The 72,089-nt window shown below is 39.7% G+C and overlaps 3 protein-coding genes across 4 annotated transcripts; all 3 read right to left on the bottom strand.

Annotated features, from left to right (window-relative positions):
- Nucleotides 1-38,697: 38,697 nt before the first annotated feature.
- LOC107829079 (uncharacterized) lies at nucleotides 38,698-43,540 on the bottom strand. Of its 2 annotated transcripts, none has more exons than XM_016656512.2 (3): nucleotides 43,170-43,540; nucleotides 39,464-39,562; nucleotides 38,698-39,138 (listed from the first exon to the last, which is right to left on the bottom strand). In XM_016656512.2, the coding sequence occupies exons 1-3, from the start codon at nucleotides 43,324-43,326 to the stop codon at nucleotides 38,927-38,929; spliced, it is 468 nt and encodes a 155-aa protein (XP_016511998.1). In that variant the 5' UTR covers nucleotides 43,327-43,540; the 3' UTR covers nucleotides 38,698-38,926. The 2 variants fall into 2 exon arrangements, with proteins under 2 accessions (XP_016511998.1, XP_016511997.1); XM_016656511.2 differs by having other exon boundaries at nucleotides 39,464-39,586; nucleotides 43,170-43,524.
- Nucleotides 43,541-45,350: 1,810 nt separating this feature from the next.
- Nucleotides 45,351-54,916, bottom strand: LOC107820974 (uridine/cytidine kinase UKL1, chloroplastic). The gene is made up of 15 exons (XM_016647344.2): nucleotides 54,779-54,916; nucleotides 54,441-54,675; nucleotides 53,759-53,850; nucleotides 53,466-53,535; nucleotides 53,181-53,299; nucleotides 51,942-52,038; nucleotides 50,434-50,513; nucleotides 49,887-50,081; nucleotides 49,385-49,468; nucleotides 49,226-49,286; nucleotides 48,612-48,672; nucleotides 46,473-46,566; nucleotides 46,316-46,388; nucleotides 45,862-45,944; nucleotides 45,351-45,760 (listed from the first exon to the last, which is right to left on the bottom strand). Exons 2-15 carry the CDS (start codon nucleotides 54,640-54,642, stop codon nucleotides 45,614-45,616), a joined length of 1,458 nt encoding a protein of 485 aa, XP_016502830.1. The 5' UTR covers nucleotides 54,643-54,675; nucleotides 54,779-54,916; the 3' UTR covers nucleotides 45,351-45,613.
- Nucleotides 54,917-56,380: 1,464 nt separating this feature from the next.
- Nucleotides 56,381-58,735, bottom strand: LOC107820975 (large ribosomal subunit protein eL20-like). Its single transcript, XM_016647345.2, has 4 exons — nucleotides 58,596-58,735; nucleotides 58,380-58,495; nucleotides 58,180-58,243; nucleotides 56,381-56,941 (listed from the first exon to the last, which is right to left on the bottom strand). Exons 1-4 carry the CDS (start codon nucleotides 58,608-58,610, stop codon nucleotides 56,600-56,602), a joined length of 537 nt encoding a protein of 178 aa, XP_016502831.1. The 5' UTR covers nucleotides 58,611-58,735; the 3' UTR covers nucleotides 56,381-56,599.
- Between the last annotated feature and the right edge of the window lie 13,354 nt (nucleotides 58,736-72,089).

Genomic DNA, 72,089 nt, shown 5'->3' with positions numbered 1-72,089 from the left:
CTTTGATTCGTGTTTCAACTAAACAATTATATCCGTATCGTAATTGTGAAATCATAGCAACTGAAATCATCAAGTTTCGATATCGCATGAGGAATTTATGGGCATTTTACTAAGAATTAGGTTACAAAACTTTTTAGATTAATTACAAAATTGCCACTACATTCGTATTTAAAAATGCACTATTTACAAATATTGAAACCAATATATATCCTTCATTATAAGGTCAAATGGAGTGATTCAAAAGCCTAACGTCACTGGAATTTCACGAGGAATCTATTGGAGGTTTGGCATAAGAAACGAGGCAGAACATCTAGGCATTTTTGGCTATTAATATTGTTGGAGTTTTTCTCATCTTAAAAGTTTGGGATTGGGAGAATTCAAGGATATTTTTCAAGTTTCTTCCACGGGGCAAGTGTAACTGTCACGATCCAAAATTTCCCGTCGACGGGACCGTGATGGCGCCTAACATTTCACTTGCTAGGCAAGCCAACGTTAGAAAAATCGTTAAACCAATTCCTTATTTCTATTCAGTAAATAACAATAATTAACTAAGATGAAATATAATAAGTGCAAAATATCATAAAATTGTATTAATTACTACCACCCGGATGTGGAGTCACAATTCACGAGCATTCTAGAATTTACTACAAGTAATAGTCTGAAAGAAATACAACTGTGTGAATGAAAAAACACAATAGGACATAAAAGATAGATGGGGACTTCAAGGTCTGTGAACGCCGACAGATCTATCTTGAGTCTCCGGACAGCAGTCCAGTAGCAAATCTCGATCAACCTGAGCCGGTATCAAAATCTGCACAAAAAGTGCCGAGTACAGCATCAGTACAACCGACCCCATATACTGGTAAGTGTTAAGCCTAACCTCGGCGAAGTAGTGACGAGGCTAGGACAAGATACCCACAAATAACATGAACAATATAATCATGCTAATGGCAACAATAGTAAATAAAGCAATGACGCAGAAATAATGGGAAGGGGACGTACAGTGGGGGAATACAACATAAAGAGTGAGAATAATGAAAAGACAGAATTAAACAAAAAATTCCTAAACGAATTGAGCAATTAAAACAGCAAAGAAAAACTGCATGGCATCACCCTTCGTGCTTTTACTCTCAACCTTACCAAATAAATAAATAGAACAGCACAGCATCACCCTTCGTGCTTTTACTCTCAACCTCACCCAAATAAATAAATAGAACGGCACGGCATCACCCTTCGTGCATTAAACCTCTCATAATATACACGGCATCACCCTTCATGATTTACACTCTTCCTCACAATATGGATAATGCATGCACGGCATCCAACATTTCAAATAACCCGCTAAGCATGGATAGTAGAATTTAAAGCTACAAAATAGACAAGAATAAAATTTCACTCGCATGCTATGACTCGACAACGACGCATAGATACTCGTCACCTCACCTGTACATCGTATTTAGCAACCAAACACGTAGCAAATGAACACATAATACCTATTCCCTCAAGCCAAAGTTAGACACGACACTTACCTCCCTCCAAAGGCCACTTAATTCTCAATCACAGCTTTTCCTTTGGAATTCGCCTCCAAACCACTCATATCTATTCAAAAATGACTCAATAATATCAAATATTGCTAAAGGAATCAATTATATTTCATAAATTAAATTTCCCAAATTTTCCTCCAAAAAGTCGAAAAATCGACCCCGTGCCCGCTTGGTCAAAACCCGAGGTTCAGACCAAAATCCTTTTACCCATTCATCCCCTAGCCCGAATATGTGATTAGTTTTGGAATCCGACCTCAAATTGGGGTCTAAATTCTCAAATTTCTGAAATCCCTAGTTTCTACCCTAACTCATAATTCTACCATGAAAACTCTAGATTTTAGGTTGACAATTCATAAAATATAATGGGTAATTGAAAGAAAATAGTTTAGAATCACTTACCAACACTTTGGGGAAGAAAATGACTCTTGCAAATCGCCTCTACCCGTTTGGTTCTTGAAAAATGTTGAAGAAATCGCTTAAACCCGTGTTTGGAGTCTGTTTTAAGTCACTGGACAAGCCTTCATCGCGTTCGCGAGAGGCATGTCGTGATCGCGATGCACTGGGGCCTAAGGCCTTCGCGTTCGCGAGTCTTTCTACGCGTTCACGTAAGGCAGCTCCCCCCAAGCCTTTGCGTTCGCGACCCAGTGGACGCGTTCGCGTAGAAGAACAAGAACATGACCCACTCCCCCAGGTCCCTTAAACTATCGCGTTCGCGTGAGACAGATCGCGTTCGCGAAGGGTACCACCCCCAACGCTTTGCGTTCGCGACCAGTCCTTCGCGTTCGCGAAGAAGGGCACACCAGAACAGTTGCTGCAGCAAAAATCTCAGATTTTCCAAGTGCAAAGCACCTCGTAGCCTATCCGAAACTCACCCGAGCCCTCAGGGCTCCAAACGAAACATACACATAAGTCTAAAAATATAATACGGACCTGCTTGCGCGATCAAATCGCCAAAATAACACCTAGAACTATGTATTTAGCACCAAATCAAATGGAATTCTCAAGAACACTTTAAAATTTCTATTTTCTCAACTGGACGTCCGAATCACGTCAAATCAACTCTGTTTCTCACCAAATTTCACCGGCAAGTCTTAATAATCATAATGAACCTGTACTGGGCTCCGGAACCAAAATACGAACCCGATACTAACAATGCAAAATATCAATCAATTCTTAAAAATAAATAATTTCTAAACTTTTAATTTTCATCAAAAATTCATAACTCAAGCTAGGGACCTCCGAATTCGATTCCGGGCATACGCCCAGGTCCCATAATTTGATACGGACCTAGCGAGACCGTCAAAGTACTGATCCGGGCCCGTTTACCAAAAATGTTGACCGAAGTCAATTAAAATCAACTTTTAAGGCAAAAATTCTTATTTTCATTAATTTTCAACATAAAAGCTTTCCGGAAACCTGCCCGGACTGTGCACGCAAATTGATGAGGGTAAAAATGAGATTTTTAAGGATTAAGAGCACAGATTCGAGTTCTAAAGCATAAGATGACCTTTTGGGTCATCACATTCTCCACCTCTAAAACAACCGTTCGTCCTCGAACGGACATAGAAAAGTACTTGGGCTGGTGAAAAGGTGGGGATATCTAGCTTCGCATATCGGACTCGGACTCCCAAGTAGTTGCCTCAATAGGCTGACCTCTCCACTGCACTCGAACTGAAGGGTAACTCTTTGATCTCAACTAGCGAACTTGTCGGGCTAGAATTGCCACCGGCTCCTCCTCGTAAGTCAAATCCTTGTCCAACTGGACAGAGCTGAAATCTAACACATGGGATGGATCGCCGTGATACTTTTAAAGAATGGACACATGGAATACGAAAAGAACAGCTGCTAAACTAGGTGGCAACGCAAGCCTGTAAGCCACCTCTTCCACTCTCTCCAGAATCTCAAAAGGTCCGATATACCTAGGGCTCAACTTGCCCTTCTTTCTGAACCTCATTACACCCTTCATGGGTGATACCCGAAGTAACACTCTCTCTCCGACCATGAATGCAACATCATGAACTCTACGGTCGGCATAACTCTTCTTCCTGGACTGAGATATACGAAGTTGATCCTGAATAATCTTGACCTTATCCAAGGCATCTTGTACTAAGTCTGTGCCCAACAACCGAGCCTCACCCGGCTCGAACCACCCAACTGGCAACCGACACCGCCTACCATATAATGCCTCATAGGAAGCCATCTGAATGCTCGACTGATAGTTGTTGTTGTAGGCGAACTCTGCAAGGGGCAAGAACTAAAACCACGATCCTCCGAAGTCTATAACACAAGCGCGGAGCATATCCTCCAAGATCTGAATAGTACGCTCGGACTGTCCATCCGTCTGAGGATGAATTGTTGTGCTCAACTCAACCCATGTACCTAACTCATGCTGAACTGCCTTCCAAAAGTGCAAGGTAAATTGTGTACCTCGATCAGAAATGATAGACACGGGCACACCGTGAAGACGGACGATCTCACGAATGTAAATCTCTGCCAACCTCTCTGAGTAATAGGTAACTGCCACCGGAATGAAATGCGCTGACTTAGTCAGTCTGTCCACAATGACCCAAACTGTATCGAACTTCCTCTAAGTCCGTGGGAGTCCAACAACAAAATCCATAGTGATACGCTCCCACTTCCACTCAGGAATTTCTAACCTCTGAAGTTAACCACCAGGTCTCTGATGCTCACACTTTACCTGCTGGAAATTTAGGCACCGAGCTACATAGGCAACTATGTCCTTCTTCATTCGTCTCGACCAATAATGCTGCCTCAAGTCCTGATACATCTTGGCGGCACCCGGATGAATAGAATACCGGGAACTGTGGGACTCTTCAAGGATCAACTCACGAAGACCATCCACGTTAGGCACACAAATACGACCCTACATCCTCAAAACTCCATCATCTCCAACAGTAACCTGCTTAGCACCACCATGCTGCACTGTGTCTTTAAGGACAAGTAAATGCGGATCGTCATCCTACCGATCTCTGATGCGCTCAAACAAAGAAGACCGAGTGACTGTACAAGCTAGAATACAGCTGGGCTCAGAAACATCTAACCTCATGAACTGGTTGGCCAAGGCCTGAACATCCAATGCAAGCGGTCTCTCACCAACTAGAATATATGCAAGGCTACCCATACTGACTAAATTTCTACTCAAAGCGTCAGCCACCACGTTGGCCTTCCCGGGACGATACAATATGATGATATCATAGTCTTTCAATAGCTCCAGCCACCTCCTCTGCCTCAAATTGAGTTCCTTCTGCTTGAACAAATACTGCAAGCTCTGATGATCAGTGAATACCTCACATGGCATGCCGTAAAGGTAGTGCATCCAAATCTTCAACACGTGAACAATGGCTGCCAGCTCTAGATCATGAACAGGGTAATTCTTCTCGTGAACCTTCAGCTGCCGTAAAGCATATGCAATAACCTTGCCACCTTGCATCAATACCGTACCTAGACCAATACGAGATGCTTCATAATATACTGTATAAGATCCTGAACCTGTGGGTAACACCAATACCGGTGTCGTAGTCAAAGTTGTCTTGAGCTTCTGAAAGCTCGCTTCACACTCGTCTGACCACCTGAACGGGGCACCCTTCTGGGTCAATCTGGTCAACAGGGCTGCTATGGATGAAACCCCCCGCCACAAATCGACGGTAATAGCCCGCCAAACCCAGGAAACTATGGATCTCTGTAGCTGATATGGGTCTAGGCCAGTTTTTGACTGCCTCAATCTTCTTAGGATCCACCTGAATACCCTCTACTGATACAACGTGACCCAAGAAAGCAACTGAACTCAACCAAAACTCGCATTTTAAGAACTTAGCATATAATTGGCTATCTTTCAGAGTCTGAAGAATGATTCGAAGGTGATGCTCATGCTCCTCTCGACTGTGGGAGTAGATCAAGATATAATCAATAAACACAACCACAAAGGAATCCAAGTAGGGTTTGAACACCCGGTTCATCAAATCCATGAATGCTGTTGGGGCATTTGTCAGCCCAAATGACATTAATAGAAACTCATAATTCCCATACCGAGTCCGAAAAGTTGTCTTAGGAACATCGGATGCCCTATTCCTCAACGGATGGTAGCCAGATCTCAAATCAATCTTTGAAAAGACCTTAGCACCCTGAAGCTGATCAAATAAATCATCAATCCTCGGCAATGGATACTTGTTCTTGATGGTGACTTTGTTCAACTGTCGATAATCTATACACATCCTCATCGATCCATATTTCTTCTTTACAAACAACATAGGTGCACCCTAGGGCGAGACACTAGGTCTAATGAAGCTCTTATCAATCAAATCTTGCAACTGCTCCTTCAATTCTTTCAACTCTAGCAGGGCCATGCGATATGGAGAAATGGAAATAGGCTGAGTGCCCAGAGCCAAATCAATGCAGAAATCAATATCCCTGTCGGGTGGCATCCCATGTAGGTCTGCAGGAAACACCTCTGGAAACTCACGAACAACCGGCACCAAATCTATGGAAGGAACCTCCGCACTAGAATCGCGGACATAAGCCAAATAAGCTAGACACCCCTTCTCGACCATTTGCCAAGCCATCACATAAGAGATAACTTTGCTGAAAGAATGGCCAAGATTTCCTCTCCACTCTAATCAAGGCAACCCCTGCAAGGTTAAGATCACTGTCTTGGCGTGACAATCTAATATAGCATGATAAGGTGACAGCCAATCCATACCCAATATGACATCAAAATCAACCATGTCGAGAAGTAGGAGATCTACACGAGTCTCAAGACTCCCAATGGTGACCACACATGAATGATAAACACGATCTATAATAATAGCATCTCCCACTGGTGTGGACACATACACAGGAGCACTCAAAGAATCACGGGGCACAACCAAATAGGAAGCAAAATAGAATGACACATAATAGTCGGATCAAATAGAACTGAAGCATCTCTACTGCAAACTGAAATAGTACTTGTGATAACAGCGTCAGATGACTCAGCCCCAGGCCTAGCTGGGAAAGCATAAAACCGAGGCTGGGCCCCACCACCCTGAACTACATCCCTGGGATGGCCTCTAACTGGCTGGTCTCCACCTCTAATGGCCTGACCTCCACCTCTAATAGTCTGGCCTCTACCTCTGGCTTCCTGACCCCTGCCTCTGGCTGGCTGAGCAGGTGGTGCAGCAACTGGTGCCGAAACCATGGCACGAGAACTCTGATGTTGTGAACTGCCCGTTGCCCGAGGGCAAAAATTAGCAATGTGCCTCGGATCACCACAAGTATAACATAACCTCGGTTGTTGTGACTGCTAACCCTGAAACTGACCCTATCGACCCGAATAACCACCCTGATAACTTTGGAGTGGAGATGCACTAATAGGAGCTGGTGGTGCACTGTAGGCTAGCTGGTCGGAATAATGTATCTGAGGGCCACGACCACCTAAGGCACCGTGGGATGCCTGGAGCACTGAATGAAATGTCCTGGGAGGATGGCCTTTACCAAAAGTACTCCTGCCTCTATAAACCTCCCTCTCTCAGTGGGAAGCAGAAGAATAGCATGACGGGCCATCAATAAACCTCCCTCTATAAATCTGATAGGCTGAGCAAACCCATCAATAAACCTCCCCACCCTCTCTCTCTCGGTGGAAAGCAGAAGAATAGCATGACGGGCCAATTCCACAAAACGGGTCTCATACTGAGTAACAGTCATACTGCCCTACTGGAGACGCTCAAACTGATGGCGACGCTCCTCTCTCAATGTGATAGGCAGAAACTTCTCTATGAAGAGCTGAGAGAACGGGTCCCAAGTAAGAGTGAGCGACCTAGCTGGTCTGGTCAACAAGTAATCTCTCCACTATTTCTTGGCGGAACCAGTCATCTAAAATGCCGCAAAATCGACCCCATTGGTCTCCACTATACCCATGTTCCGTAAAACCCCGTGACAACTGTCAAGATACTCCTGGGGATCCTCTGAAGGAGCACTATTGAAGTGAACAGGAAAGAGCTTGATAAACCTATCCAATCTCCATAAATCCTCAGAAGACATAGCTGGCCCATCTCCGACCTGTGCCGCAATAACCGGCTGAACTAATCCTACTGGCTGAGCTACTGGAGCCTATTACTAGGGAGCTATCTGCCTAGGAGCGGGAGTGGTGGGAGTCTAGGCTCCTCCTCCAGCCTGAGAGACTACTGGTGCCATGGGAAATGCACCAGTCTAGTCCACACTCTCCATAAGGCCCACCAAACGGACCAAAGCGTCCCGAAGTACTGGGGTAGCAATGAACCCCTCCGGAACCTGAGCTGGTCCGGCAGGAACAGTCTGGGCTGGAACCTCCTCGTCAAGCTCTATCTGAGGCTCCACTACTGGGGCTGCTGCTCGGGCCCTAGGCTGAGCCCTGCCCCTGCCTAGGCCTCTGCCCCGCATAGGAGCTGTCACTGGAGGCTTTGGCTGCTGCTCAGCTGAGGAAGCGGTATGTGTTCTCACCATCTGCGAGAAAATAAGAGTAGAAGAGTTCAATCAGTATTGAGAAAGCAAAATCGCACGACAGATAAGAATAGAAGTGAAACTTGTTCCTAAACTTCATAGCCTCTGGAAGATAAGCACAGACGTCTCTGTGCCGTTCCTCCAGACTCTACTAAGCTTGCTCGTGAATCGTGAGACCTAAGCAACCTAGTGCTCTGATACCAACTGTCACGACCTGAAATTTGCTGTCGACGGGACAGTGATGGCGCCTAACATTTCACTTGCTAGGCAAGCCAACGTTAGAAAAATCGTTAAACCAATTCCTTATTTCTATTTAGTAAATAATAATAATTAACTAAGATGAAATATAATAAGTGCGGAATATCATAAAACTGTATTAATTACTACCACCCGGATCTGGAGTCACAATTCACGAGCATTCTAGAATTTACTACAAGTAATAATCTGAAAGAAATACAATTGTCTGAATGAAAAAAAACAATAGGACATAAAAGATAGGCGGGGACTTCAAGGTCTGTGAACGCCGACAGATCTACCTTGAGTCTCCGGACAGCGGACCAGTAGCAAATCTCGATCAACCTGAGCCGGTATCAAAATCTGCACAGAAAATGCAGAGTGCAGCATCAGTACAACCGACCACATGTACTGGTAAGTGTCGAGCCTAACCTCGGCGAAGTAGTGACGAGGCTAGGACAAGATACCCACAAATAACATGAACAATATAATCATGCTAATGGCAACAATAGTAAATAAAGCAATGACGCAGAAATAATGGGAAGGGGACGTACAGTGGGGGAATACAACATAAAGAGTGAGAATAATGAAAAGACAGAATTAAACAGAAAATCCTTAAACGAATTGAGCAATTAAAACAGCAAAGGAAAACTGCACGGCATCACCCTTCGTGCTTTTACTCCCAACCTCACCAAATAAATAAATAGAACGCCACAGCATCACCCTTCGTGCTTTTACTCTCAACCTCACCAAATAAATAAATAGAACGGCACGGCATCACCCTTCGTGCTTTTACTCTCAACCTCACCCAAATAAATAAATAGAACGGCACGGCATCACCCTTCGTGCATTAAACCTCTCATAATATATACGGCATCACCCTTCGTGCTTTACACTCTTCCTCACAATATGGATAATGCATGCACGGCATCACCCTTCATGCTTTACACTCTCCAACATTTCAAATAACCTGCTAAGCATGGATAGTAGAATTTAAGGCTACAAAATAGACAAGAATAGAATTTCACTCGCATGCTATGACTCGACAACGACGCATAGATGCCCTTCACCTCACCTATACATCGTATTTAGCAACCAAACACGTAGCAAATGAACACATAATACCTATTCCCTCAAGCCAAAGTTAGACATGACACTTACCTCGCTCCGAAGGCCACTTAATTCTCAATCATAGCTTTTCCTTTGGAATTCACCTCCAAACCACTCGTATCTATTCAAAAATGACTCAATAATATCAAATATTGCTAAAGGAATCAATTATATTTCATAAATAAAATTTCCCAAATTTTCTTCCAAAAAGTCAAAAAATCGACCCCGTGCCCGCTTGGTCAAAACCCGAGGTTCGGACCAAAATCCTTTTACCCATTCACCTCCAAGCCCGAATATGTAATTAGTTTTGGAATCCGACCTCAAATTGGGGTCTAAATTCTCAAATTTCCAAAATCCCTAGTTTCTACCCTAACCCCTAATTCTACCATGAAAACTCTAGATTTTAGGTTGATAATTCATAAAATGTAATGGGTAATTGAAAGAAAATGGTTTAGAATCACATACCAATACTTTGGGGAAGAAAATGACTCTTGAAAATTGCCTCTACCCATTTGGTTCTTGAAAAATGTTGAAGAAATGGCTTAAAATCGTGTTTGGAGTCTGTTTTAAGTCACTGGACAGGCCTTCATCGCGTTCGCGAGAGGCCTGTCGCGATCGCGATGCACAGCGGCCTAAGGCCTTCGCGTTCGCGAGTCTTTCTATGCGTTCGCGTAAGACAGCTCCCCCCAAGCCTTCGTGTTCGCGACCCAGTGGACGCGTTCGTGTAGAAGAACCTGAGCCCCCCTCCCCCAGGTCCCTTAAACTATCGCGTTCGCGAAGAGTACCACCCCCAACGCTTCGCGTTCGCGACCAGTCATTCGCGTTTGTGAAGAAGAAAATTTCCCTGCCCCCATTTTACCTTTCGCGTTCGCGACACTACCTACGCGAACGCGAAGAAGGGCACACCAGAACAGCTGCTGCATCAAAAATCTCAGATTTTCTAAGTGCAAATCACCACGTAGCATATCCGAAACTCACCCGAGCCCTCGGGGCTCCAAATCAAACATACACATAAGTCTAAAAATATCATACGGACCTGCTCGCGCGATCATATCGCCAAAATAATACCTAGAACTACGAATTTAGCACCAAATCAAATGGAATTCTCAAGAACACTTTAAAATTTTTATTTTCTCAACTAAACATCCGAATCACGTCAAATCAACTCTGTTTCTCACCAAATTTCACCGATAAGTCTTAAATATCATAATGAACCTGTACCGGGCTCCGGAACCAAAATACAGACCCGATACTAACAATGCAAAATATCAATCAATTCTTAAAAATAAATAATTTTCATACTTTTAATTTTCATCAAAAATTCATAACTCAAGCTTGGGACCTCCGAATTCGATTCCGGGCATAAGCCTAGGTCCCATAATTCGATACGGACCTATCGGGACCATCAAAGCACAGATCCTAGGCCCGTTTACCAAAAATGTTGATAGAAGTCAACTAAAATTAATTTTTAAGGCAACAATTATTATTTTTATTAGTTTTTAACATAAAAGGTTTTCGAAAACCTGCCCGGACTGCGCACGCAAATCGATACGGGTAAAAATGAGATTTTTAAGTCTTAAGAGCACAGATTCTAGTTCTAAAGCATAAGATGACCTTTTGGGTCATCAAAGTTTTATACTTAATTTTGATTATATTTCGTGATTCCATCTTCATTTTTAGCATTTGATTGATGATTTCAAAAGAGAAATTGGTGGTTTTTACCTAAACTTTCCTAAAGTGATTTTTGAGTCTTGAACACTGATTCGGAGTCAGAATTGAGTGAAACTAGTATGGTTGGACTCGTAATTGAATGTGTTATCGGATTTTGTGTGTTTTGTCGGGTTCCGAGGTGCAAGCCCAAGTTTGACTTTTTAGTTGACTTTGGGTAAATGTGTAAAGATTCGACCTTTATCGATTGGGTTTGCTTCCTATGGCATTATTTGATGATTTTGAGTTTCTTTTGGCTAGTTTCGAGCTGTTCGGAGGATGATTTGAGCAGGATGGTGCTTCTAGTGTATCGATTGGACTTGTTTGAGGTAAGTATCTTGCCTAACTTTGTGTAGAGGAAACTACCCCTTAGGATTTGGGTTATGTGAAGGCCGTCTATGCAATGTGATGAGTGGGTACACAGGCTAATATGGTGTTTGACCGGTTTAAATTATCTAGATCTTTCCATGCCTTTAATTGAATTGTCATAACATGTTATATCTCTCATTGTTAATCTACTCTTACATGCTCTATTTGACGTTGTTAACACTTGTTCTACCTCTTACTTGTTATTTTACTCTTATATGCTTTAATTGAAGTTATTTCCTTCCTTATTGTCTTGTTACCTCTTAATTGTTGAATCACTTTTAATTGAAGTTGTTATTTCGTGGAATATCATCTTGTTGAGTTATTGGTGTTGAAGTTGTAATAGTCGTTATCACATTGAGGCGAAATTGTTAATTATTGAGATACCTTTTCTTGTTGAGCATTCTCATTCATATTGTTATTGTTGAAATTCTTGTACACATTGTGGTTGAGACATGGGCTATTTGTTGTGAAAATATTGGTAGTGTTGACTTTGTGGCAAGTTGTGGCATATGGGCACTTGTGGTACGAGTTGTGATTGTGTTGTGATATTGATATACATGCGGTGGTATAAGGCTAGGGGTTGATACGCATGCGGTGAGATAAGGTGGGATTGATACGTGTGTTGCTAGTAGGGGAACTACTTGAAGCCACGCGGTGAGATAAGGTGAGCTAAAACGCGTGTAGCTATTTCGGAAAAAAATAATTTTTAAAACTAAATGTAAGGCTCACACGGTGATAAAAGAAAATATTGTGATTGAAATTGTGAAATGTGAATATGAGGCGGTACCTCGGTTGTGATTTTCATTGTACATTCCATGTTGGAACAACTTATTAATTTGAATGGCCATTGTTCTTCCTTCAATCATTCATCCGCATTTTGATTGTGTTTGGTTATTCGTTGTTATCTTGGTGTTGGAACGATTGTGTTTTCTTGTGTGAGTAATTCATTCTACGTGATTTGTTGTGTTGCTTTAACATGTCAATCTGTGCCTCTATTATAACTTGGTGAATTGGTTGTCAGTGTGAATTTAATTGCATGGAGTCACTATATCATATTCTGTTGAGTTGTTGGTAACATAATAGTTTAAATAAAAGAATTATTAACATGCTTTATTCTATGTACCTCTTAAAATAGAACTCGCTATCTCACTCGGTGCCTTATCTAAATGGTTATCGCACTTTCACTATAATTGAATTCTCAAATTATATCAATCACCCTGTTAGATATTTACCTTACTTAAAATTGTTATCATATTTTTTCTTAATAAATTCTATATTTAATTCGTTAATTTAACTTATGTTTTGCTTTGTTTAATGATACTTTTACTCAATTTTATTGATTTCTAAACTAAACTCATCTTATACTCTGTTTCGTATAAATTATATATTATTTTACTTTACTTTATTTCATTTGATACCTTACTTTATTCAAGATTGTTATTATGTTTTATGATGTCTAAATATATCTTTCGTTCATCTAAATTAATATTTATCACGGTTTCAAAGTATATGGTAGCACGTGGGTTTTGTCGTGCGAACGTGATTGTTATTGTGGGCACGAGGTGTTATATGTGTAAGATTTTGAAATTGTGATCCATGACCTATGGTTTATGAGGTGTGGTGCCTCGGGGTAATTCTTATTGTAAGTTCATGCATTGGGAGAGATTTGATTATTTGAGTTGTCATCCGTTTTTCCTTATTTGAGTTCATTTACATCTCATCGATATTCTGATTATGTTGTTTCTTTATTATTCGTTTACTACTTGCTGCCATTTATATTTCTATTACTTCACTGTTGGTTGTAATTAATAATTTTTCCGTTATTGGTATTACATTGATGTTCTTTCCATTGTTAGCTTATATGTATATCTTGAACAGGTTTCTATGTCTAGTAGGTGTCTTAACCTGACCTCATCACTACTCTACTGAGGTTAGGCTTGGTACTTACTGGGTAACGTTGTGGTGTACTCATGTTACGCTTTTGTATATTTTTGTGCAGATCCAGGTATTCTGATTGTGTTGTTGAGAGTTGTGTCTGCACGGCGGAAGACTTTAAGGTGTACCTGCTTTACGTTCGGAAGCCTCGGAGTCACGATCTTACTTCATTATGCTACTGTTAAATTGTAATTCAAAACAGTATTATGTTAAGAAATTCTAATGTATTTTAGTAGTGCTTATGACTCGTTCTACCGGTTTTGGAAAATATATAACTATTTTCCGTTTGTGGCAATGTATGTCATTTAATAATTTTTGATAAATGATTAAATAGTTCAATTCTGTTATTAAATCAGCATGTGCTAGGCTTACCTAATCTTAAAGACTAGATGCCATCACGACATTCTAAGGTGGAAAATTGGGATCGTGACAAAACTGGATGTACGAACTAATTCCTTTTCTTTCCAATATAATACACTGGATGTTAAAAACTTTCTTTATTCTTTTCATATTCACTTTTTACAATTATGATATAAGTTTCAGTATATTGTATTGTATTATTATAAAATAGCGAAAAAACTTTTTATTTATAATAACTTGTAATTTCTGATAATTTGATACTCTTTTTATATTTTTATATGAAGGATTAGATAATGTTTGTTCATTTCTAATCCAGTGTTTTTTGCGGGATTTTCAAGCGACATGTGCTAGAGTTTAGATTCTTATGTTGTGTCTTTCTTTTCTTTTTTTAGATTTTATCTATAATATGATGGATTTCATGCCTTTTGTTCATTCTATTCTACTACAATAAGTTGGATTTATTATTTCTCATAATTTTGTCATTCTTTTTTATTTACTTTTCTTTAAATGTTTTTGGTCCCTGTATATTACTCTGGAAATATAATTTCTGAAGGGTTGTAATTCAGTACATTATAATGGAGAAGTGTAAAATAACGGAGTTACTTTTTTATTTCTCATAATCCATTATTGCGAATTCGCCACTCTATTTTTTTTTTTCATATATTGGATTTGATGATGTCTGTTCATTTGTAAGCCAGTATTTTTTGCTGGATTTTCAAGCAATATGTTTTTTTTTCCGCTGGAGTTCTTATTTTCACCTATTACGTGATGCACATTACTTTGTATGATGTAATAAATCTGGCATTTTCATGACCTAATCATTACAACTATTACGTGATAGAGTTGCCTATAATATTTCATCATTACGCCTATGATATTGACTTTAATATTTTACCTAACACACTTTTATTCTGTAATTATTAATTGAATACTTTTGCTTTAGCACAAGTATTTTTTACAGTGTCTCCCATGAACAAATGTGATGACTTCCATATTAATATACTGGATCATTTTGTTACTATTATTTCCATAGGTATACTATAATATGCTTACAGTTGGTATACTATACAGTATGTCAAAATTCCAATAGTTTAAAGGAACTTTTTTAACGATTGGGTGCAGGCTTATTATATATAATCAATCATTTGTATTTTCTTGAATAAGGGTTACTTTATGTTTTTTCATATTCTTTTTGAGATTTACAATGTGAATGATGAAGTCGTAAATATTTATTTGTGCATTTTTAACCACAAAAAATGCAATAAACACACTTACTACAGTAATTGTTTTGCATTGGGGTATGTATTTCTGTAATTATTATATTACTATGACATAATTGCACCCTTTCCCGTATATTATACTGGATGTACGAACTAATTTTTTTTATTTTCAGTATAATACACTGGACGTTCAAAACTTTCTTTATTCTTTTCATATTGACTTTTTACAATTATGATATAAGTTTCAGTACATTATACTGTGTCTTTTAAAAGACAGATGTGACCAGTTCATGTATTAAAAAAATGGGTTATATAGAGGACATTTAATGAATTCCAGTATAATATTCAGGGTATTAATCATTTTTTGTGCATTTTTAACCACAAAATATAACAAACACATTTACTACAGTAATTATTTTGCGTTAGTGTCACGACCCCAATTTCCTTTCGTAGGAAGTCGTGACGGCACCTAGTCTTCCGGTCAAACTTCCCAAGCCTTCCAAACCTTAATTTTCCTAACTTCGCCAAAACACGCCAAAACGACCTACGGGCCTCCAAATCCACATCTGATTGCCCTCCTAAGTCCAAAATTACCATACGGAGCTATTGGAACCATCAAAACTCTATTTTGGAGTCATTTCATACAAGTCAAACTACGGTCAACTTTTACAACCTAGACCTCCAACTTAGGGACTATGTGTCTCATTTCACTCCGAAACCCACCCGAAACCAAAACCAAACACCCCGGCAAGTTGCATAACGATAATATAACATAGAGGAGGCAATAAATAGGGGATAGGGGCTAATACACTCAAAATAACTGGTCGAGTGGTTACATCCTTTGTCACGACCCAAAATCCATTAAAGGTCGTGATGGCCCCTGACACCGCTGTCAGGCAAGCCAAAAATAAATACTTAATTTGGTTCTCATTTTAATATTTTTGAAATCATATTTCCTTCAATTAAATAGTAAAATATAGAATTTACAGAGTAAATAATAATATTTTCCACAATTTCAATACAGGACAACCCCTAATCACCCCAAAACTCGGTATCACAAGTGCATGAGCCTCAATTAGAAATATAAAATAAAATACAACATCTGTCCGGAATACAAATTTGGACAGGAGAAATATAAATACTCTGAAGGAGACCTTGCTGGCTGCGGATCGTAGTATAGAATGTAGCTCACCTAAGTCCCCTCCATAACCGCGCCTCTACGCTCACAAGGCCACTAGACATATATGTACCTGCACAAAAACGTGCAGCAAGTATAGTATGAGTACGTAAATCAACGCGTACCCAGTAAGTATCCCACCGAACCTCGAAGAAATAGTGACGAGGGGTCGACTCCGATACTTACTAAGGGCTAACAATAAAATACCGATATTATAATTAAGCGTGGATTGTATGGAACGGCTGTAAACTCAATAACATGAAGTAAGTAAACAATTCTTTTGTTAATAGGAACTTTCCAAATTTATTTTCGTCATTTAACGTTTTTGTATCTCGGGCCAATGAAAGAAATATTAATTATTATCAATTCCAAAGATATATCATGCGCAAATCATGCCGAGGTCGTACGGCCCGATCCAACATAAATATTTAAATTGTGCACTGTCGAGGGTCGAATGGCGCGAACCAAAGATGCATCTATCTGCTACCGAGGCATTCGGCCCGCTCCACAAAAGAGAAAATACATTAAACAACCAATTCAAGATTTATTAAGGGGCAAATATTCCAAGAATTTCAAATTCTCAATTAACGATCAAGTAAATGAAGTTTAACCTTTTTACAATTCCTTTATCGAGTTTCTAAATATTTTAAATAATTAAATTAACAAGTAGGGCGCAGACATCGCAAGTACAACATGATATGGGTCCTAGACTACCCGGACATAAGCATAATAGTAGCTACACACGGATTCTCGTCACCTCGTATATACGTAGCCCCCACAAATAGAAACACATAATGATTTGATTTACCTATGGGGTTAATTCCCTCTTACAAAGTTAGAAAGGAGACTTACCTCGCTCCGAAATTCCATAACTGGCTCCAAATCCTTTCCAACAACTCAAACCAATGCCCATCGCTCCAAAACTAGTCAATAAAGGTGCAAATCCATAAATATATACTCTAATACTCATAATAATTCAATTTATGACAATTTTCAACTCCGCTCGAAAAGTCGATAAAAATCACCCTCGGGCCCACGTGCCCAGATTCCGAAAATTTTCTAAGATAATCTTTACCCATAACACCACGATTTCAAATATATAATTTATTCCAAATTCCATGTCCAATTTCATGGTCAAAATCCAAAAATATAAATTTTTAGGTTTTTCTTCAAAACCCCAAATTTTCACAAATTTTCAAGTCTAAATCCATATATAATCCAAATATTTAACTTGCAATAGGTGAAAATCACTTACCTTGACATAGATGACAAAAATCTCCCTTCCAAGAGCTCCAAAAATGGCCCAACCAAATAAAAAAATGGAGGAAAATGGCCAAATCCCATCTTTTAAAAACCTCACTGCCCAGGCGACCCTTCTTCGTGTTCGCGACCAAAGCCTCGCATTCGCAATGCCTTTAGGCCCTACAGCTTCACGTTCGCGGTTGAAGCTTCGCGTTCGTGAAGGCTAAATGACTCCAGGCCCCCGCTCCATCTCTCTTCTTCACGTTCACGTAGCCTTGGCCGCGTTCGCGAAGGCCTTCCCAGCTACTGCCTCGCGTTCGCGTCCACTGCCTCGCGTTCGCGAAGGCCAAATCCCAGCAACCTCAAAGTTCCTCTTCACGAACGCGAGACTCCCTTCGCGTTCACGAAGAAGGAAACTAGATACCAGCCAAAGCAATTCCAAAACAGCTCAAATTGATCTGAAACCACCCCGAAATACACCCGAGGTCCTCGGGACCCCGCCTAATCACACCAACCAGTCCCATAACATAAAACGGACCTGCTCGAGGCTTCAAATCACATCAAACATCACCAAAATCATGAATCGCACCCCAATTCAAGCTTAATGAACTTTAGAACTTCAAACTTCCATATTCGATGCCGAAACCTATCAAATCATGTCCGATTGACCTCAAATTTTGCACACAAGTCATAATTGACATTACAGACCTACTCCAACTTCCAGAATCAGAATCCGACCCCGATATCAAAAAGTCCACTCCCGGTCAAACTTTCCAAAAACCTTTAAATTTCCATTTTTCGCCAAATGACCCCGAAACAACCTATGGACCTCCAAATCCACTTCCGGGCGTGCCCCTAAGTCCAGAATCACCATACGGAGCTATTCCCAAGCTCGGGATCCCAATCGGACATCGATAACATTGAAATGCACTTCAACCCAAATTTATGAAATCCTTCCAAAATGCCAACTTTCCACAATAGGCGTCGAAACGCTCACGGGTCATCCAAAACCCGATCCGGACATATGCCCAAGTCCAAAATCATCATACGAACATATTGGAATCTTCAAATCCCGATTCCGAGGTCGTTTACTCAAAATCACACCTTAGTAAATTCTTCCAACTTAAAGCTTCCGAAATGAGAATTTTCTTTCTAAATCAACTCCGAATTTCCCGAAATTCAATTCCGACCACACGTACAAGTCATAATACCTTAAGTGAAACTACTCAAGGCCTCAAACCGCCGAACGACGTGCTAGAGATCAAAATGATCGGTCAGGTCCTTACATCCTCCCTCTCTTAAAACAAACGTTCGTCCTCGAACGAGTATAGAGACATACCTGAAGTGGTGAAAAGACGACGAAAACGGCTACGCATATCATGTTCGGTCTCCCGAGTTGCCTCCTCGACCAGTTGACCTCTCCACTGAGCCTTCACTGAAGCAATGTTCTTTGACCTCAACTTTTGAACCTGCCTGTCCAAAATGGCCACCGGCACCTCAACATAAGACAGATCCTTGTCCAACTGGACTGAGCTGAAATCCATCACATGAGATAGATCACCGTGATACTTTCGAAGCATAGAAACATGGAACACTGGATGAACTGCAGCTAGACTAGGTGGTAGTGTAAGCCTGTAGGCCACCTCTCCAACGCTGTCAAAAATCTAAAAGGTCTGATATACCTAGGTCTCAACTTGCCCTTCTTCCCGAACCTCATAACACACTTCATGGGCAAAACCTGAAGCAAGACCCGCTCCCCAACCATGAATGCAATGTCGCGAACCTTCCGATCTGCATAACTCTTATGTTTGTATTGGGCTGTACGAAGTCGATCTTGAATCAATTTAACCTTTTCCAAAGCATCCTGAACCAAATCTGTACCCAATAGCCTAGCCTCACCGGGCTCAAACCAACTCATCGGAGACCGGCACCGCCTACCATAAAAAGCCTCATACGGAGCCATCTGAATGCTCGACCGGTAACTGCTGTTGTAGGCCAACTCCACAAGCGACAAGAACTAATCCCAAGGACCCCCGAAATTCATCACATATGCGAAGCATATCCTCCAATATCTGAATAGTGCGCTTGGACTGTCTGTCCATCTGAGGGTGAAATGTTATACTCAACTCCACCCAAGCTAACTCATGTTGAACAGCTCTCCAGAATAGAGATGATAGATATTGACACACCATGAAGCCTAAAAATCTCACGAATATAGACCTCAGACAGCTGCTCTGAAGAATAAGTAGTCACCACCACAATGAAATAAGCTGACTTAGTCAATCTATCCATAATTAAACATACTGCATCGAACTTCCTCTGAGTTTGCGGGAGCCCAACAACGAAATCCATAGTAATCCTCTCCCATTTCCACTTTGGAATATCTAGCTTCTGAAGCAATCCACCTGGTCGTTGATGCTCATACATCACATGCTGACAGTTTAAGCACCAAGCTACATACTCCACTATGTCCTTCTTCATCCACCTCCACCAATAGTACTGCCTCAAGTCCTGATACATCATGGAGGCACCTGGATGAATGGAGTGCCGCAAACTTTGAGCCTCCTGGAGAATCAACTCATGCAAGCCATTTACATTGGGTACACATAGTCTGCCCTGCATCCGTAATACACTGTCATCCCCAATAGTGACCTCCTTGGCATCGCCGTGCTGAACCATGTCCTTGAGGACAAGCAGATGGGGATCATCATACTGATGCTCTCGGATACGATCATAAAGAGAAGACCGAGAAACCACATAAGCCAAAACTCGGGTCAGCTCCAAAATATCCAATCTAACAAACTGGTTGGCCAAGGCCTAAAAATCCAAGGGTAATGGCCTCTCTGCTACGGGTAGATATGCTAAACTTCCCAAACTCTCCGCCTTGCGACTCAAGGCATCGGCCACCACATTGGCCTTCCCGGGATGATATAGAATGGTGATATCATAGTCCTTAAGCAACTCTAACCACCTCTGATGACGCAAGTTAATATCCTTCTATTTGAATAGATGTTGTAGACTCCGGTGGTCATTGTAGACCTCACAAGGGACACCATACAAATAGTACCGCCAAATCTTCAGGGCATGAACAGTAGCCGCTAACTCAAGGTCGTGGACAGGATAGTTCTTCTCATGCACCTTCAACTATCTAGATGCGTATAAAATCACACTACCCTCCTGCATCAACATCGCATCGAGACCAATACATGACGCATTACAGTACACACTATAAGACCCCGAACCCGAAGGAAACACCAACACTAGGGATGTAGTCAAAGATGTCTTGAGATTTTGAAAGCTCTCCTCACACTCCTCAGTCCACCTGAACGGAGCACTCTTCTGGGTCAATCTAGTCATAGGTGTTGCAATAGACGAGAAACCCTCTACAAATCGACGGTAATACCCCACCAAACCAAGAAAACTCCGGATCTCCGTAGCTGAAAATGGTCTGGGCTAACTCTGCACTGCTTCAATCTTCTTCGGATCTACCTTTATCCCCTCACTCATTACTACATTACCCAAAAATGCCACCGAATCTAGCCAGAATTCATACTTTGAAAATTTTGCATATAACTTCTTTTCTCTCAAGGTCTGAAGCACAGTCCTCAGGTGCTGCTTATGATCCTCTCGGCTCCGGGAGTACACCAGGATGTCGTCAATAAATACAATGATGAATGAGTCAAGATAGGGACGGAATACGCTGTTCATCAAGTGCATAAATGTTGCTGGGGTGTTGGTAGCCCAAAATACATCACGAGGAACTCATAATGACCATACTGAGTCCTGAAGGCAGTATTCGGGATATCTGGCTCCCGAACCTTCAACTGATGATAGCCCAAATGCAAGTCAATCTTGGAGAACACCCTGGCACCATGTAGATGATCAAATAGGTCATCAATATATGGCAATGTATACCTGTTCTTCGTTGTAACCTTGTTCAACTTGCGATTATCAATGCACATGCGCATAGAACCATCATTCTTCTTTACAAACAAGACCGGAGAACCCCAAGGTGATACAATAGACCAAATGAAACCCTTGTCAAGCAATTCCTGCAACTGCTCCTTTAACTCCTTCAACTCTGGTGGGTTCGTACAATATGGAGGAATAGAAATGGGCTGAGTGCCCGGTCACAAATCAATACAAAAGTCGATATCCCTGTCGGGTGGCATGCCCGGAAGATCGGCCTGGAATACATCTGGATAATCCCTCACTACCAGAACTGACTCAATGGTAGGAGTATCAACACTGACATCTCTCACATATGCTAGATACGCATCACACCCCTTCTCAACCATCCACTGAGCCTTTAGAAATGAGATAACTCTGCTAGGAACATAATCTAAAGTACCTCTCCACTATAACCGTGGTAAACCTGGCATAGCCAGTATCACGGTCTTGGCGTGACAGTCAAGAATAGCATGATAGGGTGACAACCAGTCCATGCCCAAAATAACATCAAAATCTACCATACTGAGTAACAATAAATTGTCTCTGGTCTCAAAACCACTAAGAACAACCAAAAATGACCGATACACACGGTCAACAATAAGGGAATCTCCCACAGGTATGGACACATAGACGAAAGAACTCAAGGAATCACAGGATACACCCAAATATAGAGCAAAATAAGATGACACATAGGAATAAGTGGAGCCTCGATCAAATAAGACTGATGCATCTCTATGACAAACCGGAACAATACATGTGATAACTGAATCGGATGCAACTGCCTCCATCCTAGCAGGAAGAGCATAATATCTGGCCTGGCCTTCCCCTCTAGGGCGACCTCTACCTGCCCGACCTCTACCTCTAACTGGTTGTGTAGGTGGAGTGGCAGCTGGTGCGGTAACCATAGTCTGAGAAGCTTGAGAACCCGGTGGACTACGAGAAATCTGAGTAGTCTGTGGAGGTGTACCCCTCCTGAGTCAGGAACAATCCCTCACCATATGACGAGTGTCACCACACTCAAAACAAGCTCTCGGAGGACGTGGCTGTTGTGGCTAGCTTAGGGCTTATCGGCTGGACAGACCACTAAAAGCATTTCGTGTAAGAGGTGCACTAGACAATGGCAGTGCATAATAGGGAGCATGGGGACTAGGAGTGGCCGGAATACCGCTGGAAGCTGGAAGCTGGAAGTGCTGAATGAACAGGGCAGCTCACATATCCCCTACTGTGACGAGCTGCAACTGAGGCACGGGCACCACTGTATATGCCAGAATCTCGAGGCCTCTTGGCCTATTTCTCCTCTCTCTCCCCGAACCCATATACCCTCCAATCTCCTAGCGATCTCCACTACCTGTTGGTATGCGATGTCTATCTCCAACTCTCAGTCCATGCTAAATTTGATACTAGGGTTGGGCCCCTCGATAAATCAACGGACTCGCTCTCTAATAGTAGAAACCAAGGCTGGTGCAGGCCTGGCCAAATCATTGAACCGGATAGCATACTCTGATATGGTCAGAGAACCCTGACGCAACTACTCAAACTCTGCACGCCATGCATCTCTGAGACTCTAGGGAACAAACTCTCTCAAGAACATGTCTGAGAATTGAGCCCAAATGAGTGAAGTTGCCTCAACCGGACTACCCAACTCATATGCTTGCCACCACTGATAAGTCATTCCCTTAAGCTGGAACGTAGTGAAAGCAACTCCACTAGACTCCACAATACCCATAGTATGAAAGATATGGTGGCATTCCTCAAGAAAACCCTGGGCATCCTCTGAATCCAAGCCACTGTAAGTAGGAGGGTGGTACTTCTTGTACCTCTCGAGCTTGAGTTGCTCTCCTTCAGAAGATGCTGCCCAAACCTCGGGCTTAACTGGAGTGACCGGCTGTACTGGTATGACCTCTGGGACCTGGTCAACCTGGACCCGCTTCTCTGGGGTACGGGCAGTGGGAGTATGTACTTCTCCTCCGGCCTGAAATGTGGCATGAGCAAGTGGGATCAACCCTGTCTGAGCTAAGGTGCCGAACATGCTCAGAAACTGGGCGAGGGTCTCCTGAAGTGTTGGTGCAGTAACAGGCGTCTCAAGTGCCTGCTCTCCATCTAGATCTATGGGTGGCTGCTCTGTAGCTGCTCATGCAGGTGCTCTGGCTGCACCACGTGGACGTCCTCGGCCTCTACCCCGGCCCCGGCCTCTCGCGACTCTAGCAGGTGGCGCGGGTGTCTGGTCATCTGATGCGACTGTGCGTGTCCTCACAATCTATGAGAGAATAGAAAGACAAAAATTTAGAATCTCGAAGTTAACAATTTCGCACGATAAGGAATCAAAGAAGTGAAGCTTTTTCCCAACAGTTCTATAGCCTCCTGAAGATAAGTACAGACGTCTCTGTACCGATCTGCGAGACTCTACTAAACCTGCTTGTGACTCATAACACCTATGAACCTAGAGCTCTGATACCAACTTATCACGACCCCAATTTTCCTCCGTAGGAAGTCGTGACAGCACCTAGAGTCTAAAACTAGGTAAGCCTATCAACATGCGAAATAATTGAAATAACAACTTAAAATCTCAAAACTTCAGCAACTACGTAAATAAAATCAGTAACTCAATATGTACAACTCCCAAAATCTGGTGAAGTGTAAGTCACAAGCTCTAGTAACAATACTGAACAATCTTATACATCACAGTCTAAGATAGTGTAATAAAATAAGGAAAAACAGGATAGAAGGGGACTCCGAGGCCTGCGGATGCGGGCAGGTGTACCTTGAAGTCTCTAAAGCAACCTCATCTCACTAATGTTGGGAATGATAGGAAGTACCTAGATCTGCACAAAAAGGATGTGCAGAAGCGTAGTATGAGTACACCATAGCGGTACCCAGTAAGTGCCAAGCCTAACTTCGGTAGAGTAGTGACGAGGTCAGGTCAAGGCCCTACTGGATATAATATGAAACAAAATGAAAGATATAACGATATAATGATAATGACAATAGAAATGAAACAATAAGAAATTTATGAAAAGTTAACAACATGGAATCAAGACAGTTAATACAACACAGAAGGAAACAACGATTTACATGTTAAGGAAACAAACAACCAAGGCAAATACAGTAAATAGAGAAAGATCAAGAAGGGCCACTACCGAGGTACCGCCTCGTAGTCCCAAATCATAAAAGAACTCACAATATTTCCTTATATCACAGCGGGGGCCTTTACATTTAGTTTTGAAAATTATTTTTCCCGAAATAGCACCCCATATTTTAGCCCACCTTATCACACCGCATGGCTTCTAGTAGTTCCCCTACTAGCCACGCGTATCAATCCCACCTTATCTCATCGCATGCGTTTCAATACCCAAACCTTATGCCACCGCATGCGTATCAATATCACAATGTATCATAATTTGCACCTCAAGTGCCCAACATCACAACTTGCCAGAAAAGTCAAACAATAATAGAATTTCACAACAAGGAGCCCACGACTCAACCACAATGTACACAAAGTCTCGACAATAACAACCGGAGAGTAACTCAATAAGATGATATTTCACAACTTAAACTTTACCTCAATAGGAACCACGGCCTTTGCAACTCAATACCAAATTTAACGGTAAGATATTCCAAGAATAGCAATTTCAAGTAAGGATTCAACAGTTAAATAATGAATACATAATAAAAGAAAGCAAGTAATTCAACTAAACATGTAGGACAATTTGCAAATAAGAGATAAAACAAGTAGACATGTGAAATTAGACTAAATATGATGACTACAACATGTTAAAGTAACTCAATTAAAGCATGAAAGGAAACTACATAGCTAAAAACCAGAAATTTCACATTTAGCCTGTGTACGCACTTGTCACCTTGCGTATACGGCTTTCACATATTACAATTATCACAACAATACCAAATCCTAAGGGGAATTTCCCCCACACAAGGTTAGACAAGTCACTTACCTCAAACCACGTTAAATCAATCAACTAGAAGGCCTTTCCCTCGATTTTCCAACTCCGAACGGCTCGAATCTAGCCAAAACAATTTCATACTATAAATATAACTATAGAAAACTAATTCAAACAATGAAATTACGATCTTTGCAAAGAATTGAAAAATCAACCCAAAAAGTCACCCCAGGCCCGCATCTCGAAACCCGACCAAAATTACAAAAATCAAACACCCATTCGATATCGAGTCCAACCATACAAGAACTATTCAAATCCGACCTCATTTCGCCTTTCAAAACTCAAAATATTAGTCTAAGAAGTTCTATCACTTTTCCTCCATTTTTCCAACTCCAATCCCTAATTACATGATAAAAACAATGATAGATTCGAGTAATTTAAACAAAATCGAGTTAGGAATCCTTACCCCAATGATCTCTCTGAAAATCCCTCAAACTTTTGCCTCAAACCGAGCTCTCTAAGTCCAAAATGTGAAATAAGGAATAAACCCTCGATTTTGAAACTTAAGTCTGCTGCCCAGTGATTTACACATCGCGATCGAAAAGAACAAAATTTCCATCAGCTCAAAAACCTTATACATGAATGCGGAACACTGACCGCGAACATGGTGAGAAACGTTTCCAAAGCTACGCGATCATATGCATCAATTCGCGACCGCATAGAGCAATGCATCCACCTCCCAGTCCCCCCTTCCTTCATAGCGAACGCGGGACCACTCACACGTTTGCGATGCACTGACCTTCCAAGCTTCGCGATCGCATAGCACCAATCCACGTCTACCAGTCTCAGAGCTTCGCGATCGCGGCCCCTTTTTCGCGATCACATAAGTGGAAACCAGAACTGAGAGGCACCAGAACTACAGCCATTCCTAAATGATCTGAAATGTGTCAAACAAGGTCCGAATTACACCCGAGGCCCCTGGGACCTCAACCAAGCATTCCAACAAGTCCTAAAACATCATACAAACACGCTCGAAGCATTAAATCACATCAGACAACACTAGAATCACCAATCGTGCATCGATTCAAGCCTAAGAACTTATGAACTTCCAAATTCCAAAACTAAGGCCGATTCATACCAAAACAACTCCGATTGACTTTAAATTTCGCACACAAGTCATAAATGATATTACGGACCTATTTTAACTTCCGTAATCAGGATTCGACCCCGATGTCAATAAAGTCAACTCCCGGTCAAACTTCCCAAATCTTCCAAACCTTAATATTCGTAACTTCGCCAAAACATGTTGAAACGACCTATGGGCCTCCAAATCCACATACGATCGCGCTCCTAAATCCAAAATAACTATATGGAACTATTGGAACTGTCAAAACTCCATTCCAGGGTCATTTTCACACAAGTCAAACGATGGTCAACCTTTACAACCCAAACCTCTAACTTAGGGACTATGTGTCCCATCTCACTCCGAAACGCACCCGAAACCAAAACCAAACACCCCGGCAAGTTGCATAACCATAATATAACACAGAGGAGGCAATAAATAGGGGTTCATAGCTAATACACTCAAAATGACCGGCCGGGTCGTTACATCCTCCCCCTCTTAACCCGAAACTCACCGAGGCCCCCGGGTCCGCAATCAACCTGAAACTTACTCGAGGCCCCCGGGACCTTAACCAAGCATTACAACAAGTCCTAAAATATCATACAAACATGCTTGAAGCGTTAAATCACATCAAACAACAAAAGAACCATGAATCACGCATCGATTCAAGCCTAATGAACTTATAAACTTTCGAGTTTCAAAACTAATGCTGATTCATACCGAAACAAATTCGATTGACTTCAAATTTTACACACAATTCATAAATGACATGACGGACCTATTCCAACTTCCGAAATCAAATTTTACACAAAAATCCATGCTTAAGTATAATATCGTTATTTATTGTTAGCCCATAGTAAGTGTCGAAGTCGACCCCTCGTCACTACTTCTTCGAGGTTAGACTAGATACTTACTGGGTACGCGTTGATTTACGTACTCATACTACACTTGCTGCATATTTTTTTGCAGGTGCATATATGCCTAGCACAATTGTGGGCACAGATGCGCGGCTTTTTCGGGGGACTTAGGTGAACTGCATCCCATGTCGCGAATTCGCAGCACACAGAGTTTCCATCAGAATTATCTACCCTCTTTTGTCTAATTGTACTTTCAGACAGATGTTGTATTTCTAATATATTTCCTAGTTGATGCTCATGTACTTATGACACCAGGGTTTGGGGGTGATTATGGGTTGTTCAGTATTGTAGTTGTGAAAATACTATCATTTACTTTGTAAAGTCTATCTCTTACTATTTAATTAAAGGAAATTATTATTTCACATATACTAAAATGAGTAATTAAGTTAATCAATTATTGTTGGCTGGCCTGACAGCGGTATTAGGTGCTATCACGGCCTATTATGAAATTGGGTCGTGACAATTATCTAACTAACTAAATTAAATTGGTCAACTATGTCGGTTCAAGCGACATGCAATCATTTTATGAATAAATGTATTAGCACTAATTTCAACATCTTAAAGAGTGTTTAACGTCAATTGCTTCATTATTTGTTTTTAAATAATTTTTGTGATTAACGTGTGTTTACCCAAAAAATGGGTAGAGTTAATTTATTCGTAGTTCTAAGGATATGTGATATATCTCAATAAAAATTGTAAGGATAAAAGGAAGTAAAAAATATGGACCGCAGAGAAGAGAAAATAAACAACGTTGTAACAAAAGTGATTTTTGGGACTAAGCAAGATGAATCAGTTTTTGAGGCTTAAAAGAATAACTCTCGAATATAAGAGAATATGGTGTTTGAATTACAATGTGAACTCCAAAAAAACTGCCCTCACAGAAAACTCCTCTTTATGGTAGAGGGACCTTACTTTAAATATAATTAAAAAAATACTCAGTGAGAGATCCATGATAAATCAGTTTTTCCACAATTCCTGCCAAGATTCTCTCATCTAGTGGGATTGCAACGACTTTTATCTTTGAGTCCGATCTGACTCGGGCTCTTGATCTCGGCTTGAGCCCGATTCTAACTCGAGCTCTCGACCTTTGGCTTAAGCTCGATTATGACTCGGACCCTTGAATTGATTCGGGGTCAATGTTGGCTGGTCTCTAGATCATAAGCTTGATAGCTTTACTCTGCATCATAGTTCGATTTGGATTCGAGCTCGATAACAATATCAAACTCGACATTAATTGGGCCCTCGGGTTCGAAGCTTGTTTGTTCCATCTTCGGAACCCATCTCGAAGTCTCACTTCGATCGATTATCATTCGAACTCGATCAGACGTGCGAAGGCTGAAATCTATTTCGACCGTATACAGATAGTCCCCTCGTTTCTCAGAAAGAATGTGGTGAGAAATGATATGATCTTTTAACACATCGATCGGATTATAACCTGACGTTTCCATCGGGCTCGATCATGACGCATGTGATAGTTGTTCCGTCGGTTTAGTCTTTCAAGGCATTTAGTGCACGTCAGATGGTGGTCGGCCACCGCTGATACTGAACCTCCATCGCTTAAACCTATAAATAACCCTTCCTTTTATCATTTACCACTTTTACATCTTCAATCTTCCAAATTTCCTAAGTCCTTTTTCGCATTCTCTGACTTGCCTGTAAACTTGTGATTTCTCTTTGCAAAAGCCCCTCTTCAATTCTACCAAATCTTTGCCACTTTCTTCTATTCCTCACCTTTGAATTCGAAAATGGCGAAAACATCACAAACCATTCCTCATAAAGAGAAGGCTTCATCTTCACAGTGTTCCACCGATGAGACACCAGTAGAACCACGGCCTGAGGAGTGCGTTCCCGGGGCGTGTGTTCTTACTTCTGATTTTAAGGTCGATAAAGGCTCATCAGTCCCTGGCTGATGTGAGTTAGTATTGAGGTACATATGTTCAATAATCAAAAAGCACCTCAAACAGCTAAAGAAAGATTGCAATTGGGATAAAAAAGAAATAATAATTCCTACGTCTGACGAAGATATCACTTCTTACGTGAAAGGGTTTTTGAATGTGCATACTTACCCTTTCTCGTTAGGTCCCCTCGATTCCGTTATTATTGACTTCTGTCGTTAATACCAAATAACCCTAGGCCAGGTCCATCCTTCTTTTTGGCGGATCGTTATCCTGATCCAATACTTTGTGAGCAAAATCGAGGGGATGACGTTCACCCTCGACCATCTTATCCGATTATACCGTCCTCGACTTTTTCGAGGAGGGTTAATAAAACTTCAGCGTCAGGCCATCAAGGCTCTGTTCTCTAGCATTGACGAGGACAGGGATCAGGGCTGGATGGGCAGGTTCGTTCGAGTGAGGACTTCGGACCTGATTCTGACCGAAAAGATGCCCTTTCCCGAGGAGTGGAATATGAAACGTAAGTGTGATCCTGTTGTTACTTCTATTTTGTTCTTTCATTTCTTTTCTCATCGACACTCTTCTTTTTGTGATGTAGTGGTTCCCTGGATGCCTGGAGCAGTTCCCGATCTCAAGAATTGGGTATGAGCTTTTGTTTTGACCTCCACATACGCCGAGCGCTCATGGCGTGATTTGTCAATGGGTCGGTGGGAGTCCAAAAATCATGGTAAGCCCCTTTCTCGTACTCTTTGATAATTCAAACGAGGTGGTTTCCAAATATTTTACTAAAATTTTCCAAATGCAGGTTTGGGCAAAGATGCGGTTTTGAGGCCCTTGTCTAAAGAGGAAGAAACTTTGGCCTCTGTCCTAAAGCTGGTGAAGGGAAATAAAAGGAAAAGAGCCTTTGTTCCCGAAGATCCAAAACCGAAGAAGAGGACGGCTCGCAAGCCGAACAAGAATGTCATTCCTTTGACCGTGGAATTAGTTTTGCGTCTAAGGGATAAAGATGAAGAAGAAGAAGAAAATGATGGGTCCGCGCTGGCGGCCCGAACGAAGAGAAACACAGATGCCCCATAGGCAGCTGGATCGATGATGCTTCATGAGGCTCCGCCTCGATTTGAGGATATACCGGAGAAAGATTCGGGTTGAATCCCTAAATTATCGGAGATCGAAAACGCATCTCATCAGAGCCAAAGTATGGGGGATATGTCTGAAAAGGCCCTTGAATTCCTTCGAACCGAAGAAAATGCTCCAAGTGATTCATTTGGGGCAGCAGCAATCGAAGATTCGCCCACCTTTCCCGCTTTTTCTGTAGGGGTGATTCGGGAAGCCCAAGATCTGGGGGCCCTCGATCTAGACAGGCCTCACGATGGAGAGGATCCCTTTCGTGACCTGTTTACCAGTATCGAGGACGTTTCCGGTACTGGTGATGAATCGGATCTTTTTCACGGGGTGCGGCAGGCTTTGAATCAGGTAAGCCTTAAAATTATTTTGTCGGTACTACCTTTATGTTTACTTTTTTGTTAACTTCGTTTCTTGTTTCTTTGTCGGTAGTGGTAGTTCATCGAGAAGCATGTTCTCGGTCCCAAAACAAGCTGCGTCGATACGAGGCCGACCTTCAACGGGTTACTGATGAGCGGAACTCCCTAACACTTCTCTTAGGGCAGAGAGAAGAGGAAATAAAAGACCTTCGAGCTAAGTTGGCCAAGGCTTATGGAGATCAGACCTATTTGTCTGAGCAGGTAATGATACTTTTACAAGCCTATGGGCTTGATACCGGAACGATGGCTAATTTTTTGGTCTCACAGTTGTAGCAAAAAATCGAGATGATCGGGAAGCTTCGTGAGGTGGTCGACGTGATAAAAGCGGAGTCTTTGCAGTGGAAAGAAGGTATGGACCGCTTTGCTACAGAGAAAGAAACTGCTCGAGCCCAGTTATCATCGGTCGAAACCCAACTTCAGAGAATAAAGGAAAAAGGCTTGGTTCAAGCAAGAAGAATAGAGGAGCTCGAGGCTCGGTTGGCCTTTGTACTTTCCAAGGCCGAATCTGATGCCGAAAAGGCAAAGGCCGATGCAGATGCACTCGTGGCCGTCTATCGGGCCGACGCTGAAGCTGCCCAGGTCCAAGAAAGAGAGGCAGTCGATACCGCCGATACTCGAGCACATTGGGTCGCCGAACTTGCTAAGTTCTGATCTCGGAGGGAAACCCTCGAGGAGATCCATGCTCATGGTTTCGATCTCGCTGAAGAGATAAAAAGGGCCAAAGAACTCAAAGTCGATGCTAAAGCCCTGGTTTCCGATGATGATAATGATGATGATGATGATGGGAGTAAGAGCAGATCCGAGAACGCGGGGGAGCCCAATAGAGAAGAGACCGCTCCTGAGGATAACCAGGAAGCTTAGTCCTTAATTTTTACGTTGTAATCAATCATGTAGACAATTTTTATAAAGACAATTTTGCCAACTTGCTTCCGTTTTGTGAAGACTAATTCACGCATTATGAATGTTTTCATAAGGATTTAAACAATTTAACCAAACTTGGACTTCGTAGCCTCTATAATCGAGCGAGTGCTTATTCAAACTTGAAGTGATGTAGCCCTTAGGCTTATTAGTTGAGTCAATGATTTGAGCTCGAAGAAATATAGCCCGTAGGTGTAATGGTTGAGTGAGTGCTTGCTTGAACTCAAAATAAAATTAGCCCGTAGGCTTAGTAGTCGAGTGAATGATTCGAACTCGAAGCAATATAGCCCGTAGGCATAATGGTCGAGTGAGTGCTTGCTCGAACTCGAAATAAAAGTAGCCCGTAGGCTTAGTAGTCGAGTGAATGATTCGAACTCGAAGTAATGTAGCCCGTAGGCGTAATGGTCGAGTGAGTGCTTGCTCGAACTCGAAATAAAAGTAGCATGTAGGCTTAGTAGTCGAGTGAATGATTCAAACTCAAAGTAATGTAGCCCGTAGGCGTAATGGTCGAGTGAGTGCTTGCTCGAACTCGAAATAAAAGTAGCCCGTAGGCTTAGCGGTCGAGTTTATCTTAATTTTGTTTGCATAATAAATCTCCAAATAGAGGAATTTTTCTTGGATATAAGATGTTGGCAAAGAGGAGAACTTTCTTTGCAAGTCACTATACATGTGTTTATGTTTTGCGTCTGGGTTCGGGCCAACTACATGAGCATGAGTCTATAACTTCTCTCTCTCTTACTTTCTCGAACGCCTGTGCTTTAACCCATTTAGAGAAATAGTCAGTCATAAATAAAATGAATTTAGCTTTACCTGGGGTCGATGGCAGAGGGTCGACGATATCCATTCCCCATTTCATGAATGGTCATGGGGATAGGACTGAGTGAAGTTGCTCTCTAGGTTGATGGATCAATGGTGAAAACCTTTGACATTTGTCACATTTTCGAACAAATTCCTTCGCATCTTTGCCCATATTGATCCAATAATACCCTACCCTGATTATTTTTCGGACTAATGGATCGGCACCGGAGTGATTCCCACAAGTGCCCTCGTGCACCTCACGTAAGATGTAATCGGTATCTCCTGGACCCAAGCATACTGCCAATGGTCCATCGAATGTCCTTCGATATAGCGTTCCATCTGAAGCCAACGTGAATCGAGCAGCTTTAGTCCGTAGGTCCATTGAATCTTTAGGGTCCTATGGGAGCTTCCCATTCTTTAAGTGTTCAATATACTTATTTCTCCAATCCCAGGTTAAGCTCATAGAATTTATCTCGGAGTGGCCTTCTTCGATCACAGATCTCGAGAGTTGAACGACAGTCCCCGAGCTTAAGTCACCTTCCTCGACCGATGATCCCAAATTCGCAAGTGCATCAGCCTCACTGTTTTGCTCTCGTGGAACATGCTGTAAAGTCCATTGTTTGAAATGGTGCAAAGTGACATGCTGTTTGTCCAAATACCTTTGCATTCTATCTTCTCGAACTTCGAAGGTTTTGTTTACTTGACTTACCACCAATAAAGAGTCACATTTGGCTTCAATAACTTCTGCTCCCAAGTTTTTAGCTAGCTCGAGACTTGCAATCATGGTCTCATACTCGGCCTCGTTGTTAGTCAACCTGGTAGTTTTAATAGATTGCCTAATAGTGTTACCCGTGGGTGGCTTTAAAACTATGCCTAGCCCAGACCCCTTCACGTTCGAAGCCACATCCGTAAAAAGGGTCCATACCCTCGATGATGTACCCGATTTCAACAGGAGTTCTTTTTCGACTTCGGGTACGAGGGTTGGCATGAAATCGGCCTCGAAGTCTGCTAAAATTTGAGACTTGATGGTCGTGCGGGGTTGATATTCGATATCGTACCCACTGAGTTCGACAGCCCATTTGGCCAATCGTCCTGATAGTTCAGGTTTATGCAAAATATTACGAAGTAGGTAAGTCATTAATACGCATATGGGGTGACATTGAAAGTACGGTCATATCTTTCTAGAGGCGCTTATAAGTGCAAGTGCCAATTTTTCTAGGTGCGGATATCTAGTTTCTTCTTCCCCTAAGGTTCGACTTATATAATAAATGAGAAATTGCGTACCTTGCTCTTCCCGAACTAGGACACCGCTTACTGCGATTTCCGATACTGCCAAGTATAAGCAAAGTTTTTCGTCTGTTTTTGGAGTGTGAAGTAGTGGTGGGCTCGACAGATATTGTTTTAGTTCCTCTAATGCATGTTGGCATTTCGGGGTCCAAGCGAAATCATTCTACTTTTTGAGTAGAGAGAAAAATTTGTGACTTCAATCTGATGATCTCGAAATGAATGGGTCTAAGGCCGCAATCCGTCCCGTTAGCCTTTGTACAGCTTTCACACTGTCCACGATGGTGATGTCTTTGATGGCCTTGATTTTATCGGGGTTAATCTCGATTCCCCGATTTGACACCATGAAGCGGAGGAACTTGCCCGAACCGACCCCGAAAGCACATTTTTCGGGGTTGAGCTTCATGTTGTATTTCCTCAAAATCTCGAACGTTTCCTGCAAATGGGTCAGATGGTCCTCTGCGCGCAGGGACTTAACTATCATGTCATCAATATAAACTTCCATTGATTTACCTATTTGTTCTTCGAACATTTTATTTACTAAGCGTTGGTAAGTAGCCCCTGCATTTTTTAGCCCAAAGGACATCACATTATAACAATATGTTTCATATTTGGTGACAAATAAAGTCTTTTCCTGGTCCTCCGGGTTCATCTGGAATTGATTATACCCGGAATAGGCATCGAGAAAAGTGAGGATCTCGTGACCGTCCATGGCATCGATCATGCGATCGATGTTGGGCAGCGGAAAAGAATCTTTGGGGCATGCTTTGTTCAAATCCTTATAGTCCACACACATTCTAAGTTTGTTCCCTTTTTTAGGCACTACAACTATATTGGCTAACCATTCGGGATATTTCACCTCCCTAATGGACCCTATCTTGAGAAGTTTGGTTACCTCGTCTTTTATGAATGCGTGTTTTACCTCGGACTGGGGTCTTCTCTTTTGCTTCACCGGTCTGAACTTAGGGTCCAAGCTTAGCTGATGCGTCATTATGTTCGATGGGATCCCTGTTATATCTAAATGGGACCAGGCAAAGCAATCAATGTTATCGATAAAAAATTGAATAAGTTTCTTCCTGAGTTCGGGGCTCAACCCCGTTCCCAGGTATACCTTTCGTTCGGGCCAGTGCTCGATTAGTGTGACTTGCTCCAGCTCCTCAATTGTTGATTTGGTGGCGTCAGAGTCATCGGGAATCATGAAGGATCGAGGGATCCTCTGATCATCATCTTCTTCAATATTCTAGTTATCTGGTTGGGTCGAAGTCGATGTCTGTGATTGCTATTTGGTATCTCGTTCCCCTTCTGAGCCCGATCCCTTTATTGGCGAAGGCGAGGATATTGGTTTTGCTTCCTCGATGGCGAACATTTCTTTTGCTGCTGGTTGTTCTCCGTACACTGTTTTGACTCCTCTCGATGTTGGGAATTTGAGGACCTGGTGCAGGGTCGAAGGTACAACTCTCATGTTGTGGATCCATGGCCTTCCGAAAAGGGCGTTGTATCTCATGTTGCCTTCGATCACGTGAAACTTCGTTTCCTGGATGGTTCCGGCCACGTTTATTGGTAGAATTATCTCTCCCTTGGTGGTTTCACATGCCATATTGAATCCGTTTAGAACCAGGTTTGCGAGTAAGATCTGGTCCTGCAGGCCGAGCTGTTCTACGACCTTCAATCTGATGATATTGGCCGAGCTACCTGGATCAATCAACACACGCTTAACTTTAGTTTTATTCATGAGTACGGATATTACCAATGCATCGTTATGAGGTTGTATGACTCCTTCTGCATCTTCATCATTGAAGGACAAAGTTCTTATGGGTGTGTAATCTTGAGTTCGAGATCACTTTTCTCTCACAATCGATGTTTTAATGCGTTTAAGCACTGGTCCCTGAGGGGTATCGGCGCCGCCGATGATCATGTGAATGACGTGCTGTGGTTCTTCTTGTTCGTTTTGCTTGCCGAAATCCCTGTTTTTAAAATGGTTCTTTGCCCTATCGCTCAAAAATTCCCGAAGGTGCCCTTTGTTCAATAACCGGGCTACTTCCTCTCTTAGTTGCCTGCAATCTTCCGTTCTAAGGACATGGGTGCCATGATATTCGCACATTTGATTGGGATTCCTCTGGGCAGGATCGGTCTGCATGGGTCGAGGCCATTTAGTGTCTTTGATATGCCGAATAGCCGATACGATGGCGGATGCATCAACGCTGAAATTATATTCTGATAACTGAGGTGCTTCCTTAGATCCGGCAGGCCTATCGAAACTACTTCTGTTTATCAGCCCTCGGGACCCTTGACCTCGATCACTTCTCTTATTATTTTGCCTGAGGTTATGTATCGATTCACTGACTCTGTGGCTCCCGTTGTACGGTTCGTATCGATCCCCAATCGGACCTCGTTCCCAATTAGTATTCCTTCGAACAGCGAGTTCAGACCCCAATTAATCATCTTCGACCCTAATTTTCGATTGGTACCGATTGTGCACGTCGGCCCATGTGATGGCTGGGTATTCGATCAGGTTATGCTTTAATCGCCGTGAAGCCGTCGAACTTCACTCGTTCAAACCTTGAGTGAAAGCCTGAACATCCCAATCGTCTGTGACTGGTGGCAAGTCCATTCGTTCCATTTGAAAATGAGATACGAACTCCCTCAGCATCTCGTTATCCTTTTGTCTTACCTTGAAGAGGTCCGATTTCCTTGTTGCGACTTTTATGGCGCAGGCATGTGCTTTCACAAAAGAATCTGCTAACATGGCGAATGAGTCGATGGAATTTGGCGGTAAGTTGTGATACTAAATCATTGCCCCCTTCGAGAGGGTCTCTCCGAATATTTTTAGCAACACAGATTCGATTTCATCGTCTTCTAAATCATTGCCCTTGATGGCACATGTGTAAGAAGTGACGTGCTCATTGGGATCGGTCGTTCTGTTATATTTGGAAATTTCGGGCATACAGAATTTTTGGGGGATTGGTTTCGGGGCTGCGCTTGAGGAAAAAGGTTTTTGCACGAATTTTTCCGAATCCAACCCTTTTACATTGGTGGAGCTCCCAGGATCTGATCGACCCTAGAGTTATAAGTTTCTACTTTTTTATCGTTGGCTTCGATTCGCTTTGTGAGTTCCTCGAGCAATTTAGCAATTTCGGGAGTAGTCCCCGATTCTTGCTCATTTGACTTTACTATGGCTGGTTCCGTTTTGTGAGTGATTTCTCGGGGTGGATTGGGCTCCGGCCTGCTTTGTAGCTGGGTTTGGCTTTGCAACTGAGCTATTGCTGCCTGTTGGGCTTGCAACATTTCGAAAATCATATGCAAGCTAACGCCGTTTTCCTCGACGTTATGGGTATCTCGAGCTGCAGACCGAGTGCCACCATGGATGTTATTCTTCGGTTCAGCATGTAGGTTTGCCTCAATGGCTATATGCGAATTGATATCGATTGGCGCTCTGGTTCGAGGTCCAACGGTGTTCACAAGTGGTCTTTCAGTACTGGGTGTCAAGTTGTTGTTTTCGTCTTGAAGACCGGCCCCGTTATCGATCGGTGAAGCCATTTGATTGATGGTTAGTCGTAGCTAATCCGAAATTCAGGATATTTTCGGAAACAAGCGCAAAACACAATGGCGTATTTTTTCAGATTCGTATCAAATAACCACTGTTATCCTTAGCCCCACGGTGGGCGCCAAACTGTTTACTCGAAAAACGGGTAGAGTTGAATTTATTCGTAGTTCTAAGGATATGTGATATAGCTCAATAAAAATTGTAAGGATAAAAGGAAGTATCAAATATGGACCGCAGAGAAGACAAAATAAACAAAGTTGTAACAAAAGCGATTTTTGGGACTAAGCAAGATGAATTAGTTTTTTAGGCTTAAAAGAATAACTCTCGAATATAAGAGAATATAGTGCTTGAATTACAATGTGAACTCCAAAAAAACTGCCCTCACAGAAAACTCCTCTTTATGGTAGAGGGACCTTACTTTAAATATAATTAAAAAAATACTCAGTGAGAGATCCATGATAAATCAGTTTTTCCACAATTCCTGCCAAGATTCTCTCATCTAGTGGGATTGCAACGACTTTTATCTTTGAGTCCGATCTGACTCGGGCTCTTGATCTCGGCTTGAGCCCGATTCTAACTCGAGCTCTCGACCTTTGGCTTAAACTCGATTCTGACTCGGACCCTTGAATTGATTCGGAGTCAATGTTGGTTGGTCTCTGGATCATAAGCTTGATAGCTTTACTCTGCATCATAGTTCGATTTGGATTCGAGCTCGATAACAATATCGAACTCGACATTGATCGGCCCCTCGGGTTCGAGGCTTGTTTGTTTCATCTTCGGAACCCATCTCGAAGTCTCACTTCGATCGATTATCATTCGAGCTCGATCAGACGTGCGAAGGCCGAAATCTATTTCGACCGTATACAACGTGACATACTCGTACAAGCACGTATGTAGAAACAAGTGAACTTAAAATTATCAGGTAATGATGTGGAGACAGGAGAGCAGTTCTGATATTAGGAAAAGAAAACTAAGAACTCGTGGACGGGAAGTGGAATAGTCCCAGCTGTTCGTCTGATGTGAGAAAATGAACTGAATATATAATTGAACTAGACTTTCATACTTTCTTGTTATTTTTATAATTATTATTATGGTGCGACAGATATTAGAAGATTAGAAGGAAAAAAGAGCATTGTTATTTCCACGTGGGATCATATGGGTCACTTTCGATTTTTCTAGTTCTTTACCTGATTTAATTACAAGTTGTTTTTCCCCAACAGTTTGTATATATCAGGTTGAAATTGAAATTGATCCAAACCTTTTTTGCACCAAGGCCTGTCCCATTTGTAAGATTACGCTCAGAAAATACATACACTCAACCGAAATTGATACAAATTCCAGCAATTTAATCATAAGAGTCATAAATTAAAATTAAATGCATATCATTTAACCATATTTACGATATAAAATTATATGCAACATGCATAACTTGCATTCATTTATCTGGTGACCATTTCATTAACCAAACTCGAATGTTTGCATTGAACTGCACTATTTCTATTACAGGGAAATCATTCAACTTTGATGTTGTTGCAGATAGGATAAGATAGAACAGAAAAGGGCTTACACTAACAATTCAATGGGTGGCACATTACTCATAAGTAGCAAAAACTAGAACCAGAAAGCTCAGAACCTCAAAGATAATGTGAAGGTTTGACCAAGGCTCAATCAAAGTAGCTGAGACTATCTATTTCTTCGTTTGAGTGATGAACTTGGTCAGGACAAAACAGTCTGGTGGGGTTATGTTTGTATAATAATTTTGGATTTTATCAGTAACCTCAAATCCAAATTTCTTATAGAAATTGAGGGCATCTTCGTTAATTGTGTGCACATGCAAATAAATCTCGCTAACGTTCTGCTTGGCAGAAAGATTGAGGATATGGTTCAACAACATTTTGCCTGCACCAGAATAAAAAGATGAACTAAATGAGATGTTGCTCCAAATTATTGAGATGTCAGGACAAACTGCAATCGATTGACTCGTTGCTGCTATTCATTTTTACTTTTCTAAGAAACATTCAAAAAACTTGTCAGATATTTCTTTATTGTGTTTTGAAATGGTGTAAACGACTTACAACTAACTTCAAAGATTAAAAGAAAATGTCAACTTGAAGGTTGATGCCATCATATTAAAAATTTGAGCAGTCAAACTGGAAAAGAACCACGGAAAGTTATATGGTAACATAACTTCGACCAAGGTAAGCAGGATAAGTTGAGCACTCACCAATACCTAGCCCACGATATGGAGCCAAAACACCCAGAGTCATTATGTAAACACGAACAGCCCCAGCTTCCTTCTTCTCAAGGCGACATGCAATTGAACCTACACAAATATCACTGTAATATGCTGCAGGTACAAAAAATTGAAACAAGGTAAGATTTGCAGAATATTCAAGATTCTAAAATGGAAAGCGTAAACCAGATAGAGATGCATTTCTTGAATTTATCTCGAAGAGTGTAAGGAAAATGGACCTTGGGCCTAACCTCAAGCCCAAAAGCTAGCTCATGAGTTAAGGATTGTCAAGACCATATAAGAAGACAATAGCCCATTCGTTCAACCAACATGGGACACTGAAACCCCCCTGCACACCCATAGCGGAACATCCGGCATGTGGACAATATAAAATGGTATTGAACATTGGGTAAATTAAGGATAGGAACGAGTCAGGCTCGTAAAGAAAATGGACTTTCAACCCAAACTCATACCAAAAGCTAGCTTATGAGGTAAGAATTGTCCAAGACCATATAAGGAGAAAACATCCCATTCCCTCAACCAATGTGAGATGCTTAACACAGGGCATCAATTTGAAAATACAAAAGATGACAAAGTTTTGTGGAATATCTAAAGATTGAAAAGTTGAAAGCTTAAACCAGAAGAACTATATATTGGATGTATTCATTTCTTTGAAAATTATAGGAAACAACTTTTCTTTAACTTGCATAGGAACATTAAATTGCACTTTGCTTTACTTCACTACATATTTATGCTCACCCATAAGGAAAAACTTAAGTTGCTCGGACACGGATACGGGTGTCCGACACGGGTGCGGATCTAAAGGTCGGATCCTTCGAGATGTAAATTCTAAGATTCGGGAATACGGATCCTAGTACGGATACGGGGGCGGGGATCCGGCTAAAAATAATTCAAAAAATAAAAATATCTCTAAATTATGAGAGATTTTGTGGAATACTTACGTATAGCATGTAAAGTGTGGATTTCTTTTTTATTCTCAAGTTGTAGATAAGTAAAGAATTAATTTCCTAGATAAGATATGCTATTTTCTTCAAATTTACCCTAGTTTTGGTTCTGATTTCGGGAATCAAATTGTATCTCATCTCGAATTTTACCGTCCATCGTGGTCAAAGTAGCCAAATTGTTTGACCAGATCCAGTATGGATCTCATACCCACACTCATACTAGTGTCGTGTCGACGCAGGTGCGGCACCTAAACTGTCGTGTCGGAGCAACTTAGGAAAAAACACATACTCAGTAATTTCATGCACCTTTACCTAAACTATTGAAGGTATAAATGTCTCTAGCAGGACTTTTAGGGAATGGTCATTATACATAATCATTATTGTTTTATCATAATTATGACAAATTGAGTTGTTATTCTTTCCAATAGAAACCTAATGTTGCATCAAGCAATGATGATTACTAATTACATCCATAAGCTATGATGCTCCGACCCTTTAAAATCCCGGCTTCCAAAAGGCTTCTAAAAAAGGTTTATAAATGTCATGAGCTACTCCACCAATTGCCTTAATCTTTTGGATTAGTTTCCCAGATTCTATTTACACTTTAGTGTAAGAGCTTCCAAAAGGGTAATTCTTTCACAAGAGTAGTTGTCCCACATGAATAGTGTAAGGGCTTTCAAAGGGTTTATAAATGTCATGAGCTGCTCTACCAGTTGCCTTAAGATTTTAGGTTAGATGCTCGGATCTTTTCACAAGTTTGATTCGAAAATGATATTTATAGTAGAAAAAAGGAACTTTTTTACTAAATATAAAACCGAAATAGTCCATGGAATGTTAAATGGCTTGATTTTCTAACAATGGAAACAAAGTCATTTGAAATGTTATATGAGAATCTAAACAGTTTAACTAATAGGAGAACTTATACAAAAACTAATGGTAGGAGGAGATTTGAAGACAAAGTTACCGATGTGATACTCAGTAGTGATATGCGCAATGGGAAAACAATATGGCAAGTAGAAATTCTAGAGTGACACTACAATCACAGGTGTGGAGATACAACCCTTATAGATGGTGTGGAGATACAACCCTTAGAGATGTATATCCCTGGATATTTTCTGTCAAAGTCATCTTACTTCTAAGGTTCTTTTATTCTTTTAAGAGAGAGGGGCATTTCTACTTCTGTCTAAGTAGGAGACATAGCACTAGGACTCCTGTCTACGTGTAATATGTCTACATGTAACTTTCAAGTAAATAAGAAGGTCCTCTGAGAGGTGGTGTCCCCAACAGCTCAGAATTTAAAGGAAAAAAAATTATACTTGTGCAAGCAGGCGCTTTCACATTATATACTCCTGTATTTCAAATTACTTCTGATATTTTCTATATTGAAGTTGGTCAATTTAACATCTATTTTTGTAAATATAAGATTTTTCTCATTGTATACTTCAATATGTAAACATAAAGAAAAGGGCACAGGTTCCATATTGCATCATGAACACTGGGCTAAGGGGTATTGAGATGATATCTTTCTGAAAAATAATAATACAATGTTGTAGGTCGTATGCTTCTTCAATAAATAGAGACTTTTTCAGATTAACAATAGGCTAAACTACAGGAGATTTCAACCCAAGCCAATCAGAAAAAATGGGAAAAGAAAGACTGGCGTATCAACTTTTTTTTAATAAGGACCAGTAGGACGTATCGATGTTCTTAAGACCAGAGTACCAACTACAACAACCAAATATATCGAGCTACAGAAGAGAGGCCTAAAGGATGTCACTACGATTAAGTGGTTCATTTTCTCTTTAGAGAGTAACTTTTTCATTCAAATGTAACAGAGTGTAAAACTACCACATACAGCTAGAATCCCCCTTTCAACTAACTCCCTTCTCCATTGAAGGGGTCCTCTAACTACTTAAGCTTAGCCTCATCCAAGAAAATAACTCCTGTGGAAAAGCCTCAATTTCCTTCCCTTTTCTTGACCACAACCATTCTTGTGATGAGTTACGAAACAAACCCAGATAGCGGATAATGGATTTGTTATATGAGTTGACGCGTTGAGTAAGCACCACTATTCCCTCTAACTAGTTTGGCATCTACCTGTGGTTTCTCTTGTCTCATGGCTATTAATCATTTGCTTTTATCAGCCATTCCTGTATTATGAAAATAGACTAAAAGGCTGTTATAACTACTAGTCCTCTGATCATTTTTTTCCAACTACTATTCTTCTTTTCTTTGCATCATCAGACTCCAAAATGCTACAAAGCAGAGAAAAAGAGAAGGATTCCCCCCTTCACCAAAAAGATAAAAAGCTTACAATAAGGATATGAAATAGGTATGCCTTCTAATTCAACTTATTGTTCTCATTTTATATAACACTATCACTATTTAGAGAATCAACTAGTTTTTTGCTTGAAAAGAAAAACTAGTTTTTTGAAAGCTTTTAAACATTTCTAAAAACTACTCCTATTAATTACAAAAACAGTATCTTAAGGTACTTTTTATATGGTTTTCCACTATGTAAATTTTAGTTCTAAGAGAACAAAGAATCCATGTCCAAATTCACACTGAATCAATAAAATGTTTGACCCTTATGATCCAAATCCATCATTCTTTTGGGCAAGGGATCTCTACATTGCACAATTTACCCGTCAATCACAAGAAAGGTCTAAATAAAACCAATTGGGCACCTAATAATTACGCAAAATAAGAACCCCAGAATTGAAAAGACGAACCTAGCTTGGTGAAATCACCAGAGGCAATGGCATCAGTGTAATACTTATCGTTGTAGCGAACTGGGAAAATTGCAGTATTGATTTTCTTCAATTGCATCATATTCTTGTCCCTCACTCCATCCAATGAAATCGCCACTTCACGTCCTCCAACCCCCATTCTTTGTTAAACCTGCTCTGGATTTTGGTAGTTTGGAGTTAATTGGAGCTCCAAAGAGGAGCTTTAGGACTTAGCAGCACGTTATTATTAGAAGAAGAAAAGAATTAGGTGAAGAACAGAACAGTGTATTAGTCAAAATATTGGCTGCTACGTTTTCACAAATGGAAAAATGGAACCACACATACCCACCTTATTCCTGTGGGCTACAACTTGGATTTAGCCCATGGAATGAAATTGGATAGTCAATATATTTTGGGGGAAAAAACTTTTGTTGAATTTAACATGTTGTTATTATATGGAATACTCCAACTAATCCCACTAGATTAAATTATATATGGAAGAACTGAATTTTTTTTTGTTTTCTGTTCAAGAAATGAGAGGAAGGTGCGGATGTGAGGCTTAGAATAGTGGTTAGGTAGTCTAAATTGTTCATATTGGTATTATTAGTATGTACTCTCGCCTTATGTTGTTATTAGATTTCTATGACTACCTGTCATTTCTTGTATTTCGGTCATCTTACTTTGTTATTTATGCTACTTTTACATGACTCATAGGCGTTGTCCCTTCCTCGATCGGAGATCTATTGGAAACAGCGTATTTATCTCCACATGGTAGGGGTAAGGTCTGTGTATACACTACTCTCCACATACTCCACTATGTGAGATTACATGTACACACTACCCTCTTCATACCATACTTTGTGAGATTATACCGGGCATGTTGTTATCGCTTCTACATATATTGAAAGATGGAGTCCAAATTTTCATTTTCTTTCTTGAGATTTTTACATGCCTAATCCTTTATTTAATATTATTTTCATTAATGATAGTATTCTTCATTTATTTCATAAATGGCAATTTTTTTTTACAATTCTAGCATATTTTAAAAATTAACTGATTAAGGAGTTAGTTTTATTCTAATAATATTTATATCGTTTCTCTCTCATCATTATAGTAAAACTTTCCTTTTTTCACTCTTTTGTAATGGCACTCCCCCATCCCCCCTCTTCCTGTAGTTCACCAAATAATAGTGATTTTTTATATATAAATTTATATATATATATATATATATATATATATTTATATATATAAATTTAAATAGTTCATAATGTATATTACCTATATTTTTCAACTAAAATATGCATACATTTTTTATATTAATAATGTGATTAGCTGGAATTTTTTTATGAGATGTTCATGGTATGTTTAAGATATAAAATATTTTATACTAGAAATATACCATAAATATGAAAATATTTAAGAAAAAACCTATGCATATAATAGTATATTTGTAGAATATTTACAGTATAAAACTTAATTACTCTGAAGTAAACACTATATATAAATAATATATTTGTAAAATATTTACAGTGTCAATTAATATACTTGTTATATATCATTTAGATTTAAATATACAAACATGAAAGAATCAAAAATCAAATAATATAAAATTAGTCAAATAAATATTAAATAATATATGTATTATCATAAAAGTAGAGTTGGGGATTAAGGAAGCTTAGGAGATAAATAAGGGACAAATCCTTATGTTACAAAGGTGCGAGATCTTAGGCATATTGTTACCAAGATGTATTATGTTTTTTAATATTGCTTAGTTATGTAAAGAGATACTATATAGTCTTCCAGATCGTCTGAGTATGTAAGTGATGATGTTTATATATCACCTTCACTTTTAATAAATGTTTTATATTATAAATCCTATTTCACTCTCTTGTTCTTTGTTTGTGGTGTTTGGTCCTGAGCTGCCAACGAAAATTTAAAATTAATGTCTTAGCTCAATTTTTTCTGGTATTGGTCTGCAGTATCATGTATCAGTTCATGGAGCTAAGAAGAAATCATTCACTGCAGGTGATCCATATCCGACAACAACAAACCCAAACCCAGTATATTTCCACAAGTGGGGATATCCGTATACATCTTTTTTACGATGGTTAAGTGATGTTATGTATTTATTTAATTGGTATAAACACAGTGAGTTACACACGCGGCTTTGAACAGAGTCCTAAGTTGCAGGCATCTGAGAATATTTGATTCACAGTTAAAAGAAGCATGTCTCATTGAGCAATATGTGCTTCAATAGAGCAAGCGATCGTTTAGATTTTACATCGACCGGCATCATTAAGAATATCCAGTACGAGTGTTCTCTATACTTATGCTGAAACAGTTAATAAACCAGAAGAAGAGCCAGATCATAGATCCACGTTTGGAGGGTGCTAAAGTTCCAATACTGGAGCACATCAATCTTGAGACTCTTTGCAAAACGTGCAGTATCAATCATCAGTGCCAAAGTAACGATCACCAAACTCTCCCAAACCTGGTATGACACGATACTCTTCATTTAAAGCCAGATCAATCTCCGACGTGACAATTTTTAAGGAGGGGAATCGTTTGCAAACACAATGTATTCCCTCAGGTGCCTACATAAAAAGAAAGCAGAAGTCAGTACATGGTGAAATGCCCTAAGAAAAGGTTGTGTCGTTGCAGTTGTTTCTGAGATTACAAAACGGAAGAAACTCACAGAGATGAGATTTAGGAAAATAATGTGGGATTCTGGTACTCCTTTCTGTATGAGCAGCTCAATTGCCTGGTTAGCCGAATTACCTTCAAAGGAAAAGGATATAGGGTCAAATTCTATTTCCTTTTTATCTACAGGGGTAGCAAAAGAACACAACAATTCATCCGCAGGTGAAGGACCGGGTAAAAGAATCAAGTAAACACACTGTTACTAGTACATTTTAGTCTCCAGAATCCTGATCCACATACTCAACATCCTCTTTTCCCCCTTGTTTTGTCTTTCCAGCAATAAATCAATGCAAAAGAAGAAAGATTTCCAAACCCCAAAAGGAAACACCCAGATAAAGAACTGAGATCATCAATAGGAGAAAACAACTTTTCTACAAACAAGAGATTTGGTTTCAAAAATGAAATGATTGTTCCAAAAGCTAGATGTCACGGGTTCCAAGATACAATACCTGTAGCAAGTACCGGGTCCAGAAGCAGGACGTGCCGCTCTGAGATGTCTTTTGGAAGTTTTTCATATATAAGCTGTTCAGATGCAGTTCATCACCACATTATCCATGATATCCTGTCAATGTGGAAGCAGAAAAGGAAAAGAACAAAACGGATCACCTGTTTCCCATTGTCACCATCACGGTGGATCAGAATTTTCCCAATTTTAATACCCTTGCAGCAAGCACGAAGTGCATTTTCCATACTTTCACCACTGCAAATAAACAGAAGTTTTAAGCTAGTTGATTTGTCCTGAGAATAAAGTAAGTAACCAATTGCACAACATCAAACTGCTTAACTGATGCATAAATACCAATAAACCATGATCTCTCTCCCACCACCACCACCCCAAAAAAAAAAAAAACTACTCCTAATTTCAAATGCCTAGTAGAATCGATTACCCCCCATGAGTCATGCCAGTATCCAAATTGTAAGACAGAGAAACCGAGACTGGATTTCTACATCCCTTGCCTTATAAGGCTGTTTCTACATATCCCTTAATCAAAATTTTCAGCAGTCCAACAATAAGTTCTCATTAATTAAGGACTAGTGTAGCCCAGAGTATACACTAGTGGAAGTGCTTGAACAGCTAATCTAAGGAGATGAGATAGAATCAAAAGGAGAAAAAATTTCTTGGGAAGTTGTCCCATGAATGTCATAGGTAGCGTTCCTTGAACTTTCAAAGTCTTAAACAATTCACAGAATTACTATTATTTATATATATTTAACTTATTTCACTTTTATGTTTTATTTGGTATGATGATGACATGAGTTGAGCGTAAATGGAGAAACATGGTCAATGAGGAATCATATAGCCGACCCGAACTTGTTTGGTACCGAGGCGCCGTTGTTGTTGTATCTTTACCTAAGTGCAACCATCAAAACTCAAAACATGCAATAAAACTAGCACTTATTCTCCCAAGTCAACTGTCATGCTTTCTTTTCTGGGACTTTCACATGTATAAATCTTCCTAAAAGAGAACTTTCTCTACACCATTCAATAATTTCACAATATAACAGAAAAACATATGCGCTGAACCACTTTATACTAGTAATGGGTCACATTCATCAACAAGCACACTTATCTACACTCTTACCTTTGATAATGATGGTGCTGGCCCAACTTTTTTTTTTTTGATGAAGTAATGAGTTTTATAAAATAAAAAAAAGGCATCAAGAAGATGCAAGAAGTAGAAAAGAGAGGGAAAGAGTCAGCTTTGATACAAAAATACTAGGCTAAAGCAAAGGAACTGACAAAATCCAAAAAGTCAATAGGGCAGTTTACAGGGGCTAAATACTGCCAACTAAATAGCCATAAGAGACATCTAGCCTTAAGTGTGTGAGATGGAGTTGATATCCCATCTAAACATCTGCGCTTCCTTTCTGTCCAAACACACCAAAAGAATGAAAGATACCAGCAGGGATCATCTGCTAGACTTTCCTGATGGCTTTATCAACTTTCCAAGCAGACCAGCATTCATAGACTTTTTTATTATTGAGATGGTAACAAAGACCAGCATTCATAGACTTGCTCGCACCTCGAATATGTACCCATTACCTCCCGCCACCGCAGATACCGGGTAACTCTGCCCATTAGGTAGATGAAATCACCTCATTTTTTGTCTATGTTGGGATTTGAACCCTGGTCTCTAAGGTTTGCACCCACTTTATTCACCACTCCCTTGGGTGCAAGTGAACTTATCTATATTTGCATATCCATTTCCATTTAAAGACAGTAATCCTTCAGCTCTAGCCTTTAGATGTTGCATGGGCAATTAACGCAATTTACCAATTCAAGATGGACGAAGTAAAAAGAACTTAACTTGAGAACAAATTGACTGTGTATAAATGTGTATATACACATGTTTGGGAAAATATAGCAAGCAAAAGCAAAGTTCTCCTTGTCTTTCTGATGAGGAGACAATCTTATGGAAGTGATTAAAAAAGTGCAAAGTAAGAAACAAGTTATATATCTGAACTCTTTTAGTAAGATAGTAGATAACTGGTACTGTTCCCATTGAACAATAAACACAGATACGAGAGGAGAAAAGATTGTTTGTTGCAAGTCTAGAGTGTAGACTACTAGAAAGGACGAATTTTTTTCTCGCTCCTGGACTGAAACCCAACAAAAATCAGTAACATATTTGCTTTTACACAGAAAGAGATCCAGCTCAGTCCAGTCTCTATCCTTTTTTTTATCTTTAACCAGCATATATCCAAAGGTAAAGAGAACTTGTTAAAACCTGATCTAATACTCACCTTCGAACAATGGACACTCCACACAACTTTTTGCAAAAATCAACACCGGTGTATACTGACCCTGGAATTGAATCAAGCAAAAAGACAGACCACACAAACCAAAATAGCATGACCAGGAAAAGGATAAGATGATATCACATTAGTTTCTCTTGCTTTATTCTGCACTCAATCAAGAGAAGTATGGGTGTTTGGGCGCATGCTGGGGTGGGGGTTGTTATCATTTTGATTTCTTTTACAAGAGATAACATTTAAATTAAGCAGCATAAGGGCTTTCTGAATGATAAAATATCTACATCTAATCATGATACAAGGTATTCAAATGCCTCTAAGAAACCTGTATTACAGTTAAGCTCACACTTCATATGTAAGGCTTTTGGATAAGGATGGAACACTTCATTTATGACTAAGCTAACCCAATAACTTATAACTAATTTATTAATTTCAAGTATATTTTCTCTTTTGAAAAATAATTCCAAGTATATTCTAAAGTAGGTAGACAATCTTAATCCATTCCGAGAAGAAACAGTTTTGCCCACAAGGTAATGATAGAGAAAACTGAAAGGAAGAAAAGGTAGAAAAACCTTCAAATGATACAGAATGTCTTGTGAACATACCTGTTGGAGTGACTATTTGCTTCTCAGTGAAGGGCAAATGCCCAAGACCATGCTCCACAACCTGAAAAGAAGTTTATCCAAATTTCCTTCTAAGATCCTATTAAAGACATTAGCCTTGTAGTCATGTCATATCCAAAGTACTTAGAAAGTTGGGATTACCAGACGAATAAGCCGATCAGAATAAAAAACAAAGTCATGCTTTGAAATATCTTTATCTCGAATTAGTGTATGCATACCTCTAATCTGTAATACAGAAGAAAATAAAAGGTAATTTTCATCAGTAGATAAACGTACAGAAAACACCAAATTCACCAATCACTTAAACCTAATTGTTAGGCAAATTCTTGAACTTTTCGCTCAAGATACATGAGTGAACATCTTTAATGAACATTGTTCTCTTCCACCTTTCTCTCTTGACTTCTTGTCCATCCACGTTCACTTGACTTTGATATAAACCCGGAAGTAAATTATGCTAACCTTTGGAAACTAATACTACAGAATGCCGCTTTGCACTACCAGTTTTATTCTAGAGTTAACTAATTCTAGTAACCTAAGCTAAGATATCGTCTTACATAGGTGCCTCGCCCAAACAATCTGACATCAGCTAACAATCTAAGCAGATCAATTGTTCATTTTACATTATAAACAGTGATGTGCATACCTGGAAAGTCGACTGAATAACATACACATTCGGATATATCTTGCAAAGATCATGCTGCCCAAGTTTTGTGCGAATATGTTGGGTAATCAAATCAATAGCAACATGATTATCACCTCCCCTTGGTATGATAACATCAGCATACTTCTTTGAAGGAAGAACAAAGTCATCAAAAGCGGGCTTGACAAACTTTGCATACTGCATGAGAGAAAATTTTTAAGGTTAACTGTACCTTAAAGCCATATATAGGCAGCATTAAATATAAAAGTGTGTTTAAACTTTTAAAAGGAACATGTCAATCCTGAATAACTACTAATTGCTGAATAAAGAGAAAGAATCTCAAATTAAGGAGATTTGAAGTTCTTAATAAGCTCAAGCCATGCAGAAGAAGAAATAATCTGAACCTCAAAAGGAACAAGGGCAACAGTTATCTTTTTCCTTAACAAATTTAAGATCAGAATAACCTAGAAAACTTTGAAGACAAAAAGACAATTGATCCCAAAAATTGGACTAATGGCAGTACGACATATTTCAAGAAAGTAACGCTTGCCTGTTCAAGTACTGAGTTTATGTCTCTACCCCTCTCCACTGTGTCACGTCTTATTCTACGAGCAAGCCTCACATCAGCATCTAGCATAAGGTAATTATCACCCGTAAAGTGCAAGCAAGACTAAGAAAAATGATTTCTGCCATTCTAAAGACAACTTTCAATAGGAGACAAGAAAAGCTTTGAGATAGTTTCAATGAGGTAAAACTAAATAATACCCTATCAGCCTTTAAGTGTGTATAACTCTCCAAATGAAAATATTCCACAGGATGATAAGATAAAGAATACACAAAATTTACCTTCTAGTAAAGCAAGAACTTCTAAGTTGAAGAGACTCTAGATGGAAAAGATAACAAGTTCTTGGTAATCTACTTTAGTTCAGTATGTAAATTAATAAACTAACACCAGTAGTAAAGAGGATTAAAGCAAATTACTAGCTTCCATTAAACGTACTAAGGCAACCTACATGCAGATTCAATTTATTTAAGCAACTTTAGTTACTATATGTAGTTTCAAATTTATAACTTTTATTTACTTATTACTTTCTTTTTGGTGTTTATGGATTGATATGAACTGAATTTCATCTAAATATAATATAACATATCCTGTTTTAGCTAAAGTAGAGGCAGAAACTTTGTTGTAATATATCCCCAAGTTCAAATAAGATGGAATTTCATGTAAGCTATAGTGAGATAGTACAGGTTGTTCTCTTCTACGTAAAATTTGGACTAAACATTATAGGGATATGGTCTAATCAACTTTTTATTTACTTCTAGCTCCCCCGTGCAGGTTGATAATACGTGTAATAGGAACATTTTCTTGGAGCGTACATACATGCACAAGTAAAGTTTCCCACAACTTGGTTAGTGCTTCTAATTCCCTAGTGAAAGATTCTGTTGCTCACATATGGCTGTGGAATACACACTACACATCTATAAATTAATGAATATCATTTCAGTCAGGGTGAAACATAATGATTTTGAAACCACGACAGCATCACAAGATGGAGATCCGGAGTTTCATTCTAGCCATGATAAAGTGTTATTAAAGTAAACCTTTTATAGATGATTATTTCTCCAATCGATGCTTGAAAACCATGAATTTTTTTTTTTTTTTTTTAATGAAGTGATTTCATTAATGGCATCAAGAAGATGCAAATAACAATGATGAAGTTAATTCTTACATTGAGAAAATAACATAGTCAACTCTTCTTTGCTAAAATCCAGAAATCAGCCATAAGAAGAATATCTTTCCAGGGAGTTAAAGTGTTGATAAGTTAAAAAATGAAAATAAATGCCTATCATATTCGATTGCACTGTTGGTAAAAGCTCAAAAGTTAAAACACTTTATGAATTGGCATGCAATTGAAGCTTATTATAAGCTTGATGGAACATGTGTGCAAAGTAAAAGAAATATGATGACAACAACAACATGGGTGAAGATGATAAGCTGGTACAGAAGATGCACCGCAGTAAGTTACGGTGCGGCTAAATTATTTAAAGAAGTGGAACCTGTATCAACAAAAATCTTCATATTCATCAGATTGCGGACACGCGAGTCATGGAAAACAAGAATACCCTCCAAGATGATAACATCAGATGCATTCACCTGGCAGAATTTTCATGCTAGAGATTTGTTAAGTTGCTAAGAAAAGAACAAACAAACACGAAAGAAACTCAAGTAGAAAGCGGTATGCATTAATTTCTATTGGATTTCTCTTCATAAGAGAAACAGAAGCACAACATCTTATAGACCAATACAACAACAACAACAGTATATTCCCAACAGGTGGGGTCTGGGGAGGGTAGTCTGTACGAAGACCTTACCCCTACCTAATGAAGGTAGAGAGGTTGTTTCCAATAGATCCTCGGCTTGGAAAGAAGAAGAAGGAGAAGAAGGAGAAGAAGGAGGAGAAGGAGGAGAAGAAGGAGAAGAAGCATAAGGAGAAGCAGCATAAGGAGAAGAAGGAGAAGGAGCATAAGGAGAAGAAGGAGAAGGAGCAGAAGGAGAAGGAGGAGAAGAAGAAGAAGGAGCATAAGGAGAAGCAGGAGCATAAGGAGGAGGAGGAGGAGGAGAAACTCCCAACTACCTACTAACCTTCTACCCTAATCCTCGACCTCCACACCCTCCTATCAAGGGGTCATGTTCTCAGTGAGCTGAAGCAACACCATGTCCTGCCTAATCACCTCTTCCCAACACTTCTTAGGCCTACCTCGACCTCTTCTCAAACTCGCCATGGCCAACCTCTCACACCTCCTAACGGGAGCTTCAATGCTTCTCCTCTTAACATGTCCGAACCATCTCAGCCTCGACTCCCGCATCTTGTCCTCCACGGAGGCTACTCCCACTTTGTCCCGGATCTTATAGACCAATGAGAAACACAATTGGTGGGTCACGGGTAAAAAGAAAGAACTGTGCAGCATAAACAAGCTGATACAAACCAACAGGGAAAATCTCATTACTCCTACAGAGACTGCGAATAAGGCAATAAGCTTAAAGGACTTAAATGATCCTTTGAAGCAATTAGAACTGTGATCCTTATCGAAGAAATAAAAAAGCAATATGAACCGAGATCCAAGTAAAATCAGCAAACCGAAGAACATGCATGTGAGTCGACAAATTTCAAACTACTAAATGCTTTCCAACGAACTTAAATGTGGAGCACGGTTGTCGGTATGAAATGTTCTCGTGAAAAGAGATAAAAGGAGGGAAACAGAACAATGTAACAGTAACATGGTACAAATATATACCTGGCGGAAGCTGTCTGAACATCTTTGATGGGTTTTAAAGTCATATATTGGGACTTGGACTGACAGCCCAGATTTTAACTTTTCAACGCACTCTAAGAGCTGCTCAGTGTCAAAAGCATCTGAAAGTAAATCATTATATTATTCCGAAGTTAGAACTCATGCTCCTGCACATAATAGTGCCAGAGGTTGGTTAACTGAAAGTTCAACCTAGTCCAGAGAAGAACAAGAGCACTAATTTCCGGATCTTCACCAGCTAAACAGTTACATCTGTGGAGATCGCATTACCTGGATGATCAAAATTATACTCATGGACACGTTTCATTTCTTCAGGCGTCAAACCGCGGTAGAAAGAATCCTGCATAATCATCAAATTTCGTCACAAAAAAATTTAACATTTCAATCAAATAAACTTCTCTGAGAAATCCCCCATGATGAAGAGGATGTGTATGCATCCTTACTTGAATCCAAACAATCAGAAACTAAATTCAGGTACACCAGATATACTTTCCGTGGCTTTGACAACTATCAAAACATGTCAGCAATCAATAAGTAAGCAACGACAAGAACACGAAACAAACCTGATTAACAAGCACGACACGATGATCGTGTAGTTGTTGGATGATCATGTCACACACTGTTGTCTTACCTGATGCTGTACCTCCAGAAACCCCTGCTCAAAAAACCCCAGAGAATTATAGAACAAATATTAGGTCAAATTGTTATAACAGAATCTCCATGAATAAACCCAAAAAAGTAAAAACAATAATTAATTTTTTTGTATGAATTCTCTATATCTTTTCTGCTTTTTCTGGACCCATTTCAAGTAGTGAAATCTCCCACTGAATTCTTGAAATAATTGGATACACAGCAAAAGCTCAAGAATCATTTGAAAAAAACAACATTACATTCAAAACAATCAATCAATCGACTACGCCTCAATCCTAAACTAATAGTGGTCAGTCATATAAAATCATATTTGTCCATTCCTATTAACTCAAACCCATTTTTAATCTAGTAAAATTGTCAGCAAGACACTAAATTGATGGAATGAAACGTGATCAGAGCCAAATGAATATTACACGATTCATATAACCACCCAAAATTTCTTTAAATGAAACGGGCCTAAAGTAATACAGCAACATAGATACTAAAAGTTCTTAAAGCCAATTCTCAACTAGTCTAAAATTGAGACGTATTTAGTTCACACTGAAGAAAACAAAACAAAAAAATCGACAATTAATTGAGAATTTGAAGAATTACCGATGACGAAAGGCTGTTTAGGGGTAGTGGAATCAAGGGGGGTAGTGGTGGAGAAGTGCGTGGGAGTGTGAGTAGGAGAAGCGCGTGGAGAAGCTGAGCCAGAAGTGAGAAGGCCATCAAATCGGAGACCGGAAAAGTGTGCACCAGAAGCTGCCTCCATCACGTAATCTATCGCCGTTGTTTCCTCCGGCACCGGCGCCATTTTTGCTCTTCTTTTTAAATCTTTTTTTCTTCTCTGCTTAAGAATCACGGAATAGTCGTCAATGAACACAAAGAGAAGGAGATAAACAATTTATTGGTAAGGGTCAGAATATTATATCAAATACAAACTCAGCTACCTATAGTTTGTTTTTTGAGAATATGCTCTTGGAATCCAGTTCTAAACTATCATAAACAAAGTGGACTCCCAATTGATTAACAATGACTATATTTAGTATGAAAGATAAAGAGTTGTACCCTACACATAAACAAGTAAGAGACCGGTAATACAAATATGTGTTTTATTTTTTTTTCTAATTATATGCTATTAGTAGTTGATTGGAGTAAACATTGTAAAAGTTACATACTTTTCCTTTGCTATAGAGGATGTGTTGTTTCATTTAGAATGATATTTTGGAAATAACAAAATAAATTAGCCAATATCATACTATTAAAGCTAGCAAAAATGTTAATAGAATCATCTAACATCATCAAGAACAACAACAAAAACAAATCCAGTAAAATATCACAAGCGAAAAATGAGAAAAGTCTTGTGTGTAGGAAGAGCTTATACCATCAGTTTAGAAATGGTAAAAGGAAGGGCAATAGAATCATTTAAACATCATTAACAAAATAGGTCTTATTCTAATACAGTAGGAATCAATAAATGCACGTCAATGAGCATGTGTAGAAAATAATGAAGCTAACCTCCACCTTTTCCGCTTAATGAAGTTGTGGGATCCCTCTTTTAGGTATGTGCCTTAATCATATTCTCTTTTTTCATTTAGTTGAGGAGACTCTTTTATGGAAATATTTATGTCAAATTAATTTGTGAATGCAATTTTAGGGTGCAAATTTAGTTTCTTTTCTCTTTTCTTTTTTCGGTCAGGAAAGATATAAAATTTAGGGGTTATGGAGCACTCCTTTGAGAAAGTTGGAGCCTTTGCGTAATGTTACCTTAAAGAATTTCGATATTTCTTTAAATGTCATAGTTTCTAAGGAAACAAAAACTGAAATTGTTACTGTTTCCCCCCTTAGTTTTAGGCAAGGAACGATCCATTTGATTAAAGATAGAATTTCTGATGGCATTATAGAAAGGGACTTTAACAGCTACTCTGCTCTATAGGCAAAAGGAAAGCTTTTGTGCTTTTGGATAATGATTTATATCATAGGATTTTTCTGTTCCATCTCAAACATTGTGTTATATCAAATTAGAAGCTGAAATGAACTTTGTCAGCTGTGTATCCTTCATTATCACGTCCATGTTGATCTTAAATGAAACACTGAATAACCATTACACTGACCAAGAAACATTTTCCAGTTTTGCATTCCTCATGGAGATCTATTATCTCATGGCACTGCTTGAGTATCAATATCTAAGATAGGCCAGAGAAACTTCAAGTGCACCCAGCCAAATACATCAGCAAATTGAAAATTCTAACACAATTTTACCAATATATGCTGTATCAACAGTAATTAAAGGCAAAAAAGCAGGAAAAGATGCCTAATATGACACTTCCCAGAAAAACAATGGCTTCAACTTCACTGATACAGAATCTTTTGTTTATTCCATGATAATGGTCACATTAGATCTTTTCCTGCTTACTATGATACTACTGTTGGCATCAGCTTTACCGATACCACAATCTGTTCATCAGGAAAGTGGTGGCATACTAACCAACTCTATGCATCAAGTTGATGACATCATCATAATACTATAACAAAATCATGACAACAAAATGACAAAACCAACCTTGAGAGAACACATAGAACTCTAACTGAAACTGTCGAAGCAAACAATTTTTAGGACTCAGAAGTAAGAGACTGTCTGATAACTAGAAGGCTAGAATTATAATAAAAGGAAAAGACACAAAGGTTTTGTTGAATGCCAAACTGGCCAACTAGTGCAACAAAATTTGCATAAATTTAGTTGCTTCTCAATTGACTTATGACCTAACATGTTACATGAACAAGTTGGGTCTGGTAGCCTTGTATGTTGTCTTGAGTTTCCTACTAGGTGGTCTGACTTTCTTGAACACCAATGGGAACTTGATTTTGGAGTCATGGAACTGCTTGGTGCTCTCCCTCTTACACAGCTTAGCTGGAATAGTGGCTGTCTTGATGATTTGGATGCAGTGATGTCGGACCCTGTGACGTGAAGCCATCTCAGTGTACATCTGTTCCACAGCTCCATTCAAAGTGGTATCCCGGTACTCCTTGTACATGTTGTGGTACCCAGTTCTACTCTGATAACGCAGCCATATACCGTAGTTCTTGATCTTAGTTGGATTCTTCTCAAAGATCTACAGACAAAAATAACTTTTCAGTCAACCATTCTAGCAAGTCATATACCACTTCTAAAGTGAAGTTCCAGAAGCCTCATAACATCCTCTGCCCTCTCCCCCTTGACTCATCAATATCCATAAATATATGATATACTAGCTCACGTCCTCTATTACGCATCTTGTCCCTGACTTGCTTCCATCATTACACCCATCAAAGCAACTTGTACCCTCATCTCCAAGAGATTAATGAAAAGAGTAATATCACCAAAATCCACCTCTTTTATTATGCAAATTAGCAGCAGAATATGTGTGTGTGGAGATAAGTAGCAACAGTTTAATATGTTCTGGATTCTAAGAACACCAAGCACTGTTCAGAAATTTGTAACTTTACAATTCAAAACAAAGCATCCCTCTAGGCGGAGTGGTGGACAGTAAAGCTAGTGCTGTTGGAACTCGTAAGAGTAGGAATCATTGAGTAGCAGAAGCAACAATACAGTTCGTGATATGCACTGACAGAAATGCTGCCCAGACACTGCTGTTATAAAATACATTGACAGAAAAAATGACAGTATTGAAAAAGTATGGCCAACAGAACACGAAACCAACAATTCTCTCTAATAGGTAAAACATAATCAGCATGTAAGAAATAGTATGTGCCACATTTGCAACACAAAGCTTTCCAAACATAACTCTCATATACCTGCAATATCATGTAGTAGAAGTAAAACTGCCTTCACAAGGTCAAAATCCAAATGACATCATCTCATTCTAATTGGTAGGTCAATTGTGTAGAATACACCTCAACAAACATCAGATTCCGAAATCCAGTAAGCTAGTATTTACATTTCCTATTTAATTGACTAAAAAGATGTACAACAAAGAGGCAATAGATACATGGTCACGTACAAAATCAATTTTGAGGAAAACAGACAAACTTCCCTATGTAATATTTTCAAAGAAAAGCCGAACCTAAGCCCAAATAAAGGAGCAATTTGGCACTGAGGCGTAGTTGATGAATCATGATTCATTAGTCTTTGACACGAAAAATCCAAATACATAGAGGAATACCAGAAATGCAGTAAAATCCTATTCATTCATCCATAACGACATAGATATCGAGATCATACCTCATTAATGAATCATGATTCATTAGCGTACTAACTTTGACACGAAAAATCCAAATACATAAAGGAATACCAGAAATGCAGTAAAATCCTATTCATTCATCCATAAGGACATAGATATCGAGATCATACCTCATTAATAGCCAGCATCTGCCCATTACTCTTCTTCACCTTCTTCAACTTTCTCAAGTAGTACCTTTTTTTCCACCAAATCAACCAACACATTATAATTCAGTAATAATCATTTTCCAATACACACATTCAACTATCTAGTACTAATATGTTTATACTAAGACTGCACTCATTGTCAAAAAATGAGTAGTGATACTCACCAGAACTTGGATTTGGCACGAACCTCATTGGTTGCCCAAAGCTTCATGCGGTAGATCTTTGGGTGCTCATCGTTCTCTGTTGGCAGAGCTCTGCCCACCACCTGGTACTGATGAAACTGCCGAACAACAAACAAAAAAAAAAAAAACGCACGCAATTAGAGTAATCAACTGAACCCTAACAAAATGGGAAAAAGATAAGCATGTTTAAAAGCTTACTTTGTAGGTCACCATTTTCTCTGCGACCCTCTTCCTCTCTCCCTCTCTGGCTGCTCTGCGCTCCGTCTGTGGCTATGGAGAACAGAGGGTTAGGGTTTTTGTTTCGATATTTAGCGAAACCCATCGCGATCTGGGCTAAATGGGGCAGCCCAGACTTGACACAATATCTGGCCCAATACATTTAAAAGTGATATACGCAAACGTTCCTTTTTTTACCACCATTTTTTGGTCAAAATGGCATGGCGTAGCCATTTTTACGGCTGGCTATCCAAAAATAGCCACCATCGCTAATGTAATCGATTTCTAGCCATTTTAACTTAAAATATATTAGTAAATAATATATTTGTCCTTGTCCTTTTTAACATCATGTTTCGTTACTTTTCATTTTTTAATCGCTTTTCGCTTTCTTTTTAGAGTAGTGTACGAATTTCGCTTTCGTGAGAGCACTTTCTTCGAATTTAGTCTGGGTTAGGTCCAAATTTCTTCAAATTTGTCTGGGTAAGTGTTGTTTTTACAATAATGTGTTTTAATTTTCATTGTAATTGTTGTTTTGTTAGTCTTAAGTTTGATTTCCGTACTGTTAGCGTTTGAATATTTGTGATATTTTAACATCTATGATTTTTTTTCTCTGTTCAGTGGTTCGTCTTATTTCTGATAAATTTGTCACTCTGTTATTAGTTTTATGTTGTAGTCGTTGCGTAACTTGTTTTGATAAGTTGCTCAAGTTCTTGTTAAAACTTGAAATTCAGAACAATGTGGTGGACTTCATATTTAAAATTTTGATTTTTTGTAATAAATTTAGTTCCAGTATATTATTCTGTAAATTTGACCCATGAAGGCTTGTTGTTAATACGGAATGAGTTTTATTATATAGTAGAGTTCTTTTATTTTGAAAATACTTGTTTTTACTAATAATTTTTAGCTATTTTTTTTTCTTTCTTTTTTTTGATTTTTTTACATGTTGTATTTGATTTTATTTTTTAATTCTAGACCAGTATTTGATTATGGAGTTTTATTTTTGTAATACATTTGGTGCAGTATATTATACAGGAAGTCTGTCTTCTGAAGGCTTGTTTCCCAGTTTTTTTATACTGGATGATTATTATAATATACTGGAGTTCTTTTTATTTATGATACTTGTGTTTAATGATAATTTTTATGTGTGTTTTTTTACATGTTGTATTTGATTGTGTTTTTTAATTCTAGACCAGTATTTATTTATGGAGTTTTATTTTTTGTAATAAATTTGGTGCAGTATATCATACGGGAAGTCCGTCTTCTTGTAACGACCCGACTTGTCGTTTTGAACATCTGCGCTCCTTTCGACAATTTGAAGTCTTGAGCAGCTTCATAATGTGTACTATGACTTATGTGAATTATCGGCTTTGATTTTCGGATGATTCGGGATTTAATTGAAAGAACAATCATTGTTTAGAAACTTCAATGAAAAGAGTGGACTGATTTGACTTTTTATGCAAACGACTCTGAAATGGAGTTTTGATGGTTCTAATAGCTCCGTATGGTGATTTTGGACTTAGGAGCGTGTCCGAAAAATTATTTGGAAGTCCGTAGCTAAATTAGACTTGAAATGGCTAAAATAGAAATTTAAGTTTAGAAATTTGACCGGGGAGTTGACTTTTTGATATCGGAGTCGGAATCCAGTTCTGAAAATTTTCATATCTCTGATATATCATTTGTGACTTGAGTGCAAAATTTAAGGTCAATCGGATGTGATTTAATAGGTTCCGGCATCGTTTGTAGAAATTGAAAGTTTCAAAGTTCATTAGGCTTGAACTAGGGTATGATTCGTGGTTTTAGCGTTGTTTTGACGTGAGTTGAAACCCACGAGGACGTCCGTATTATGTTACGGGACTTGTTGGTATATTTGAACGGGATTTCGAGTGGCTCGGTGAGTTTTGGGGTGGGTTTTGAGCGAGTCCGGGCATTTCGGCACTCTGATGTTGTTCTGGAACTTTTGGAAAAGTGCGAACCGCACAATTCTTCTCGCGGCCGCACTTCAGAGGAAAAGTGCGGACCGTACAATTTTGAGTGCGGCCGCACTTCAGGGGTTCTGCAGGTTCAATAGTCCGACTTCGGAGGCTTATATCTTTTAATATACAACGTATTTAGAGATGATTCAAAAACAAAGGTTGTAGCCCTTTGAATCCAGTTTTCATAAAGGTATAGCATTAATCATTTGGATATTTGTACAGAAAGTTATGGGCATTTTACTGAAGCCTGGTAAGTTGTCACTATGAAGTGCGGCTGCATAATTTGGATTGCGGTCGCAGAACTTGGAAATGTGCGGACCGCACATTGGGATAGCATACTTGGTACTATATAGCCGATGGTTAGGGTATTATTTTATTTTTGGACTTTGGGAGCTCGGTTTGTGGCGATTTACGTGGAATTTTCAAGAAATTCATCGGGGTAAGTGATTCTAACTCGGATTTGGTTAACATACATGAATATATCATTGTTTTCATCATTCAATTAGTAGTTTGAGATGAAATTTTGGGAAAAATTGTAGAAATTTCATAAAACTAATTTTTGGAATTTGAATACCGATTCGAAGTCGGATTTGAGTGAAATTAGTATGATTGAACGCGTAATTAAATGGCTTGTCGGATTTTGTGAGTTTCGTCGGATTCCGAGACGTGGTCCCCATGAACGATTTTTGGAGTGTAATTTCGGATTTTGTGGGGAAAAATTAGTATTTTGATATGTAATTAATTCATATAATTGTGTAGACTGAATCAAATTAATTGTGACTAGATACGAGGCTTTCGGAGACCAATCCTCGAGGCAAGGGCATAACAGAGTGAGAAATTACACGCTTTGAGGTAAGTAACACTTCTAAACTTGGTTCTGGTTCTGAGGGTATGAATCTCCGAATTGGTGTTATATAAATTATTTGGAGGTGACACGCACGATAGTTGACGAGCGTGTAGACGCGCACCATTGAAATTATGACTCGAATAAATTATGTGAAGTTGTAAAAATTAAAGAATCATGTTGTAATTGAACATTTTCCATGTGTTACAGAAATTGAGTTGAGACTCATATTAAAGATCATGTTTAGGCTATGTGCTGATATTTTGGGACCCATAGGGTCGTGTTGCTATTGAATTAATTATTTTAAATTATAATTTCATACTCAGCCATGTTCATTCATTTCATATTATATTTTAGTCTTTGTTGTTATTTATTGATACATCATATTATCATTTTTGGGCTGATTTTTCATGACATTTTGAACCCAAGAGACTGAAGAGATTGAGGACTGAGTGGGGCCTAGGGCCTAATTGTGAGGATATTTTTGGGATCGAGTTGCACGTCGCAGCAGGCCATATTGGCTTTATATATATTATTATTATATGGATCGGGGTTGCCATATGCAGCAAGCCTTATAGGCTTTATTATTATGGGATCGGACTGCACGCCGCAGTAGGCCATATCGGCTTTATATAGCGCTTGGGCTGAAGGAGCCCCTCCAGAGTCTGCACACACCCCTAGTGAGCGTGGTTGATTTATAGCACTTGGGCTGAAGGAGCCCCTCTGGAGTCTGCACACACCTAGCGGGCGCGGTTGATTTATATTGAGGGATGAATCTTCCCTGGACATGGATCTTGTCTGAAGCATTTATATTGAGGGATGGATCTTCTCTGGACATGGATCTTGTCCGAAGCATTTTATATTGAGGGGTAGATTTTTCCTGGACATGGATCTTGTCTGAATCATTGATATTCGGGGATAGATCTTCCCCTAGGTTGGATTGGCCTTATACAGTACTGAGTGACTGACTGTCAGTTGATGGATATACATATATATTTGGAATAGATCTTCCCTACGCTAGATTTGCCATATATAGTACTGGGCGATTGAGTATTTTAGATCGTGAGTATACGGAGTTTTCACTAAGGTGCATCACATACAGTATATATATTGACATGTAGATACAGAGATGTCATATTCCTCACATTGTTCAGAATTGATCTATTTTATTTGTATTGAGAGTAACTGTTGAACTTGAAAGCATGCCTACATTTCTGTATTATTATTTATATACTGGACTATACCTGCTGAGCTCGTCACTACTTTTAGCCCAAAGGTTAGTCTTGTTACTTATTGAGTTGGTTGTACTCATACTACACTCTGCACCTCGTGTGTAGATCCAGGTGCTTTCGGATATGGCGACTGTTAGATCTAAGAGTGCTATCAATTGGAGACTATTAAGGTAGTTGCCCGGAGTCCGCTGACCTTGTCTCTCTTTCTTTTAGTTATTGTATTGTTCTATACTTTTAGACAGTGTTTTATCAGTCAGACTATGTATTTATATTAGATGTTCATGTACTCAATGACATCGGGTTTTGGGAGTGTTTATATATGTATTTGTGAGATTTCTTCTGTTGAATTTAAATATTATATTTTCAAACTTACAAGATATGGTAGTTTATTGAGATTGTCGGCTTGCCTAGTATTGAGATAGGCGTCATCACGACAAGTGAGATTTTGGGTCGTGACAAGTTGGTATCAGAGCCTAGGTTACATAGGTCTCACGAGACATGAGCAGGTTTAGTAGAGTCTTTCGGATCGGTACAGAGACGTCTGTACTTATCTTCGAGAGACTGCCGAACCCTTAGGAAAATTTCACTTTCTTGTTTTCTATCGTGCGAAATTGATTCAGTTTGAAACATAGCTCGTTGAATTCCTTCCACGCATTTGTGTGCGTATGTGAGCGCTCAGTATCAGTTGTGCATCGCTGGCTTGTGATTCCATGAACGAGGTTTGAAATGTGTATTCTGTATTTTGGTGATGGGCCAGTCTGGAGGACTTGAGGCCAGGGTTAGACCGCAACTTAAGGTCGGTAGCTTCAGTTGTAACGTGTACATTTGGACTCATATGTCCGGTAATATCCCTACGAGTGAAATTTGTGGCTAAATGAGCGGTGGAAATGGCTTTATGATGAGTATGATATGACTGTTGGATGTGTTAAGACGATTGGAATGTGACGAGGAGTGTTTCCATGAAAATGGGGCATTAGGTGCTTGATTTTCGTTTTGATGTGACGTACAATCTCGAGTATGAATGTTTTGGAGGATCTTTCACGTTGTTAAAGTGGGACAAATTAAATTCTCATGTCTTGTTAATGAGTTTTGACTCAGAAATATTAAGTGATTGCATAGTAATTGTGATTGCAAAAGGGTATAACAAGATGCCAATTAGAGGCTAAGCAGGTAGGTTATCCCCTGTAGAGTAATCTACGTAGGTGTGTTCCTTATAATGTTGAGTGAAGAGTTTATTTTCTGCCAGCGGGGCGCATGTGTTGCCGTTTGAATTTGAATCTGGTCGAGAAAGTTGACTTGACTGTCACGAGAATAAATGCGAACTTAGCGGATGATTGAGGTATTTTATGGTGGGTGTTGCATAAGCTTGAGAAGAATTTTTGTTGAACTGACTGCAGTATTATGGCATTAATAAAATATGGGTATTGTGTTTTGTTCTATGGCTCTGAGCCAAGTCGGGGAGTCTGCTATCTATGATATGGTTGCACAATTATGTACGGTATTGGTTTTGGTGCGAGGCATACTTGTTGATTAGTTATGACTTGTAGAGGTTGAGGTCGTGGATGACTTGAGTAAGCAAATTTCTTGAATGCGGGTTATATTGCACCTTATGAAAAATCATGAAATGATTAAATGGTTATTTTGAAGGATGTAGTGCGCACAGAGTATGAAATTGATCGGTGGTGTTAAGGCAGGGTTGCCCCTTCGAGTGTTGTTGTGCTAATGAGGCACGTGTCTTTCAGCCCGTTTGGGCAGTGCAATTTAGATTTGAGCAAAGTAGGTGACTCCTGAGAAGGATGTAATGGGTTCGATATTTCTATATAGCAATCGAGAATTTTTTCGGATTTGTGCATGGATAGAATCTGAGATTACATTTAATGGTGCCAGGATTTGCGGTAATTTTGTATAATTATGGATTCTATATTTTAGTATAAGAAAGATAAGAAGAAGAATTTTAAATTCACATAAGGTATTTTCAGAGTGAGTGTTACAGTTGTGGTATTTATGAAGGTACTTAATAAGAATACAATGGCTTTATGGGCCTTATGGCGGTGTGGTTTTATGTTAGGGTGTCTTGTAGTGAGCTTTGGGTAAGGATCGTGGAGTTCTCACAAGGAGAAGTATCAACTTGAGGATAATTCAGAAGAAACTCGAAGTAAATACGACAACTGGGTAGTAGGCTAGACCAGTATGGTAATGGTATGATCGGTTCTTTTGGGTAATTATGATGTGGTGAGACTTTACAGATGTTTTGGTGGCAATATTCTTAGGTTTGGTGACCGCATGGCTTGGTCAAGTTAGAGAAATTCAATTATGATAGTTTAGTTATGTGAAAATGGGTTTCAAAGTATTTTTAATGGTTTCTATAATGGTTTGAACCAGATATTTTCTACCAGTGTGGGGAACGTGTTGTGTATTGTGATTTCCTTCTGCAAAGAAGCAAGAGGAAGGTTTCTAACTAACAGGGTATGTAGATTATTGCTGACTCAAGGTTGATAATGAAATTTTTGTGCTTGTCACATGATGGCATGATAAATGTGGTGTGTTGTGCCGGATTAGGATTTACATGTACAAGGTGGTTGCTCATTCTTGAAGGGAAGGTCACGAATTCTGGACAGAATAGTTAGCTTTATATATTTCGATGAATGTTATAACTGCTCGATAATCCCTAAGAAAGGTGCATATTTCAATGGTTAGCTTTATATATTTCGATGAATGTTATAACTTCTTGGTAATCCCTAAGAAAGGTGCGCATTTCAAAAAGGCGCACTGTGTTCTGACTTTCGGATATCATCGGTATTGCGATACTCACCTAGTTAATAGACTACTGATATTCAAATTATTGATATGTGGCACGGAAGAATTATGAAAATATTCCTAGTGGGATGATCGTGCATGAAGGATGTGATAGTCATTCGAGTGCTGGAGTTGTGATAAGTTACGATAATTCATGTGTTTTATGAATTTGGGGAACTGGAGTTCTCAGAAGCATATTGTTTCAGGGTTGCGACTTGTTTGAGGTGAGTATTTTATTTAAACTCAGTGGAGGCACTAGTTGCATTAATTATTTGTGATAACTACACTCTATGAGTGTGCATATATGCGAGGTTTGAGCTCATGTGCGGGCATCGGGGCATGTGTGTGTGTATGTGTGTGAGGTTTGAGCCCATGTGCGGGCATCGGGGCAAGTATTCATACTCAGAAGAATGCTTAGGCAAAAATATGCCTAGAGTTGACTGTTAAGCGTAACGTTATAATGATTCTCGTATCCGTACCTTTGTCGAGAACTATCTGGACTACACTTGAGGTTACAAGGAGGCTAATTCCCTGAATAAATTGGATAGTTACTATTTCTGCGTTAACTGCCGATTTGAGTTGTGATAGCGCACTTTGCACATCCCTACTCTATGGCATGTTATTTATACCAGTCCAGGAGCATGTGAATTCTACTTCATTTATCATATACATGTGTACTTATTTGATTGCTCCTGTATGATATGCTTGGACTGAAGGCTTGTGACCATGCTAGGCAGATTATATTATTGGCACGTGAGTTGTCCGTGCGAGTCCAGATATTGATACTAGAGCACGTGAGTTGTCCGTGCGAGTGATGTTAATGTGAGCTTTAGAAGAGCTGTTTACTGTTATTAAATTCGTGTGTCTTGGTTCTACTATATATAATAAGCTTATAGCATTGCAGTTGTGGTGGTGCTTGTTGAACTTGCAATACGATTCTCTACTTTGAGACATCTTCCATTTTGGATACAAGTTGCGCAGTTGTAGCTTAAATTGTATTGGTGTGGCATGTCAGTGGGATAGTTGTGCTTAATAATGTAAGGTCATTGGACCTAGAATGGGTACTATCAGGTTTAATTACAGTATATTCGGAAGAGTAATATTGAAAGTCGGCTTAGAAAGTGATTAAGTGATTATGATTCTGGTTGGGGCGAGAGAGCTCCATGACTTGTTGATCTAATAAGTGGTTATGATATTCCGTGTGTTTCTTTAAATATCAGCAGGGTACGAAGGTTTTTCAACGAGGTTTGGCTTGATATGGGGTTTAATACTATTACCGGGTTAGTTTGGAGTAGTTATTGTGATCAGAAATGGTGTTGCGAGCATGCGAGTTGTGTAGTATGTTAAGTAATTATATATGGGGTTATGGCTAAGGCATAATACAGCTTATTAAGACTCAAACAATGTGTAGATGTAAGATTCAGGCCTTGAAAAGAAATTTTTGGTTGTTGGAAATTGGACTCCAAGGTTAATGGGCTAAGGCTAAATTAGTGATTTTCAGCTATGTGGTGTTGTCAGGCCTATATGGTATAGGGTGACATGGGATCACCCCTGGGTATGTGCGTGGTAAGGTGGAATAGTGATTTGAAGGTTTAGGAACAACTTTTGGCACGTTCGAGGATGAACGTATGTTTAAGTGGGGGAGAATGTAACGGCCCGACTTGTCATTTTGAACATCTACGCTCCTTTCGCCAATTTGAAGTCTTGAGCAGCTTCATAATGTGTACTATGACTTGTGTGAATTGTCGGCTTTGGTTTTTCGGATGATTCAAGATTTAATTGAAAGAACAATCCTTGTTTAGAAGCTTAAATGAAAAGAGTGGACCGATTTGACTTTTTGTGCAAACGACTCTGACATGGAGTTTTGATGGTTCCAATAGACCAGTATGATGATTTTGGACTTAGGAGCATGTCCGAAAAATTATTTGGAAGCCCGTAGCTAAATTAGGCTTGAAATGGCTAAAATAGAAATTTAAGTTTGGAAATTTGACCGGGAAGTTGATTTTTTGATATCGGAGTCGAAATCCAGTTCTGAATATTTTCATATCTCTCATATATCATTTGTGATTTGAGTGCAAAATTTGAGGTCAATCGGACGTGATTGGATAGGTTCCGGCGTCGTTTGTAGAAATTGGAAGATTCAAAGTTCATTAGGCTTGAACTAGGGTATGATTCCTAGTTTTAGCGTTGTTTGACGTGAGTTGAAACCCCCGAGTACGTCCGTATTATGTTACGGGACTTGTTGGTATATTTGAACGGGATCTCGAGTGGCTCGGTGAGTTTCGGGGTGGGTTTTGAGCGAGTCTAGGCATTTCGGCACTCTGATGTTATTCTGAAACTTTTGGAAAAGTGCGGACCGCACAATTTTGAGTGCGGCCACACTTCAGGGGTTCTGCAGGTTCGATGGTCCGACTTCGGAGGCTTATATCTTTTAATATACAATGTATTTGGAGATGATTCAAAAACAAAGGTTGTAGCCCTTTGAATCCAGCTTCCAGAAATGTATAGCATTAATCATTTGGACATTTGTACAGAAAGGTATGGGCATTTTACTGAAGCCTGGTAAGTTGTCACTATGAAGTGCGGCCGCACAATTTGGACTGCGGCCGCAGAACTTGGAAATGTGCGGACCGCACATTGGGACAGCAAACTTGGTACTATATAGCCGAGGGTTAGGGTATTATTTCATTTTTGGACTTTGGGAGCTCGATTTGTGGTGATTTACGTGGAATTTTCAAGAAATTCATCGGGGTAAGTGATTCTAACTCGGATTTGGTTAACATACATGAATATATCATTATTTTCATCATTCAATTAGTAGTTTGAGATAGAAATTTGGGGGAAATTGTAGAAATTTCATAAAATGAATTTTTGGGATTTGAATACCGATTTGAAGTCAGATTTGAGTGAAATTAGTATGATTGAACGCGTAATTGAATGGCTTGTCGGATTTTGTGAGTTTCGTCGGATTCTGAGACGTGGTCCCCACGAACGATTTTTGGAGTGTAATTTCGGATTTTGTGGGGAAAAATTAGTATTTTGATATGTAATTAATTTATATAATTGTGTGGACTGAATCAAATTAATTGTGACTAGATACGAGGCTTTCGGAGACCAATTCTCGAGGCAAGGGCATAATAGAGTGAGAAATTACACGCTTTGAGGTAAGTAATACTTCTAAACTTGGTTCTGTTTCAGAGGGTATGAATCCCCGAATTGGTGTTATATAAATTGTTTGGAGGTGACGCGAACGATAGTTGACGAGCGTGTAGACGCGCACCATTGAAATTGTGACTTGAATAAATTATGTGAAGTTGTAAAAATTAAAGAATCATGTTGTTATCTGAACATTTTGTAACGACCCGACCGGTCATTTTGAGAGTAATAGCACCGACCCCCTATTTTCTCCTTTCCCCGTATTTGTTTCTGCTTATGTGACTTGCCGGGGGTCTTGTTTTTGGTTTCGGAGTGTTTTGGGACACATAGTCTCTAAAAATGGAAGCTTAAGTCTTAGGATTTTGACCGTAGTCGGAACTGTATGAAGACGACTCCGGAATGGAGTTCTGTTGGTTCCGTTAGCTATGTTGGGTGATTTTGGACTTAGGAGCCTGTCCAGATTGTGAATTTGAGGTATGTAGCTGATTTAGGCTTGAATTGGCGAAAGTCAAATTTTTGGAGATTTTGACCGGTAATGGAGTTTTTGATGTTGGGATCGGATTTCGATTCCGAAAGTTGGAGTAGGTACGTATTGTCAAACATGACTTGTGTGCAAAATTTGAGGTCAATCGGACGTGGTTTGATAGGTTTAGGCATCGGTTGTGAAAGTTCAAAACTTTGAAGTTCATTAGGCTTGAATCGAGGTGTAATTCGTGTTTTTAGCATTATTTGATGTGATTTAAAGGCTTGACTAAGTTCGTATGGTGTTTTAGAACTTGTTGGTATGTTTGGTTGAGGTGCCCGGGGCCTCGGGTGAGTTTCGGATGGTTATCAGATCATTTTGGACTTGGAAGATTTTCTGGTTCTGGGATGGTTCTGGTGTAATCACACCTGCATATGGCTGCCCACAGGTGCAAGCAATATGGCGCAGTAGCGTAGTTGGGTGGATTGGTCAGGGGTCGCAGGTGCGTGGAAAAGGCCGCATCTGTGATGCCCGCAGATGCGCAAGGCTGACCGCAGGTGTGAAGTGAGACCGTAGAAGCGGACAAGATTCCGCAGGTGCGCACGCACAGGTGCGAACTCTTCATCGCAGGTGCGGAGGCGAAGGCAGAGGCAGAGGCAGAGGAGGATAAGTGGTTTGTGCAGAAGCACTCATTTTGCGCACAAGCGTACGCGCATGTGCGAGCCCAGGCTCCGCAGGTGCGGAAATGCCTGGGCAGTGTTTAAAACCGAAGGGTTTCGTGATTTTTGTCATTTTGGACATTGCAAACTCGGTTTAGGGCGATTTTTGATAGCATTTTAGAGCGATTTCTTGAGATAAGTCCCTTGTGATTAAGGTGGAATTTGAGAGTTTGAGGCTAGGGATTTGAAGAGTTTGATTTTGGGTTTTGTGTGGTCATTTGAGGTCGGATTTTGATAAATTTGGTATGGTTGGACTCGTGAGTGAATGGGATTTCTGATTTTTGTGATTTTGCCCGATTACGAGACGTGGGCCCGGGTTGACTTTTAGGACGAATTTTAGAAATTTTGTTAAAGTCGTGATTTCATTAATTAGATTAGTCTATTATAGTTGTATTTATGATATGTAGTTGTTTTTTGTTAGATTTGGGACATTCGGAGTCGGATAATCGAGGAAAGGGCATTCTTACTGATTGATTGAGCTTGGTTCGAGGTAAGTGGCTTGCCTAACCTTGTGTGTGGGAAATCCCCTTAGGATTTGGTATTGTTGTGATATGTGAGCGCCATGTACGTGAGGTGATGAGTACATACACAAGCTATTTGTTGTAAAACCCGATTTATTTTACTGAGTAGTAATCTGTTTTTCCTTTAATTTGAGTTATATCGTTTAAATGAGTATTAGTCTATTTTCATTCTTAATTGAGTTATTCCAACATGTGTAGCTATCCTGTTTAGTCTTATATCGCATGTCTACGTGCTTTAATTGCTTATTTGAACTCCGTGAAGCATGCCTAGTTGATTTTTTATTTTTCCTTGTTCTTTATCAGTATAACTGTAGAGATCTTACTGTTAACCATGGTATTTATCGGTTTGAGATGTGTGTTTACTTTGAGACTACGAGGCGGTTCCTCGGGAGTTCTCCCTGCATATTTACTTTTGAGACTACGAGGCGGTTCCTCGGGAGTTCTCCCTGTATATTTACTTTTGAGAATACGAGGCGGTTCCTCGGGAGTTCCCCTACATATTTACTTTTGGGACTACGAGATGATATCTCGGGAGCGCCCCTATTGTTATCAAATTGTTTGTGTGTTGTTATTTCTCTATGAATTCCTTCTGTTAAATTCTTTGTTTTACTTCATTTTATTATATCATATGTCTTGTTATTATATCCAAGTAGGGCCCGAACCTGTCACTACTCTACCGAGGTTAGGCTTGGCACTTACTGGGTACCGTTGTGGTGTACTCATGCTACTCTTCTGCACAAGTTTTGTGTGCAGATCCAGGTACTTCTTATCAGCCCTGCTATTAGCTGAGAGTGCTTGCTACTGTACGGAGACTTCAAGGTACATATGCCGTGTTCGCAGACCTCGGAGTCCCCCTCTATTCTCTCCTATGTCATTTACTTTCCGTACTTCTTTTGTTAGACTCTGGTGTATAGAGATACTAGTTTCCTTCTGTAGCTTGTGACTTATGATGTTCCGGGTTTTGGGAAGATTGTGTATTTATAGAGTATTGGCTATCATACATGTCGATCGACATTGTTACTAGTTATTCTGTTGTCCACTGCTGTTAGTTGCCAAGTTTTACTTTCGTTTGTTATTTTCCGCAATTTTATTAGACTTACCTAGTCGTAGAAACTAGGTGTTGTCACGACATTATACGAAGGGAGTTTGGGTCGTGACAAGTTGGTATCAGAGCTCTACGTTCATAGGTGTCGTGAGTCACAAGCAAGTTTAGTAGAGTCTCGTGGATCGATACAGAGTCGTCTGTATTTATCTTCGGGAGACTATGGAACTGTTAGAAAAAAACTTTCACTTCTTTGATTCCTTGTCGTGCGAAATTGTTGACTTCGAAATTCTTAACTTTTGTATTCTATTCTGTCACAGATGGTAAGGACACATACATGTGGATCTGATGACCAGGCACCTGCGCCCCCTGCTAGAGCCGCGAGAGGTCGGGCCTGGGGTAGAGGCCGAGGACATCCATGCGGTGCAGCCAGAGCACCCGCACGAGCTGCTACAGAGGAGCCCCCAGTAGATCAAATAGGAGGGCAGACACATGAGACACCTATTGCTGCACCAGCTCTCTAGGAGACCCTAGCCCAGTTTCTGAGCGTGTTCAACACTTTAGCTCAGGCTGGATTGATTCCACTTGCCCTGCCATATCTCAGGCCGGGGAAGGAGCACGGTCTCCCGTCATCGATACTCCAAAGAAGCGAGTTCAGGCCGACCAGGTTCTAGAGATTATACCGATGCAGCCGGTAGCTCCAGTTCAGCACGAGACTAGGATAACCGCT

The sequence above is a fragment of the Nicotiana tabacum genome, chromosome 22 (assembly GCF_000715075.1).
Source record: "Nicotiana tabacum cultivar K326 chromosome 22, ASM71507v2, whole genome shotgun sequence".
In the NCBI taxonomy this organism is placed as follows: Eukaryota; Viridiplantae; Streptophyta; class Magnoliopsida; order Solanales; family Solanaceae; genus Nicotiana; species Nicotiana tabacum.
Note: the sequence above shows the minus strand (reverse complement) of the source record. Positions and strands in the feature narration are given on the sequence as shown.

Bases quoted from the DNA above. Each gene is read 5' to 3' on its own strand.
- LOC107829079 (XM_016656511.2), bottom strand. From the start codon at position 43,326: ATGGGGGTTGGAGGACGTGAAGTGGCGATTTCATTGGATGGAGTGAGG. The intron at 39,587-43,169 runs GTTCGTCTTTTC...TTGTACCTGCAG, and splicing joins TGGTGATTTCACCAAGCTAG to CATATTACAGTGATATTTGT. The intron at 39,139-39,463 runs GTGAGTGCTCAA...ATTCTGGTGCAG, and splicing joins ATATCGTGGGCTAGGTATTG to GCAAAATGTTGTTGAACCAT.
- LOC107820975 (XM_016647345.2), bottom strand. The intron at 58,244-58,379 runs GTGAGTATCACT...GTGGAAAAAAAG, and splicing joins CGTGCCAAATCCAAGTTCTG to GTACTACTTGAGAAAGTTGA. The intron at 56,942-58,179 runs GTATGATCTCGA...TTTTGTCTGTAG, and splicing joins AGATGCTGGCTATTAATGAG to ATCTTTGAGAAGAATCCAAC.
- LOC107820974 (XM_016647344.2), bottom strand. From the start codon at position 54,642: ATGGCGCCGGTGCCGGAGGAAACAACGGCGATAGATTACGTGATGGAG. The intron at 50,514-51,941 runs GTTCCACTTCTT...ACCTTATGCTAG, and splicing joins GAAGATTTTTGTTGATACAG to ATGCTGATGTGAGGCTTGCT. The intron at 45,945-46,315 runs GTATTGTATCTT...TTTCCTTTGAAG, and splicing joins GGACCCGGTACTTGCTACAG to GTAATTCGGCTAACCAGGCA.